General features: G+C 47.5%; 1 protein-coding gene across 1 annotated transcript; it reads left to right on the top strand.

Moving 5' to 3' along the window:
- Positions 1-46,279: 46,279 nt before the first annotated feature.
- On the top strand, positions 46,280-64,386 carry LOC125546792. Its single transcript, XM_048710923.1, has 7 exons — positions 46,280-46,600; positions 55,649-55,841; positions 59,585-59,877; positions 61,976-62,103; positions 63,577-63,628; positions 63,715-63,902; positions 64,083-64,386. Exons 1-7 carry the CDS (start codon positions 46,280-46,282, stop codon positions 64,255-64,257), a joined length of 1,350 nt encoding a protein of 449 aa, XP_048566880.1. The 3' UTR covers positions 64,258-64,386.
- The last annotated feature ends 7,703 nt before the right edge of the window (positions 64,387-72,089 follow it).

Raw genomic sequence — 72,089 nt, 5'->3', positions numbered from 1 at the left:
ATCTTCTGGCCTCACCGGACTCGGAGAGGCCCTCCGCGACGACACTTCGGGGTCGCCCGCTTCCGAAGCAGAGGAGTCCGAAGGAGGCGTTTCGCTCTCCATCATCTCTGGAAGAAGATCCCCCGAAGATGAGCTCATTTGAGAGGGGCTAAGGCCCGAACTGCAAAGATATATGCGGTGGTTATTTTCTCAGAAGAAAAAGATGGCATACCTGTACTATTAAAGTATTTCGGGTCACTTACGACTCGCTAGAGAGTTGATCCCCCCGCGGACTTTGTGCGGCAAAAGCACCCCCCAAGGTAGGACCCTCTGTGGGAGACTTCTTCTCCCGTTTGGAAGCTTCGGCTTCCGAATCCCCGGGCGCAGTCCTTTTTCTCCTCCGGTCGTCTTCCTTCATGGAGACGCTCGCTCCCTCAGTTAGAATGGGCAGCGTTGGGGGCCCGCGTCCGCCCGTATTATCCTCCCCAGTATCTTCCTTCAAAGGCTCCGGGCAAGGTGCGACCTGGAGCATCTTTTCCAATATCGGATTGTCCAAACCCTCAGGGAGGAGGGCCGAACACCGAATCAACTTCGCCTTTGTTAGCCAGTCCTAGTCAAAAAGCGAACTCTCAGAAATAACTTCGTAACAAATGAGAGATAGTATGTTTAGCAGGAAGATTCCTTACCTGTTCGGCGGCGCGGTTACTGCTCAGGCCCACGTCCTTGGTGATTTCCGGACACTCTACCTGAGGTCCAAAGAATGACTTGTACATCTCCTCGTGCGTCAGGCCGAGGAAACTTTGAATGACACGCGGTCCCTCGGGATTGAACTCCCACAAGCGAAGGGGCCGGCGTTTGCAAGGCTGGACTTGCCGAACCAGCATAACTTGTATTGCCGCAACCAAACTAAAATCTCCATTGAAGAGATCTCGAATGCGGCTTTGCAGTATATGCACGTCCTTGGCTGGACCCTAGCTCAGACCTCTCCTGATCCATGACATCAGCTGTGGTGGAGGGCCCGAGCGGAAAACAGGGGCGGCCGCCCAGTTGGCACTTCTAGGAGCCGTGATGTAGAACCACTCATGTTGCCACAATTCAGACACCTCTGGAATGGAACCTTTGGGCCATGGAGCTCCCGTCATCTTGCGTATTGAGGCACCTCCGCACGCTGCATGTTGCCCCTCGATCATCTTCGGCTTTACTTCAAAGGTCTTGAGCCACAAGCCAAAGTGAGGGGTAACCCGGAGGAAGGCCTCACACACGACAATAAATGTCGTGATATGAAGAAAGGAGTCCGGAGCTAGATCGTGGAAATCTAGCCCGTAATAAAACATCAAACCCCTGACGAAAGGATCCAGAGCAAGGCCTAGACCTTGGAGGAAGTGGGAGACGAACACGACGTTCTCATTGGGTTCGGGGGAGGGGACGGCCTACCCTCGGGCAGGCAGCCGATGCAAAACCTCGGCGGTCAGATATCTGGCCTCCCTCAACTTTTTGATGTCTTCTTCCATGACGGAGGAAGGCACCCATCAGCCTTGAAGGCTAGATCCGAACATGATTGAAGGTTCGGAGCACCTGACCTGAACTTTGGGTGTTTGAGCTTGAGGTGGGGGAAGGATTCGATTGAGCACGGGAGGGAAAAGAGTAAAAGCCTTGTCCCTTTATAAAGAGGGTGAATATCAAGCGTCCTCTCCGTGGCCGTTTGGACTTGCCTATAGTCTAGGAGTCCTAGAAGCGGTTGGGTTACCCACGCCCGTATTGATGAGAATCCCGGAATAAGGGGACACGATCTCTGCTTTAACAAGACGTGCCAAGGAAACGGCCTCGCGTGACACGCTGAGGTGGGACAATAAAATGATTCGAATAAAGGCTTGGCCGTGGTGCGATGTCACACTACGGAATACGTCAGCAGATTAGATTTGTGTAAATATTATTCTCTCTATGGCAATATGTGGAAACTTATTTTGCAGAGCCGGACACTATCTTTGTGTTCAAAATCTTCTATGAAGTACTTGGAGGAGGAACCCGCCTTGCAATGCTGAAGACAATCTGCGCGCCGGACTCGTCGTCATTGAAGCCTATTCAGGGGCTACTGAGGGAGTCCTGGATTAGGGGGTGTCTGGATGGCCGGACTATACCTTCAGCCGGACTCCTGGACTATGAAGATACAAGATTGAAGACTTCGTCCCGTGTCCGGAAGGGACTTTCCTTGGCGTGGAAGGCAAGCTTGGCGATATGGATATGTAGATCTCCTACCATTGTAACCGACTTTGTGTAACCCTAACCCTCTTCGGTGTCTATATAAACCGGAGGGTTTTAGTCCGTAGGACAACATATAGAACAATAATCATACCATAGGCTAGCTTCTAGGGTTTAGCCTCTCGGATCTCATGGTAGATCTACTCTTGTACTACCCATATCATCAATATTAAGCAAGCAGGACGTAGGGTTTTACCTCCATCAAGAGGGCCCAAACCTGGGTAAAACTTCATGTCCCTTGCCTCCTATTACCATCCGGCCTAGACGCACAGTTCGGGACCCCCTACCCGTGATCCGCCGGTTTTGACACCGACAGGGCCTTTTCCGGAGCTCCGCTGGAGGGGGCATTGATCACGGAGGGCCTCTACATCAACTCCATGGCCTCTCCGGTGATGTGTGAGTAGTTTACTTCAGACCTACGGGTCCATAGTAATTAGCTAGATGGCTTCTTCTCTCTCTTTGGATCTCAATACAAAGTTCTCCTCCATTTTCTTGGAGATCTATTCGATGTAATCTTCTTTTGCGGTGTGTTTGTCGAGATCCGATGAATTGTGGGTTTTTGATCCAGATTATCTATGAACAATATATGATTCTCCTCTGAATTCTTTTATGTATGATTGGTTTATCTTTGCAAGTCTGTTCGAATTATCAGTTTGGTTTGGCCTACTAGATTGATATTTCTTGCAATGGGAGAAGTGCTTAGCTTTGGGTTCAATCTTGCGGTGTTCGATCCCACTAACAGAAAAGGAACCGATACGTATTGTATTGTTGCCATCAAGGATAAAAAGATGGGGTGTATATCATATTGCATGAGTTTATCCCTCTACATCATGTCATCTTCCTTAAAGCATTACTCTGTTCTCTTGAACTTAATACTCTAGATGCATGTTGGATAGTGGTCGATGTGTGGAGTAATAGTAGTAGATGCAGGCAGGGGTCGGTCTACTTGTCTTGGACATGATGTCTATATACATGATCGTACCTAGATATTCTCATAAGTATCCTCAGTTCTATCAATTCCTCGACAGTAATTCGTTTACCCACCATAATACTTATGCTCTTGAGAGAAGCCACTAGTGAAACCTATGGCCCCCGGGTCTATCTTTTATAATATTAATCTTCCAATACTTAGTTATTTCCTTCACTTTTATTTTACTTTGCATCTTTATCATAAAAATACCAAAAATATTATCTTATCATATCTATCAGATCACACTCTCGTAAGTGACCGTGAAGGGCTTGACAACCCCTTTATCGCGTTGGTTGCGAGGTTCTTATTTGTTTGTGTAGGTGTGTGGGACTTGTGCGTGATCTCCTACTGGATCGATACCTTTGTTCTCAAAAACTGAGGGAAATACTTACGCTGCTTTACTGCATCACCCTTTCCTCTTCAAGGGAAAACCAACGCAGTGATCAAGAGGTGGCACTGGTGAGGCGTCGTAGCTGATAAGCCGAGAAGCCTCAACAGTTTCCTTCTCCGAGTGCTCTGGTCTGAAGCTTCATCCGACTCCTAGCGTGCTGCGTGGAGGGAGTCGTCCACACCCAGTCGGACTCGAACGAAAACTTCGAATGCCACGACGGGAACCAAGTGGTGCACCAGCGAAGCCTCCAGGCCCGCCGCCTACTGTGGGCATGCCACATGTCATCGCGGAATGTCTTCCCCGCCATCAAGCTGCCACAGTCGGTCAAGATGTGGCAGCAATCTTACTTCTACGTGGAGAACGTCGACCCGGCCGTCGACTTCATCAACCTGCCGGCCTACGAAGCTGGCCCACCGGCTGAGCCTCGGGCCAACAAGGGCTACATGCCCTAGCCAGTGTCAGCAGACGGCGCTGCCGCTATCAACCGACTCAGGGTGCTGACCGAAGCCGAAGGCCTCAGAGCGTCCGACTTGCTGGTCGCCTTTGTCGCGCGTCAGGTTCTCCCGCTCCAATGCCGGCCTCACTTGATCAGCCGGATGAGCGGGCACCGTGACCCGTGCCAACTATGTACCAAGGAGATGCTGGCTGCTGAGGTGGAAAACTTGGTGAATGAGATCTCCGACCTCAAGCTGGAGGGATCCCGGCAGTTCGGCAAGCAGCCGTACTCCCGCGCGGACCCGCCGCCTGCCGTAAGCTCTTCAACCTTTTCCCTCTTCCGTGCTTCATCTTGATTCCGTTTTGTTGTATCGACCAGTCGGCCTCTTACTTTTGAAACAGATCTACATGTCCGAGGCGACGACCGCCATCGTGGGGGCGGGCGGCCCCTACTTACCGGACCGAGCTGTGAGCGACGTGAACGACCCCGACTTGGGGGCGGCCGCCTTGGAAGATGATGCCACAGGCGACATCTACGGAGTAGGCGGCTCCGAAGAGGGGGCCGGCATCGCGACGTGGCCGGACGACTTCGAGGAGGAGGAGGAGCCGCGCCCTTCACGAGGCGCCGGCAAGGCGGACGCGGGCCCCTCCACCGAGCCGACCGCCCGAGGCGGTATGCGAAAGCGTAAACAGAGCACTGCCTTGTTCGGTAGCGCGCCAAAGAAGGCCAAGAACCTGACCGCCGCGACCAGGTGGAAGGAAGCCGCCGCGAAGGCGGCCAAATTTCAGAAACTCCCGAAGGCGCCTCCCATGGTGTCGGCGTAAGTATTTTTTTTTCTCGTGCCTTCGTTTCTTGTTGATTCTATCTGAGCTTCCTCTCCTTGTCTTCTTGACTTAGGGCCCCGCTCTCACTTGAGAAGTTGGCTGCCGACTCCGTTATCGGGTCGGCGGAGGCCTCCACCACCAGCCGGCGAATCGATCCTGTGGCCGACCTCCGGGAGGCGCAGGAACAAAACGCGCGGGAGGTGTGTGAGGAGCAGGAGGCCGCCCACCTGGAGAAGGCGGAGGCAGACAAGGCGGGGGCCGCCGCGCTGAAGAAGCTGGCGGAGGCCGAGGCCGATGCCACCGCAAAAAAGCATCTTGAAGAAGCCACACGCCGCCAGGAGCAGCTATTCATTGTCCCCCTAATCTCTGCGCCGCCACTGCCAGAGTTTGTGGCGCTAACTGGGAGTGCCAGCGCCGACCACCCGATCGTGGAGAGGGAAGGCGGCGACGTCGTCATGCCGGACATAGTCGTGCCTCCACCATCGTCGTCTGAGGGAGCGCGGGACAAGCAGCCGACTGACCCGCCAGTGCCACCAGCCGAAAACGAGATGGTGACGGTCCCAACTCCCGAGGTCCGCACACCATCGCGCCACCGGTTTGCAAAGGCGGCTTCGGCGCCACGCCCGTTGGAAGTTGGTGCTGCGAGCTCTTCGATCCCGGACGCCGAGGTGACCAGCGCCGCGCCCGCCGATTGGGTGTGGGGAGGCGGGACGGGCCCTTTGAACCAGGCGACCCTGGACGTCCAAGGCAAACTTCGAGCTGAAGCTGATGCCCTGAAGCGGTGCAACCAGGCGTTCCTGGAGTAGCGAGCAGCCATTCGAGTATGTTTCTTCATCTTTGATTCTTGTGTTTCTTATACTTCTCCGTGGGAGCGCACCAGCGCACCCACTGGGTGTAGTCCCCGAGTTTCGGGCCGGCTGCCGAGCAGGTGGCTCGGAACTTCAATTGGCGAGCTCCGAGTACTAACTTCATCTGCTTAGGACTATCACAACCTCCGCGCAGTCGCCTTCAACTCTAACGTCCGAGAACTGGACCGATGGGTTGTCGACTTGTCGGAGAGCCAGAGTAAGTCCTTGTTTTCTTTCTCTGCAGGGGCGCGCTGGTGCACCCGTGGGCTGTAGTCACTGAGATTCGGGCCGACTGCTGACCAGTCGGGCCGGATCTCCCCGGCAACTGTTCTTCTTCTCCGTTGGCTGCTGACGCCTTTTGCTTTCCATCTTCTTGCAGAGGCCAATGCTGCCCTGCAGCAGCAGCTAGGTGAATCCAACACTGCGCTGCGTGCCAAGGAGGAAGACTGCAGCAAGCTGGCCGAGGAGCGTGACCGGCTGGCCACGCAGCTGGCGGAGCTTCTCAAGACAACTCGGAAGGAGGTGGAGGCAAAGGAGTCCAGTCTCCTTGCTGAGTTCGAGACCGAACGCTCTGCCTGGACCGATAAGGAGGCATTGCTGACTGCCGGTTTCGGCAAGATTGAAGACATGGTTGACGGTAAACTTCTTCCTTTTTCTTTCTTTGAGCTGCCGGCTACTGACCAAGCCGGCTTCTAGCTTCTGGCTTCTGCCTTACTTGCTTTCTTCTCGTGCAGACTTCTTCCCTGGCCACTCCGGCGCCGCCAACCAGGCTATTGAGGCCTATCGAGAGGAACAGAGGGCGGAAGGAGCGCAGATTGCTGCCGATGCCCTCGGTCCCTTAGTGAGGAGCTTCTTAGCATCCAGGCCCGCCTTCGGCCGGCTCATCAGATGATGCCCTGTCTTCAGCGCGTCGGTGCCGAAGCAATCTCCGCCCTGTGTCCAGACATGCCGGCCCCACGTACTCCCAGTCGGACTGCCGACTGGCTGGAGGTAGCTGCCGGCTGTCTTGAGGCATGGAAGGGCTCCTCGGCCCGGGCTGGAGCACGTCGGGCCTTGGAGTTCGTTAAGGCGTGTTACCATGGGATAAATCTAGCCCAGTTGACCACCTTTCGACAGGAGGCCCAGGAGGAGCTGGTGGCGGTGGAGCGTGATCTCATCAAGCGGGCGGCGACGACCGCCGAGTACACCAACACCAGCAGCTTTGTCCCGGAGCTGGCTGAGAATGGTGCCGAGGTGCTACCAGAGTGGTTCGGGATGAACCCGGAGGATGGCGAGGACTCGGCTGAAGTGATCGACTCCAACGACGAGGGAGAAGACAAGGAGGACGAGGAAGGTGAAGAGGAAGCGCCAGAAGTCGGAGCGGACGGCCAGCCTCATCTCGACCGTGCCTCCAGCAACGAGCCACGCCTGAGCGAGCCGACTGCCGCTGCAGGCGACCAAGCGGAGACTGACCAGCCGGCCGCTCCATCAACCAGCACCACCGACTCCACCATTCCGCCGAACCCGTCAGCTTCTCCCTGGGCTACCAATTTATCTTTGTTTTTACCTGCTTATTAGTTTCAACAAACTTTGTTAGCTTTGCACAATTCCACCCACGGGGTGTATTTCAAACTTCTGTTGAATGTTGGCCAAGGGCATTTTGTTATGTAAATATTTTTGCCGAGTTCTATCTCTCCTTGCTTTCTGCTCCTTGGCTTTTTCCTTTGCCGCCCTCCCTCAGTTGCCGTCTTGCCAGCCGAACAGCCGCTTTGGGACTGTGGCTGTGTCAAGTACTTAGACACTTTCGGGAAGGCAAGTACTTAGCCGACTAGTGCGTTTAGCAATTTAAGTAGAAGTCGGTCGGCCGGCTGCAAAGCAGCCGGTCGGCGAGGTGGGAAGCCGGCTTGAACTATGTACATGGTTTTGGGTCCTTAGCCATTTTTCATGTGGGCAACCTTTTCTGCCTTTGACTTGCCTACCAGACAGCCGCTCTGCGAGCTGCGGCTCTGGCAAGAGAAGGCTTAAGTGCCAACACATTACTTGTCCGGCTGCTGGAAGCTTTACATAGTACAAGGCGGCGAGCCCCCAGGTCAACTGGTCGAACCCGGTGCCAGGCGGACTAACACATTCATAGGCATAATACATATCATATAGATAAAGAAGGGCAGTCCCCGAGCTCTTCTCGGGGGACTCGGAGTCTTCATACTAATACAAAAGTTGGCTTGGTACATACTGCATTAACTGTAAAACCTTCGGAGGAGGTTTGCATTCCATGGTCGTTCCGTCTCCTTGCTGGAGTCGTCTCTTTTGTGTGCTCGAGGCTTCTAAGCATCGATCAGGTAGTAGCAGTCGTTGCCCAACACCTTGCTGATGATGAAGGGGCCTTCCCAAGGTGCTGAGAGCTTGTGCTGGCCAGCTGTTTGCTGGATCAGCCGGAGCACAAGGTCTCCCTCTTGGAAGGATCTTGGCTTGACCTTCCGGTTGTAGTATCAGCGTCGACTCTGTTGATAGATGGTGGATCGGCTGAGTGCCAGCAGCCGGCCCTCTTCCAGTAGATCGACACCATCTTCGCATGCTTCTTTTGCCTCCTCTTCGATGTACATGGTGACTCGAGGGGAGTCAAATTCTATGTCCGTCGGGTTGACGGCTTCGGCATCGTAGACGAGGATGAAGGGCGTGAAGCCAGTTGACTTATTCGGAGTTGTGCGCAGGCTCCAGAGGACGGTCGGCAGCTCGTCAAGCCAACAGCCAGCCGAGCGCTCCAGAGGCTCAACCAGTCGGGGCTTGATGCCGGACAAACTGAGGCCATTTGCTCGCTCCACTTGGCCGTTTGACTGCGGATGGGCAACGGACGCTAAGTCCAGTCGGATGCCCTGTGTCGCGCAGAAACGGGCCAAAGCACCTTTGGCAAAGTTTGTGTTGTTGTCGGTGATGATGCTGTGTGGTATGCCATACCGGATGGTGATGTCGGCGATGAAAGTCACAGCAGTCGGACCATTCAACTTCTTGATTGGTTTTGCTTCTATCCACTTGGTGAACTTGTCCACCGCGACAAGCAGATGAGTCATGCCGCCGCGTGCTATCTTGAATGGTCCCACCATATCCAGCCCCCAGACAGCGAAGGGCCAGGCAAAGGGATGATCTTGAGTGCAGAAGCCGGCTGATGTGGCTTGGAGCGGAACTTCTGGCACCCTTTGCATTCCTGGACCAAGCCTTTGGCGTCTTCTAGAGCAGTCGGCCAGAAAAACCCATGACGGAAAGCTTTGGCAACAAGTGCTCTTGAAGCCGTGTGGTGGCCACACTCGCCTTGGTGGATATCTTTGAGGATTGCTCTGGCTCCACGCAGCGCTGGTACACATCAGTGACACTGCGCCTCACAAGTTCTCTGTTGACAATGGCATACGCTGCTGCCCAGCATTGGACTTACCGGGCTGAGATCTCATCAGTCGGCAGCTCTTTGTTCACCAGAAAGTTGAGGATGGGTTGTGCCCATGAAGGTGCTACTATTTCTTTGACTGCTAGAACTGCAACTTGCACGAGGGCGATTGGGCCGGGAGGCGGCGGGTTGGAGTCGGCTGCCGCTTGCTGAGTCGATGAAGTCCCCGGGCCGACTGCGGCAGCCCCGGGCCAAGTTCTGAAGTCCCCGGGCCGGGTGCGGCTACTGCAGTCCCCGGGCCGCCTGCCGAATTCCCCGAGCCGGCTGCTGAGGTCCTCAAGTCGGATCCTACTACTTCAGGAGGAGCCGACACGAAGATGGAATCTGACTCTGGCGATGGCCTGACAGACGGCTTAAGGAGGTGTTGCAGGGCGACGTCGGCTGGTATTGCTCGCCGGGTGGAGCTGATTCGTGCCAAGGCATCTGCTTGCTCATTGTCATTTCTTGGCACATGTAGGAACTCGCACCCTTCAAAGTATCCGCTGAGTTGCTGGACGAGGAAGCGGTAGCTTGCCATGTTTGCATCTTTGGCATCCCAGTCGCCTGACGACTGCTGGACCACTAAGTCAGAGTCTCCATAACACAGGACCCAGCGAATGCCGAGTTCCTTGGCAAGCTAGAGTCCATGAATGAGTGCTTTGTATTCAGCAACGTTGTTGGAGGCGGCAAAGTGGATTTGCAGCACATATTTGAGCTTGTCGCCTTTGGGAGAGGTGAGGACGATGACGGCTCCCAAACTGGTGCACATCTTGGAACCGTCAAAGTGCATCCGCCAATGGGTGGAGTTTGGCGCTGGCGGCAGGTACTAGGTCTCGGCCCAGTTGACGAGGAAGTCGGCCAGTGCTTGTGACTTGATGGCGGTGCGAGGCTAGTAGTAGATGATGTAGGAGGCCAAATCTATGGCCCATTTGGCCACTTGGCCCGAAGCATCTGGGCTTCCAATGATCTCAGCAAGAGGTGCAGTGCAGACAACGGTGATTGGGTGCTCTTGAAAGTATGGCTTCAGCTTCTTGGTGGCGAAGTGTATGCCGTAGCACATCTTCTGATAGTGCGGGTAGTTCTGCTTGAAGGCAGACAGCACTTCACTCAGGTAATACACCGACCTTTGGACTAGTATTTCCTTGCCTTCTTCCTTGCGTTCGACAACTATGACTGTGCTGACCACCCGGCTGGTGGCGGCGATGTAGAGAAGCATGGGCTCCTTAGCAGTCGGAGCCGCCAGGACAGGCGGAGTGGTCAGCATCTTTTTGAGCCGGAGAAAATCTTCATCCATATTGTCGTTCCACTCGAAAAAAGTGGTCTTCTTCATGAGCTGGTACAGGGGAAGAGCCTTCTCGCCCGGCCAACTGATGAAACGGCCGATGGATGCCAAGCAGCTGGTGAATTTTTGCACATCCAGCAGTCGGGTGGGCACCTCCAGCCTCTCGATGGCCTTGATCTTCACAGGGTTGCATTCTACGCCGCGCTCTGAGACTAGGAAGCCAAGAAGCTGGTTGGCTGGTACTCCAAAGATGCATTTCTCCGGGTTGAGCTTGATCTAAAATCTATGCAAGTTTTCAAAGGTCTCCTTGAGGTCTTCTAGCAGCGTTCCACGCTTCTCCGTCTTCACCACAACATCATCCACATAAACGTGGGCGTTTCGGCCGAGTTGCTTGAGGAGACACTTCTGCATGCAACGCTGAAACGTGGCGCTGACATTTCTCAAGCCGAACGTCATGGTTAGGTAACAAAAGGCTCCGAGTGGCGTGATGAAGGCGGTCTTCATCCTGTCGGCCGGGTTCAGCTTGATCTGATGATACCCTGAGTATGCATCCAAAAAGCTCAATAGCTCGCATTCGGCTGTGGAGTCAATTTCTTGGTCAATTCTTGGCAAAGCAAATGGGTCCTTGGGGAAAGCTTTGTAGAGGCTAGTATAATCAATACACATGCGCCACTTCTTATTCTTCTTTAGCACAAGGACTGGGTTGCCTGACCATTCAGCAAAGAACACCTCCACCATGAAGCCGGCTGCCAGAAGCCGGGCTATCTCTTCTCCAACAACTCTTCTCTTCTCTTCTGACAGGCGGCGCAAGGGTTGCCTGACTAGCTTGGCTTCTGGTCGGACATGTAGCTTGTGCTCGGCGAAATCCGTCAGAACACCCGGCATGTCCTTGGGAGACCATGCAAAGATGTCTCGATTCTCACGGAGGAAATCAATGAGCTCGCTTTCCTATTTGTTGTCAAGGTTCGTACCTATGACAGCGTGCCTCTCCGGGTGCTCCGGGTCCAAGGGTATCTTCTTTCTTTCTTTGGCCAGCTTGAACGAGCCCTCAGCTTCTGACTCCTCGGGGTTGGGTGACATTTCCGGTTGCTTGCCTGCCATTGCCACAACCCGGTCACGGAGCCGCTTTTTCAGCCGCGATCACGAGGGACTCGGCTAGCCGACTATTGTCTGCTGCGTAGGCGGATGACTTCTTGTAGTCCCCTGTTATGGTTAGGATTCCCTTGGTGCTTGGCATCTTCATCTTGAGGTAGGCATAGTGGGGGACCGCCATGAACTTGGCCAGAGTAGGTCAGCCAAGCCGTGCATGATAAGGGCTCTCAAGGTCCACCACCTCAAACTAGACTGGCTCTTGATGAAAGTGTTCTTTGTCTTCGAAGAGGACATCAATTTGAGTCTTGCCAATTGGTGAGCAGGAAAGGCCAGGAACTATGCCATGGAATACAGTCCGACTGGGCTGAAGCTGCCTCTGTTTGATTCCTAACTTCTCCATGGTGTCTCGGTACAGGATGTTGATGCTGCTGCCACCATCTATCAGGACTCGGGAGAAGCGAGCAGCCCGCCTCTCTGTGGCGAAAGTGGCATCCAAAACCAAGGCATAAGAACAGGGATTGGTCATCACCTCGGGTGGTCAGCTCTGCTCCAGTTGATGGGCTTCTTAGACCAATGCATGAACTCAGGGGTCTCTGATGTGACTGCATTTACTTCTTGTCGTCACTGCCATCTGTTGTGCCTATTGTCGGCCACGCTGGTGAACATGACATAAGCTCCATGACCTTCAGGGTATTCATCTTGTATGGCGCCGACTGGACGATCCGCCGGCTGCTGGGGAGGAGGAGGCGGCGGGCCCACAGGCGGAGGAAGCGGGAGTCCATCACCCTTGGGGATCCTAGTGAGCCAGTGGCATTTCCGAGTGGTGTGGTTGGACGGCTTCGCACCACTGTGGAACATGCAGGGTGCATTGAGAGTCTGCTCGTACGAGAAGGCGGGCAACCAGTTGGTCTTGCCGCCCTTCTAACGCTTGGGTGGAGGCTGCCCTTCTGGCTGCCGATCTTCGACTGTTTCCACCTGCCGGCTTGTGGAAGCTGGCTGCATGGCCTTGAGCTTGTTGTCATTCGGTTGCTGGCGCCAACAGGTGTCGCCAGCCAGAGTCCGAGGAGTTTGAGGAGCCACTTTGCCAGATGCGTTAACTTGGATTTCCGCCTTCATGGAGGAGTCGGCCGTGGCGTACTTGTCTGCTATGATCAATAGTTCATCGAGGGTTGCCATCTCGTTGCAGAGAGGCCGGTGCTTGAGGAGCGTGCCTTCTCGGCACCCGGGAGTGAAATACTCGATTGCCTGCACCTCGTGCACACCCTCGCAGGAGTTGCGCGGCTCGGCCCAGCGCGTGAGGTAGTCACGAGTTGACTCGCTGGGGCCCTGGACGCATATGGAGAGCTGGTGAGGCAGATGAAGGCTTCAGTGAAGTCAACCCAGCTGTTGATGCTTCAGGGCTTTAGGTTGTTCAGCCACGTCCGGGCTGCGCCCTGGAGCATGAGCGGAATGTACTTCACGGCAACGCGCTTTTTGCCGTTGGCGATGCTGACGGCTATGGAGTAGTCGACCAGCCAGTCCTCCGGCTTCACGGAGCCGGTGTACTTGGGTGTATCTCTCGGGAGCCTGAACCCTCTGGGGAAGGGCTCATCTCGGATGCGGGGGCCAAAACAAGGTGGACCCAGCTCGTCTTCTTCTAGTTCCAGGGATCGGTTGAGGCGGTCGATCCGGTGGCGGGCGTCATTCTCTCTGACTCCTTCTCGTCGACCGAGGCGGTCGCCGAGTGTTGGGTGGTCAATAGGCGGCGGGGAAATTCGCCTCTCCCTGCAGGGAGGGGAAGGCGGACAGTCGTCTCGTCACCGCACAGCTCCTGGGCGGCCGTCTTGGTCGTGCTCGATGGTGATGCGAGTCCGGCTGCGGCTGGCAGCCGGCTCCTTGTCTCTCCTATCACGGACGCCACAAGTCGGCGTCTGGGATATTGCGCCTTAGTCTCGGCGAGGAGGCGGATCATCTTTTCGCCGGTTGGGCGTTCAGTGTAGCAACGGGCCTCTTGCTGCTTAGCAGCCGCGTCAAGGAGCTGCTGGACGCGCTCCGTCATGTGGTGACGCTCATCGCCTTCGAGCTTGTCTAGCTCGTTTGCTGCCGCCTGGGCAGCTCGTATGTTCTCTGCAGGCGTGGCGTAGACGGGACGATCTGTCCCGAACATGCTGGCGATGGTCGCGCCACGCTGCCGGATTGGGCCAATGCGGCTAGGCCCACCAGGAGCCGGCGTGCCGCCGACGGCACGGTCCATCTCATGCTGGTAGGCCTCCAAAAGGCGTCTCATGCTGGCCAACTGATTAGCACTTTCGACGAGCTGGACACGATGGGCCTCCAGCGTCTCCGCGTCGGCATCTTCTGGGATGGGCGCGGTCAGGTCTTGCATCGCCACCTGCAACGGATCCTGGCCACCTCCTCCAGAGTACTCGCCATGGCTGATGACGAGCACCTCTATGACGGTGCTGTCGCTGCTGTCCGTGCAAGGGAGCGGTTCGTCGTAGACCACCACGTTGGTGGGGAACGCGTCAAGCGACGCCGTGCCGGAGTCGACAAGCATCGGGTCGGTGGAGCCAACCGACTTCAAGTCCACAGCAGGCTCCCTGGCGACGTGGAGCTGATCGAGGAGGCTGACGAGGCGGCCATCGGGGCCTTCTGTGCTCGCGTCAGACACGGTCTCGTCGGAGAGGCGAATCTCGCCTACATGATCGGCGAGGCAGCTCACCGCACAGGCGACCTCCGCGCCATGCAGCGCGTCGGCGCAGACGCCATCTGGCGTGCCAGGCTGGCTGTGCTCACCAGGAAGGAACAAGGTTCCCGTCCAGAATAGGTCTCTGGGAGACAGTGCACCTCGCCCCACGGTGGGCGCCAAATGTCGGGGGTTGGGTGCGACATATGCCAATGGATGTCTTATCATGGTGGGAGCGAGTAGAACGTCGTAGGTGCCTGGAAGCACGATGAGGCGTAGACACGTACGCCGGTGCACTTTACCCAGGTTCGGGGCTCTCCTAGGAGATAACACCCCTAGTCTTGCTTAGCGGGGTCTCCGCATGATCACTAAGGCACTAGTGAGTACAATGGTGCTCCTCAAGCTGTATGTTAGGGGTAGAATAAGGCAGGAACGCTCTCTCCTTCCCCTAGATATGAGTCTAGTTCTAACAGGTTGGGAACCCTTTGCATGGGTGCCCTGGGGGGTTTATATAGGCCTACCCCCAGGGGTACAATGGTAATCCGGCCATGTGTAGGTCCCGGCAGTCAGTGTCTTTGGTCGCTGGCTTCTCCGCCGGCTGCTGGGTCCCGCCGCTTCGTGTGCCCCGCCGACTGGTCTGGTACGGAGCCGACAGGCCATTGCCGCCGCTCGCAGGTCTTGTCGGCTGCTGATTACTGTAGCTGTGATGCTAATGACGCATGCTTGGTCAAGGGAGCGTGGCTACAGTCCCGCCGCCTGGTGGGAAATCACTGTAGCCACTCCAGGTCTCATCTGGTTAATGGTGCACGGGCCACGAGGAAGGAACGGGCCGCCTACTAGGAGCTGGCCTCCCTTAGGTCCGACTAGTCATGCTTCCGCCATCTTCCGGGCTCTTGCTGTCCAGTAGGGCCCGCCACCTGCAGGCCGTACCGATAGGTCGTTGTGGGAACAAGGCTCCGCCTCCCAGCAGTGACGTCAGGGATGGAGTGGTAACAATGCCACGCCGGGCAGAGGTCTCCGCCTGTACGGAGCACTGTGGCCACGCCCGGCCCTAGATACGGGGGTGATGGGATACACTGTAGCCTTACCCTGTCTTGTCTTCTTAATGGGAGCGCAGACTATAAGGGCGCCGTGGGCCACTGGCTAGGTGCCGACCTCTCTGGAGGCCGCCTGAAAGAAGTCGGCCCATCTTGGAGCCGCCTTCTTGAGCTTATCCACCTTCTGGCAGTCGGCCGCTTGGGACAGTCGGGCACCAGAAGGCGGCGCTTCTTCTTGATGTTTTGAGGGGGCGCTGCCAGCACCGATGTCTTGAAAGGCTCAGGGACTCATGTTAGGCTACCCGTGGCCCAATACTCCGACAGGTTTGGAAAGTGACGCCGTCGAGTAGCTCCAACAAGGGGACAAGCCCTCGGCCAAACCGTAAGAGACTCCGGAGTACTTTGATAGCGTCCCTCTCCGTTTTTGTTGCCGAAGATATACGTAATGCATTCATGCAGTTTTACAGGTCAGCACAGGGTTTTTCTGGGCGATCCTCTTCTTCGGGCAGCCTCCTCCCAGAGATGATGGGGAGCGAGACTCCTCCTCCAATCTCCTCGCACAACAAGGCGGATGACTCTGAAGTGTCATTGCGGAGGGTCCCTTTCGACCGGGGACAGAAGAGGCAGTACCCTAAGATGGATCTCCGATTATCCGAGATTCCGGGGCTGATGATAACGAAGGCCCCGGACTGTCTGGTTCACAGCAGACAGCGATTTTGAAGAAGGGTGAGCAGATTCCTTCAAAGGATTATTGTGCTTTTGGAGCAACTTCTGGAGACCCGGGGACTCCGGATATATTGCGGGACATGTTGCGGAAAGCATCTGTCTCGGGAACAACATACCTTGATGGGTGCAGTGATTGAGAAGATTTCATCCATGAAGAACGGATTAATTGAAGCCTTCATGAGCCTACTGAAGGGTTTTGAGGTTTGTGATATAATGTTTTCAGCTATGTTTCATTTGCAAAGATGCGCCTGTGTATAGGTAGTAGCCCCTAATACTCGGGTTGGCTTCCACTGGGAAGCAAACGGAGGATCGAAAAGGATCGTGTGAGGACTAACCTGATGAACTTTGAACACAGGCTGCTTCTCCCTTGGCCACTTCCTGGACTATGGAAATTGCGGATTTGCAGCGGAAGCTTGATATGCGTCTAGACGAGTCGCAAGGTATGTATTCGGGGCAATCCTCATACATTTTTGTGGTATAAGCATGATACTGAGATTTGGGTGCAGATGGTGCTGCCGCCATTGAAGTTCTTTGGGCGGAACTGGCCCGGGCCAAGGAGCAGGCCTGGCGTAGCAATGCTCCTGCCGAAAAGTCATCGGCTGAATTAAAAGTCGAACAAGCTGCACAACGCTAAGATGAGGAGAAAATATCCACGATGACGCTCGAGCTAGAGAATGCTACCGGCCGCTGTGAATTTCTAGAGAAGGAGAATAAAGCCTTAACGGCTGATCTGGACAAGGCCTTGCAAGAGGCGAGAGAAGCGTGGTCGGAATGCAGAGCAACCCGTGAGGATATTCGATAGGCGAGGGAGATTGCGGCTGGAAAGCCCGTTCTGCTGCAAACGAAGTTCGGTGACCCGAACTATGCCTATCTTAACCAAGTATGGAGTTCTCCGAACGAGTTTTTGGACGTGCCGAAGAGTTCTGCCGATGCGGCACAATATTATCAAGCGCGAGATGGATATGCAATGGAGAAGCTTTTTTGGTCGTAGTTTGGTGCGTCAAAGCGCCCTCTGTTGCTCAATGAGCAGATGTACCAATGGGCCGAACTTCATAGGATATCCGGCGCTCCTATGAAGGATGTCGTAATCCGGTTGTGGCCAGCCGCGCCTATTCCGAATAGCTATTTTGGTTTGGTGCAAAGGCTAGTTGACATGGTGCCGCGTATCGACGCTGTTAAGCGGTCAACGTGCATTGAGGGTGCACGGATGGATTTTGCCCGAGTCAAGACGTTCTGGGGGAAGATGAAGGCCATTGATGTTGCGACGAAGGGTCCACCCAAAGGCAAGGATCGTCCGGAATAAGAGCATTATTTTGAAGATGTCCTAGAGGCCGCCCGCTTTATAGAGGGTCAGTGCTCGAAGACATAATGTTCGAGTGAGGTGTATGAAAATTGTAAAAGACAATTTTATAGTTAATCTATTTATGTTTTGCTTGAAAGCTGGAATTCCTCCTGTGCGGCCGTTTTTATACAATCTGAAAGTTTTCCAGTCGTCGCCTTCAGCCCCCTCATAGGAAGTACGGGGGTGTTCGGAAAAGCATTTAATCACTCTTTATCCAACGTCTTGGTCCATGAAGGAGGTGATAATGCGGCGAACCAGGCAATCGGACTATAAGGCGTTAACACTTTCACTTAGTCATAGGAGTTTTATGGTGGGGCTACGACATAGCCCCTGGTACGTATGCGGCATATGGTGCCTTGCATATTTGATCTGAAAAAGATCCCTCATGTGACACGGAGAATCGCTAAAGATTCCAATAAGTCATCAAGTGGTTGACCAGCTCACGCCGCATCATGATAGTCAGTTTTCGGCTTTCTCTACTGAGGTGCTCGTCCGGTTTAGACCAGAGCACAATCGCAGTAGTTCTCCCTTTACTACCCTAGCCGATAGAGCGGAACGTAGGGTAGCAAGCACAGGAGCCGGGCAACCCAACTATTGAACCAAGACAATGATTCGGAGCTGATGCATATAAGGCCAAACTTGCGATGCCGAAGTATGCTATAAAGCTGTTCGGACTTTTACTGACAACTCCTTTGTTCCCACACCTAGCCCCTGGCATGTTATGCCAAGGTATTTCTGTGAAATAACCGTAGGAGCCATATTTGTTGGGGAAACAATGCGGATGATTAGTTCGGATATTATTTAATAGGAACTGAGCAATATGCCAATGATTACTTATGATATATATATAGAAGCCATCCTCCCGACTATTTGACATGCTCGGGGTTGGAGGCGGAGGAACAGGCATAGTACAGGCCCGAGAAATAGAGTGTGCGGTCTACAAAAAGTTATTTTGGACCTCCTGTCACACGTCTGCGCCGCCAGTCCTCAGTGGGGGGGGGAATCCTTGATGGAAATGGCCCCTTAGGTGAATGTACGGATCCGGACACTGATAGAGCCAGTTTCCGATGTTTATCCTGCTCGTCACCTGTTTTTGAAGGATAGCGATGGAAAAAATAAAAAAAAGTTACTGGAGTGCTTGCAGGCTTGTCCGTATTGTGCTACCGCAAATGCCCATGGTATCTTGAGTGCATAATGATGTATGCGCGGTACCAACTTTGTTGGTGTACGGAGTGGGCAGAGGAAGCCGGGTTGCTATTTCCATTCTAGGAGTAGTTGATCCTCAAGTGGAGATTGCTTCTGACCCCCGGCGTTGCGTTGGTGAACCTTTCCGTCATCCCTATCGCTTGGCGGCCTCTTCCCCCTGTGTTCGGCGTTGAGCTTGCTGGCATGTTTAAAGACCCAGCAGTTTCTATTGGTATAATTAGCTCGTTTATCGGGGTGGCCATGAATCTGGCAGGGTCAGTCCAATATCCTATCCAGGTTGGATGGTTCGTCTCGATTCGCCTTGAATGGCTTCTTCCGCTGACCAGGCTTGGGGTTGCTGAATCCAGCATTGACCGCGTGTCCCCAGATCTTTCATTGTCATTGTGGCTATTGTTTTTTGCTTCTCCATGGATTGCCGTTGCCGTCTCGGATTTCGGAGGTGCCCTGGTTGTTGGAGCTATTGCTTCTACGAGCGAGCCAGCTGTCTTCTCCCGCGCAAAAGCGAGTCATCAGAGCAGTGAGGCATGGATTTAGGTTCATCTCGGCTGAGGTGGCATGCAAGCCATTCGTCTCGGACGCTGTGTCTGAAAGCTACGAGGGCTTCCGCGTCCGGACAGTCGGTGATTTGGTTCTTTTTGACTAAGAACCGAGTCCAGAGCTCCCTAGATGATTCTCCGGGCTGTTGGACAATGTGACTTAGGTCATCGGCATTCGGTGGCCGGATATGTGTTCCTTGGAAGTTATCAAGGAAGGCCTCTTCCAAGTCCTCCCAACTGACTATGGAGTTTTCGGGCAGGCTGTTTAACCAGTACCAGGCTGGTCCTTTTAGTTTTAGTGGGTGGTATTTAATGGCATGGAGATCGTCCCCACGGGCCATGTGGATGTGGAAGATGAAATCCTCTATCCATACCGCGGGATCGGTTGTCCCCTCGTATGATTCAATATTGACGGGTTTGAATCCATCGGGGAATTCATGATCCATTACTTTATCAGTGAAGCAAAGCGGGTGTGCGGCACCTCTATGTTGGGCCACACTGCAACGTAACTCCGAAGGAGTCCCATTGCGGTTCTCGGCTCGGTCGTAGCGAGGTGTGACACGTCCGAATAGGTAGCCAATCGCGTGTCGGAGCATGCTTTCGCGGTCCGTAGATCAGTCCTGCGTTTCCTGCTCTATTGTCCAAGTCCCACTGCAGGTTGTCTGGGTAATCGTGACCTGCGTTGTTCTTGCCTTTACAGCGAGGTTGGGCGGTCTGGTATTCGGCTTAAGTTTCCTCTTTATCCGGACAGAGTTGCCGGCGACATGCCGCATTGTGTGATGATGGTATGGCCTCCAACGCCCCGTCATCGGACTGGCATAGCGATCTATTCTTTGGGTAGCTTTTCGCTAGGCCACTAAGGCCGTATTCTTCGGTGACCAGGACTTCGGTCCATATGTCATTGAGTAGGTCTTGATCAGCTTGGAGCTGTTGCTTCTTATTTTTCACGCTCCTTGCTATAGCTATCAGCCTGCGCTTGAAGCGCTCCTGCTCGAGGGGCTCTTCGGGTACGATGAAGTCTTCGTCGCCGAGGCTTACCTCATCTTCGGAGAGCGGAAGGTAGTTGTCGTCCTCCGAACCATCGCTGGGCAGGGCTTGTTTGTCGGGGTTGGCTTGCCTGTTTTCCTCTTCCTCCTGTTTGGATGTTGCTCCCACACGGTCTTCATTGCTTTCGGTGCCGTCCGGAGTGCTATTTTCTCTAGTGCCATTGTTGCTGTGGCGTGACTTGGGGTGGCGTTTGGGGCACCGGAACTTAGACTGTGACTCAGGAGTTTTAACTAGATCTCCCTTGTATTTGCCGCGAGGCTTTTTAAGTGTATCGATCATGTACACGTCATGTGAAGGGGTGGTCGTCTCGCGCCTGATGACTGGCGGGTCTTGGCCTTGCTCCTTATCGGCATCGTCGTATATACCGTCGATGTCTGCGGAGCCAGGAGCGGGCATGTCAGTTAAGTCCTCGACAGTGGCTATGAAGTGGGTGGCGGGTGGGAAGCGAAATTCTCCCTTCTCAGCCTCCAGCTCGAACCGGACATAGTTCGGCCGTGAGTCCTTCTCTAAGGACAAGTTCTTTAAAGAGTTTAGCACATCACCCAAAGGTGAGTGTTGGAAGATGTCTGCAGCGCTAAATTCGAAAATCGATAATCGATCCAGCTCGGTGTCCGCAGGCGTACCCAGTCCAGGACTTATAGCCGGAGATGAGTCCGGAGTTCCATTGACGTAAATATTGCGGGGTGCCGAGTCCGTGTGCGGCTCCAACGCCGCGGACTCTGTGGCCTCGGATAGCACGATATGCTCCGGCTCTAAGGCCGTTGCAGCAGCCAGGACCATCTCCTGGATGTGATCCCATGGCAGATTTAAGTCATGTTCATCAGGGCAAGGGGGCGCGATTGCTGCGGTCTCAAATCCATTGAAGATCAAGTCTCCAAGGATATCCACGACGTAGTTCAAGCTTCCAAATCTGACCTGGTGGCCAGGGGCGTAGCTATCGATCTGCTCTAGATGGCCAAGCGAGTTGGCCCGCAGTACGAAACCGCCGAACACGGAAATCTGTCCAGGGAGGAAGGTTTCTCCTTGGACAGCGTCACTATGGAAGATTGAAGGGGCCATCGAACCTTTCGTTGACGGCACAGTGGAACTCTCAATGAAAGCACCATTGTCGGTGTCAAAACCGGCGGATCTCAGGTAGGGGGTCCCGAGCTGTGCGTCTAGGATCGATGGTAACAGGAGACAGGGGACACAATGTTTACCAAGGTTCGGGCCCTCTCTATGGAGGTAATACCCTACGTCCTGCTTGATTGATATTGATGAATATGAGTGTTACAAGAGTTGATCTACCACAAGATCGTAATGGCTAAACCCTAGAAGCCTAGCCTATATGACTATGGTAATGAATATATCCTTTCCGGACTAACCCCTTCGGTTTATATAGACACCGATGGGATCTAGGGTTTACATAGAGTCGGTTACATGAGAAGGAATCCTCATAGTCGGTTGCCAAGCTTTCCTTCCATGCGAAGGAGAGTCCAATCCGGACACATGTATAGTCTTCGGCCTTCATGTCTTCACAGCCCACCAGTCCAGCCCAATAGATAGCAGGCCGGACGCCCGAGGACCCCTTAGTCCAGGACTCCCTCACCGGTAGTTCTCTGGTCCCTTAGAACGACACCAAATCAAGCTATCGGGCAGACTCCCTTCTCCCTAGTCTATGGGGCAGAATCAGTAATCCCCACAGAACTATTTATGGGTCGCCTCAAGTGCTTTCCTACTTTGAAGTAGCGCAAGATTAGCACCAGCGTGACGACACTGTGATACTCGAGGAGAACCGTCTCCGGGCTGCGACGCGTGCTGCACGCTACCAGCAAGCCCTGTGTCGCTATCACGGCCGCAGGGTTCATGCCCCGTGTTTTGAGGAAGGCAACCTTGTCCTTAGGCGCGTTTAGGCCGCCAAGGGTGCAAACAAGTTGACGCCGAGGTGGGAAGGCTCTTACCGGGTAGTACGATTCACCAGACTTGGCATAGTCCGTCTGGAGACTGAAGATGGCATTCAATTGCAAACCTCATGGAATATTAAGCATCTCCGCAAGTTCTACCCGTAAGGCGCGGCTGTCGGGCCTTGCCTCAGTTGCATGTAACCCATTGTACAAAGCGAGGTGTAGACCCTGAGCAGCAGGGAAATAAATGAAGCGCTGGGGCCCCCCGACAAGTTGCGTGCATGCGTAAGCATTTCATCAGCATTGCATGCATAAGCATTTCATCAGCATTGCATGCATAAGCATTTCATGAGCATTGCATGCATAAGAAATTCATAAGCATAGGATGTTCATATAGATAAGATCGCATCCTGCATCATTTCCATCTACCGGTTCCTACAGAGAACTTTGCCTCTAAACAAAGCTGGAAAGATGAACCAACACTACGATCTCCGGAGAGCCAAATAGAAAAGTTCTATCTCTTGTCCATACGTGTTCTGTAAGCAAAAACTTGTGCATAAGAAAACCCCGCCGCTTTTTGAAACTTAGGTGCTCCCATCCCTAGTCTCGAACGTTGCTTCAGTCGGGATGGTCGTAGTGGCCTTTGATAAAAAAAGATTGGTGGGGGGCTAGTCCCTCATTTATGCCCGGTAGGCTTGGTTCCCTGGCAACAAAATAGAGGGTACCGGGAGGATAGCCTGCCGGGGTAAACTCATTTATTTAAAGATAAAGAGGCACTCCACCTCTGCATGGACATATACATGCGCGAGTCCCCAAAAAGGTTCATCTTTTTCATTAATATGCTGATAAAACAAGTACATACCTTACAGAACACAAACATGGACTCAAGAGATTACATTATTTGAACTAAAATTTGGCAACTGCCTGCAATTTTAAGATTGAAAAAAGATAAGTGCCCCGTGATGCCTTTCCCCTTGTCCATCTCCTTTAGGGTATTACAGGGAGGTACCAAGGAAGCAAGAGGTGGGCGCAGCTGGGATTCGGTGCCTCCCTAAGATCAGGATGACACCGTCCCCTGGCTGGGAGGAAGGAACCAAAGTGAAGGAGGGACGGTGGCACTGAAGGAAGCCCAGATGGGGGGCGGAGTCACAGGCAAACACGACTCGTCAGAACGGTCGTCCCCGTTCTTGGCGTGTCATGGGAGGCTGCTACCTCCCGTACCGCTGCCGTTCGAAGATCCCGTCACAGTAACCAACTCGGGCACCATGCTCTCTGGTGAACCACCCACAAAGAGCATGGTCGTCCCCGACGGCCCTGATATCAAAAGCCACCATGCATCCAGAAGAGATGAGTAGGAACAAAGAGCCCTCGTGCACGATGAACGAATGATGCTCGGGGAGATTAGGTCCACCCTTTTCAGCAATGAACCCGTTCTGCGACCCCCTTGATGTCTGCTAGAACTACGTCAGTATTTCCTCAGAGAGGAAGGGATGATGCAGCACAGCGACAGTAGGTATTTCCCTCAGTGATGAGACCAAGGTTATCGAACTAGTAGGAGAACCAAGCAACACTACGTAAGCAGCACCTGCACACAAATAACAAATACTCGCGACCCGACGTGTTAAAGGGGATGTCAATCCCTTTCGGGTAACGATGCCAGGAATTAGCAAACGGACGTGATAAAATATGATAGATGGGATAAATAGATCATGGATAAAATATATTGCAGCAAGGTATTTTTGAATTTTTAATTTAATAGATCTGAAAATAAAAGCAAAGGCAAATAGATCGCAAAGGCAAATATATTAAGGAAGAGACCCGGGGGCCATAGTTTTCACTAGTGGCTTCTCTCGAGAAAAATAGCAAATGGTGGGTGAACAAATTACTGTTGGGCAATTAATAGAACTTCAAATAATCATAATGATATTCACGCAATGATCATTATATAGGCATCACGTCCAAGATTAGTAGACCGACTCCTGCCTGCATCTACTACTATTACTCCATACATCGACCACTATCCAGCATGCATCTAGTGTATTAAGTTCATGGAGAAACAGAGTAATGAAAAAAAATGATGACATGATGTAGATAAGATATATTTATGTATAAATAGATCCCATCTTGTTATCCTTAATGGCAACGATACATACGTGTCGGTTCCCCTACTATCACTGAGAGCAATTCTAACAAGTCATGGCATATTTATGGCTCTCTCAAATAGGTGTGTCCAGCAAGGATTCAAGACTTAAAACACAAAGCAAAACAAGCAAATACTCATATCATACAAGACGCTCCAAGCAAAACTCATAGTATGTGACGAATAAAAATATAGTTTCGAGTAAAATACCAATGGTCGTTAGAAGAAAGAGGGGATGCCACTCGGGGCATCCCCAAGCTTAGTTGCTTGCTTCTCTTTGGATAATAGCTTGGGATTCCATATACATCCCCAAGCCTAGGCTCTTCTTACTCCTTATTCCTTCATCCATTGTAAGATAACCCAAAACTAGAAAACTTCAATCACACAAAACTAATCTAAACCTTCATGAGATCCGTTAGTATAAGAAAACAAATCACTACTATAAGTGATGTTACAAACCAATTCATATTTTATTCTTGCATTGTATGTATTGTATTCCAACTTTTCTATGCCAAAAAAATTTCAAAGAAAACCATAGAATCATCAAAACAAGCACACAACGCAAAGAAAATAGAATCGGTTACAAACAGAATAGTTTGTAGCAATCTGCGTATTTCGTATACTTCTGTAACTCCAAATTTTTTGAAAAATTAGGGCGACCTGAGAAATTTGTATACTATCACCCAAAATTAGGGCAACGGGAATCATTGTCGCAGCTTTCTAGTCCGGTTCCACATGATGAAGACTCATCCAAGCTGAAGCGGCATAAATTAGGGATAGCGTGTCCCAGCATGTCGTTCATCCGGCGGTGCGCACTGAAGACACAACCATGCTTCATGAACGGCAGGGCTTCCGTGTCATGCACGGAAGGTGGCATCCGCTTCACAATGGGGTAGCTGTCCCCGATGAAAAGCGAGTACTCTCCAAGAGTGTTCCTCGGCACCCACGTAGCATCACGGGGGTCGAACTCGGCGCCGTTCATCTGGTACACGCGGCATCCCAGATCTAGACACATGGTGACGTACATAGTCAAGGTCCATGCATAATAATGTTGTGCTCAAATGTGGCGGTCAGTAATACTGTGCAGCAAATAGTACTACTCCGGTATAGAGGAAGTAAAATAACCGGCTTATTATATATGGCCACTCTTGGCTACATGGATGAGATAGTAAGACATGGAAAAACAAAAATGGTGGCAGCTAGTGGGTTCAAGTCTTCAAGGGCCTAGCTAGCTATACGCGTCCTCCAAGGTAAAAAGTACTCCTACTAGTACTACAAAGTATACTACAAGTACAACAATGAAAGAGAAGGCGAGAGGGTTAAAAAATGGAATACCTAGGTAGATGGTGACGGTCCGATCGTGGTAGATTATGTGACCATGTTGCACATCAGTGGTACCATGGGTAACGACTGCTAAGATAGTTGATCCCAATATGCCAAAGTCAGCTACAAGGTTCCAGGTTAGACCGAATCGCAGATGCAAATGCACATCCAGGATCGGCGATCTTATTTTGATCGGGGGATGACTGGTCCCTGCAAAATAATGGAGTACCATTAGGGATGCAAATGATGGTTTGTGCATTCCGTTTGTAATCTCCCGTACCGTAGGATGTCAACCAAATGAAACAAGTCCCCTGGCTTGTCATCATGAAGATGCGGCCTAGATGGCGCACGGCGTCTTCGAATGTGTAGGGTTACAAATCTACCACCGCCAACATGCGCCAGCCTCTGCCATTACTGCCTCCTGCATTGATGGCAATCCTTATGTCGAACACCGCGATGAGATAGTAATCGTCGTAGCCGCGTCGCTTTGTCGGCGGGTCCGCAATTGCTATCTTCTTCAATCTCATGTAGGCATCATCATACGTATTCTTGCCCAGCCAGTCCGGAAGGCCGATCCCAATGGTGGAGAAGGGGTCTACCGGAACGGCTGCACTGCTGTGGATGTTGTGCAAAATGATGGTGGTATCCGGCCGGAGGTATGCAAGCCAATCTTCGTTGGCATCGACCCAGACCTATATATAAGACGGTGGGTAGCGGAGAAATTACGGGATGGAAATGGAATAACTATGTACTACATGATCAAACTCCATTACTGATCTACTCATCGGACAAAATCCGACTACCTCTCAACATCGGCAACTCTAGCGGAGTCAACGTGCAACCATGGCCAGGGAGCGGTGGACTATTCGAAGGATTGTCCCATAGAAGAACCTTCTCCTCGAGGATGTAGGGAAGACCAACAGGCATGGCTTGTTTAAGTAGCGTCTTGAAAAAGTTGGTGCAGGAGGCACCGAGTCTTGCGGCGGTGAGGATGTCGGAGCGACATGCGATTTCTCCCACAGGATCGTCGTCCAAGGTCTCCCAGCCCCGACGAGGAGGAGAACCGCCTGGCGAATCCATGGGAGCAGCGACGAACTGCCTTCTCTTCGGGGGGAGGGGAACTGGCGAGGAGGAGATAAGAGCGTAGTAACCGCAGGGCCTCGTACCTTCCAAATGTAGATCGTTCCTCAGCGAAGGGGTGAGGCTATTATTTACTAGTACTCCCTCCGATTCTTTTTACTCTGCGCATAAGAGCAGACCCGGATACCAAGGCAGGGGCTCGCTGCATGCTTTCTGGATGGAAATACCCCTAGCGCATGGATGGGAGGAGCTAGCAGCTATAAATGCCCCATGCAGCCCATTGGCTGTCTGCCTGCGTTCTCCTCTCTCTGCATGCTACATGGATGTCTCCCTCTCTCTCACATGACTGCATGCGGTGGCGCTGGCCTATGAGAAGCTCGCGTGGAGATAGCAATCTTCTCTCCAGAAGAGATTTTTTTGAAAGAAAGGGATTATGCAACGTTATGGGATTGCATTATACTGTAAATAATAGCACTAGTAAGAAATTTTTGGCACTAGGTAGTAGTTTTTGGCGTGGATTAAGAAATTTTGGGTATGTTTTTGCCATTTTTTGTACACGCCAACTAGTGTCAAAAAACGTCTTACATTATGTGACGGAGGAGTACGTACTCGTACTGTAGCAGTACAAGTACTACTTTTCTCAACTAGTAGTGCGATGTACTGTACTTCTAGTCTAGTATAGTATAGTGCACCAGTTTTGAACTCTTGAATCTCAGGGCCAACGAGCTACAGTTGGAAGTGGAGGGTACTACTGTTCTCTAGAACCATTGTTGTACTATCAATGCAGGGGAAGTACACCTGCGTAGTGGCCTAGTGGGTACTCTCGGTGCTCTATTCAGCCGCTCCTCTCACGTAGCTGGCCTACTCAGCCGCTCATCTCACGCACACACTAGCAGCCTGTTTATCAGCAACGGTTACTGTGGGGCAGAACATTTGAGTTATTTGATACAGCGAAACTAGGCTTTTCGCTTCCATTTGAGGACGTGTAATGGATCTCGTCGAACTTTTTTAGTAGTTCCTTCTTTATGAATGAGATGAAGCAAAGCTTTTGCCTCCGTTTCAAAAAAAACACGGCAATAGGAATTTCTTTTATAGTAGAGCCGATAATGGAGTGAAGTCCATGCATGCAACGCCACAAGCTACAGAGTAGTAGTAGAGCACTTTACGTACAGAGCCATATTGCACAGTTCCCAATGCCCCGCCAGGCTTTTCTGGCTCCTCGGGCTTAATTGGGAGGCGCTAGTTTAAATATGCTACTAGCTGGAAGCTGCAAGCGAGGTGCGGCTAGGGCGAGCACGCGAGCCACGGGATGCTGGGAAGGAAAACCCGTTCACGTGGCTAGGCTGTCCAGTGCACCCAGATTGTGGGGCCGCACGTCCATTTGACTTCAAAACTCAAACTACCCATGTAAAATATTGGCTCGCAGCGAAGTTTAGTAGTACTATTTTTAAAAAAAAGGCCGTCGTGCGTTCGGCCGGGATCGAACCCACAAAACGAGGTATACACTCCCGCGACCACTAGTAGTACTCGTTGGAGTACAACGCAACCTAGAATCGCCTTTTGTCGCTAGTAGTATGTACATTGTTCCTTACAAGAAACCCCTAAGAGCATGGTTAATAGTATAGCCAGCTGCTGGCTATAAGCCAGTGCCATGTCATCTACTTCCCATCTTATAGCCAACATGTAGTAGTAGTTTATTTCTTATAGCCCGCTGACTCAGCTCTATTGTACTTGCTCTAATAATGCAAGAAACCACTCAAATGCCAAGAAACTACTACCACTTGCATACATGGCAGACTTAAGATAAGACTACCTTATCAACCATTGTACATGCTCTTACCAACAAAAATCCTTGAGTGACCTCCTACCTCCGGCCCGTCCACCTAGTCATCCTCGGCCATGGGACGCAGCTACCGCCGCCGGTAGAAGGCGAGGTCAAAACCGCCGGCGGTGCGGAGCCCATGTTGCGGCAGCCTGGATGCCAGCTCCGTCCGGCGCTCGCGGCCGCTAGCTAGCCAAGACAGCTCCGTCCAGCTGCTTGTCTGCAAGGTTTGCTAGCTAGATTGGCAAGGCAGTGCGGCGGCTTGCTCACGTGCGCCGCGCTAAGGCCAGCCATCTGGCTCGAGCGAAGGCCAACGTGGCGGCTTGCTCGCTCGTGAGTCACGCTCGGGCCAGCCTGCCAACCCGTGCCGAGGCCAGCGCGGCGTCCAGCCCGTCCGGCGGAGCGGCGGCTAACTCGCTCATCATCGGCGCCACCGACGAACACGCATCAGTACTGTTTGAAGTAATGTTCAGGAAAAATAATGATTTGAGGGGGAATAACAGGATAGAAGGTCAGATGTGGGTCCCTCGTGTCAACGGTTAAACAAAATGTGTTGGTTTATGCTACCTCGTCAGCACGGACATGTGGGCCAACTCTGTCATAAATGGGTTTAAACGAACCTAATCGGTAGGAGTACTAGGTAGTTTTTGGCATGGATTAAGAAATTTTGGGTATGTTTTTGCTGTTTTTTGTACAATAGGTTCCTCCTAGGGCTGGTTGAAAGTGGTAGTTTTTTGTTAAATACTCTACATATTGTAAGTAGGAGTGAAAGTTAAGCTTTGGAAACCAATAAGCAAGGCTAGTTACATAGTGCATATGTGCACATGATTGAAAGTAAATATCAACCATGATGACTAATATCTTGATGGAAAACTCAAAAATATGGAATACTAGGAAAAGAAATGCATGGTTGGAAATACTAGCAATGTTCATGTCCGTTGCAATGAATCATAATTAGAATAATACTTATTCACAAACTTGGTACAAAACACTCTAATTTTGATATACATATGTCACTAGAGATATATTATGTTTCACTTAGAATATTTTCCTTGGGCTGTTTTGGTGAGGTCAGGGAGGGATGTGGTTGGTTTTAAGATACTAATTATGAGTTTTTCTGCAAATTGGTAGACAAGTGGGATGTTGGTGAGAAAAGGCAACAACTTACCTCCCAATCGTTAGATGTAGATCTAATGGTCAGAAACGACGGATGGCAGACACACCATCATCACCAACTTAGTCTTGTGTAGGAGTACTAGCAAGATCCGTGCATTGCACGGAACATCAAGATGCATTTTTTTATAAAACACTTGTTGTGATTGACCCTTGCGGGAGTAATCCCATGTGTAAAAACTAATGATATCTCGAGAAATATGAGATAAGTTGAAGAGGAGTGGGGTGTGGTGGTGGTTGGTGGTCAAACTGAGCGGAGGCATGGGGATTGACGACGCCGGGAGTGGCCACCAGGCCAGTTTGTTCGAGAGGCTTCCTTTCTTAATTGCTCAACAATGAGGTTTGTTGGAGATAAGGATGGGCGAGGGAAGGCCTTGTCTGCAAATGTGGAGAGGGGTGCGGGTATCTTTTAGTTTAATTTCCATCCGTCAGATATAGATCGGACGGTCTATATTGCAAGATGGCACACGTACCATCATCACCAACTTAGTTTTTTATAAGAGAAGAAATATAAGTATGGGGATACAAACGTATAATCGATACTTGCTTCCGTAAACTAGCATCTACATTCTATCCAATGCCTCGGCATGTGGGCCCTTAGCACAATGACTTCTCGACTGTGTAAAACAAAGATTTTCCCGTCGCCGACAAGGAGGGGGTGACGGTGGCGCGCTTTTTGGCTTGCTCTAGTCCTAGTTGTCATACTAGGTGGTCTAAGCATGTGTAGATTTATTATTTTTCACGTCTCGTGTTCGCCGTACTGCCACGACTGTTCATGAATAGACGGTAAGTTATTCACGAGGAAACCCTTGTTGAGCGTGTTTGCGAGAGAGAGAGAGTGTGCGTGTGTGATATGTTAGAGACTGAGGCAATGATAACAGATTCTTTGTGTCTATGTGTGTGGAGGATAGAGAGAGACATGTACATGGGGCTTTCTGTTGTGTAACATGGAGACACATATACATAATTAGAGAGTGAGTGTGTGGGATACACATGCAGACATGAGGAGAGATGAGGATCCAGGTAAATGGAGGTTTGTGCATGTCTGTGTGTGTTTGTGCACGCGTTTGTGTGTGAGAGGGAGAGAGTGTATGTGGACTAGAGAGACCACTGATGATGTAAACCTAGTATAAGGGAAGGGGGAATGGTGTGACATGTGTAGTAGCGAGATAGCACGGGTGCGGGCGGGGGGGGAGCAGACTATTTGGAACAGATATCGAGTGTGTGTGCGGGAGAGGGGTGTGAGAGCAAGAGAAAGAGAGAGCTAGCGCCAGAGAGAGAGAGAGGAAGAGAAGGGGCGAGAGGGGTCGTTTGTGTCCATAAATGGCGTATAGATAGGGAGACAATGTTGATGTTGTCCGAAATTGGCCTATGAGCAGAGACGCAAGGGAAGCGAGTCATCGTGTGTGTGATAGGGACTTCATGAGAGAGCTAGGATAGATGGTGTAGAGAACAATGTGCGAAATCGAGAACGATTATACATTAGGGAGCTATGCAAAGAGTCACGACATATATGTATACATGGAAGGAGCTGGGGCGGGTCCGCATGTGGGAGAGATAGAAAGAGGAGAGTGGTGCACAAGGAGACAATGTGTGCTTGTTTGCAGTGGGGGTGGTGTGTGAGGTGAGTGCGCGAGAACCACATAACTAGGGAGATAGACGTTTGGGGGCAACGTTTTGTGTGTGTGGGAAATATACACTCTACATAGTGCGTGTGCTTGGGTAAGAGGGATAGCGGGAGACCTAGAGAGTGAGGGAAGAGATGTGTGCATGCCCGAGAGACAAAGTGATAGAGACCTATGTTGGGGTCCGGACTTTACAAGAGAGAGGGGTGTTAATGTGCTCGTGTGTTGGTGTTTGAGGGAGAAAATGACTTCTCTCTCTCTCTGTGTGTGTGGTGGGGGGTTGACTTCAGATAAAGAGTGAGGTGTCTATATTTGAGGGACTTTAGCGTAATTGAGATATTGTGCACTCATGGTTGATCAATTTGTTTCACGGTTTGTACTATGAGATAACGATACTTTTGAACATGCGTGATATACCTTGATGTACCAGAATTACAAACCTAAGATTGGAATTTTGGAATTCGACTCCATCATTAGCTTTTGTAGTACATTTAAATGGAGGTACATTTTTTAAGCCGGGATTTCGTGATTTCAAATTCATATATCAAACCTAGACATATACACATACGGGCATGTTCAAACTTTATAATCATCCACTTTATTCATACACATACACATTTTTGCTTTTGTCATCATATTTAGGATAAACACATTTGGAATTTCATTTGAATTGGACCGTATGATGGTATTTTCTTGTAGTAGCTCAATGATCCATATTTGAATTGAATGGACAATCTAAGTTTCGAGTTGGAGACATTGATTTTCAGAACTTGCACATTTTTTGCATGCAAAACAAACAAATTGTCGGCCATGATATCATAGTCCGCCGTACGAGAGCAGAATACTTATAATTTTAGGTGCCAAAAGCTTTCAAACTTCCCGCTCACATCGAAATATCACGCGCCCGAAAGTTTAGCCCTGCGATATTCCTGTTTTACCCCTGCCACATGAACGGAAAAGGGCTGCTTTGGTAACTCCATTGTTTTCCCCTCTTTGCCCCCAACATTCTTCCCCAGAGCCCCCCCCCCTCCCCCCCCCCCCCCCCCCCCCCCCCCCCCCAAGCCGCCGAATCTAGTCCTCCGCCACAGCGGTGGATCTCACACCCCGCCGGATCTACCTTCCGCACCTTGGAACCCCCAACTGCCAACTCACCACTTCACCGGAGCCGCTTCAACGACTGGCTTGTCCATCGCTCCAGATCTCCTTGACCGCCATCATGGTCCACCGCACCGGATCTGCTTAACCGGCGCCCTCGTCCACCACAACGTAGGCCCTTCACTGACTCCCTCGTCCGCCCCTTCGCAGGCCCTTCATACAAGCCCTCGTCCGCCGCAACAGATCCGCCTCACCGAAAGCACTGTACAACGCGCCCGCCGAAGCCTTCGTCTACTACACTGGACCCGCTCCACGGACGTCATATTCAACTCCACCGGCCCTGCTTTACCGACGCCGCAGCCTCATCAGGTTATTTCGATTTGTACTCCTTTGTATTTTCTCTTTATCGTGCAACTGTTCACTTACCATAGATGAGCTTTCTTGTATGTCGACAGGCGCTGTAACCGTAGCACCGGAGCCTCTTCAGCGACGGCGACAGCCGGCCCAAACTCAACCGCAACACGAGCACCATCAACGATCCTTAGCTGTCAAGTATGACAACGATACCCATACGCCACCGAGAATTAGGTACTATTATCCAACGGCCGGCGCCTACGTTCACTTTCCTAGCATAAGCACCACACCTTTGAATTTCTTCAGGGCATCATTCAGTTTTTCATGAGACGCATTATTCTGCTTGCACCTGTAGGGCCATACTTCTGGAAGTGAACATGTTACATGTGCTAAATTACATACCAGTGCACATATAGTTAATATGCTTTAGTTTTGTTCTGATGCCACCTGTTGGTTCCATCAGACTACTTAATGTTCTCTATGCTTAATTACACATCAGCAAACTAGCATGTGGTTCCGCTGCTTTTTGTTCATTTTACCCTACATTTTCTGATGCTAGCTATTACATCACTACTCCGAGCCTCTGTTCATTACTTGTTTGTGTGTTCTTGATCTTCCCAAGTTGCATGACTAATTTGATGCTTCTATTAATTATGGAGCTGCCAACCCCATCAAGCAAAATATTTGTTCTTTTGGGGCTGGCACCTCGAACAAGCATAAAAATAGAGGGAAGCAGATATACTCCCTCCGATTCTATTTACTCTGCCCATAACTCTTGACCCGCATACCAAGGAGGGCACTGGTTTAATTTTTCTAGACTAATTTGCCAATTAATTAGGGCAGAGGAGGATGGGGCGGGGCACAAAAGGAAACCAGCGCTAGGAATCGGCAATGCGCAGACTAATACGAGAAAACTGAGAAAAAGTTATACGCAAAGTAAAAAGAATCAGAGGGAGTATTGTCATGTATGCACACACCCTTCTTTCATTAGTTTAGATGAACCATTGATGATCAATTCGGACCAGTGCATGCAATTAAAATTAATTTTACCTAAATAGATGGTGCAGAAGATTTGCAACCACGGGATGCTGATGATATCTTCAAAGAACATTGCAACAGCAGCTAGGCTTCACAGCAACATATGGTAAGCCAGTGTGTTTCAGTACATGTGAAATGTAATACGAGTGGGCTGCTTTCTTGGCTTGTGCCCTCAACGTGTAATCCTACCGAATTACAAATAGTTCAGTTGTCTGCTTTGCTGTATTGCTTGATTCGAATGCTTATTTGTTGTTACGCTATACCTGAATCGGCCAATATGTCAGCAGTGCCTGCTGTACTATCATAAAGAAATGCATGCCTATTTCATTTGAGTCCTTAACTTTTCCTCTCAACTTCATCACATGATTGTCTTCGTAGTTAATATGAGGCCACACTGTTAAGTTCTTTCTCAGATTATTTCAACTGCTTAGATGCCTTGGCAACTTAAATATAGTGGTTGTACACTCCCTTTCAACTAGGGATGTCAACTGGGTCCGGTTTAATCCCGATTAAAGTCCACTAGTGGTATGAGTTTTTGTTTTTTTGAGGAAAATGAACTAGGGAGGTAGCAAAAACTAACTAGATGGGACTAGCGGATTTCGTTTATTTGCCACTTACATCCCTAGTTTCATCTTACCATTTTAATTTCTTTTCGGCTGATGCTGCTTCGAACCATTTAAATATAGTTTGCCATGCTCGGCAATAATTCGTCTGTCGTTTACCATGTAAGCTTACTGCCTGGATCATACGATAACTATCTCTTACTGATGTCCAGCAGAAACCTTTCAGGATGCCGTTCACACTAGGACACAATGTACAACCCCAGAATCTATTTGTGGAAGCAGTGCGCCATCCATGTTACCAGATGGTAGCAGTTCAGAGGCAACACCGCCGGAGAGCAGTCTGAGCACAGATATTATAGTGCTTAAGGCTCTACTAGAGGCAGAAAGAGATGGTGTGGCTGCCATGAATGAGGTAATATTTATCTTGAGGCTGGAAATTACAGAATTAGCGGCACGCATTATGCAAGCAACCCAAGAATTGGAGGAAGTAAGAATGTTGCATTTGAAGACGGAGGAGGTCCTGCTGTTTCTGCTATCTGAAGCCCAAGATAATCCCGGTTCTTCTTTAGATACCAGTTCAAATTTTCATTAGATTATTGTACTTGCATGTTGTGTCATGTCTCTGAATGGATTATGTTGCAAGACCCCCTATGTTGTCCATGTGTTGTAATGATCCGAATTTTTTAGGCGAGGTAATCCTCAGAACTTGTATGATTGACATAAGGTGAACTGTTTGTCGTGTGAGCATATTGTATTGGATGAAATATTGACTCAGAGTGTATCCAACCTACTGAATTCGAAGATCACGACGTTTCTAAATCATGATCATATATAAAGGTGGAATAAATCTTTGTTGTGGTTTTGAATAAATAAATAACAAAACGTATAATTATCTGTGGATATTCGTAATCGAATACAAATTGGATTTGAATTTAGTTTGCCAGGTCCCAGGGCAAATGTGAATGCTAATTCTCCCAAGTTTTGAACGAATCGGCTAAACACCCACTATAATTTGTGGGCTGTTCGAAGCAAGTGTTTGCGAGATGGAAATTACTGTCTACCCCTGACACTTGACATCCTTATCGACAGGATTTACACTGCTATCGATAGGGGTAGACTAGTAACTTCAATCAGACGTGACACGACGGCCTCTAAGCCCATTCAGACATAGTGGGCGCCAAACGTGGGCGGCAAAACACATTTGATTCAAGCTCGTCCGAAAGACATGTGTCTCCTCCTCCATTTCCCCATTCATACACGGTGGGCGGCAAAACAAACTCTCCTCATCCGAAATCGATGTAGGCTTATATTTTAAATAGGGGAAGATGTGTAACTTCCATCAGACGTGACACAACCGCCATACCTGTCAGCCCTGTTCATACACCGTGGGCACCAACCGTGGGCGGCAAAACACCCTCTCCTCGCCCGAAATAGTTACCGGCTAATATTTGGGAGATGCAAGATTACCGTCCTATCCCCAACCGATGTGATGTCCGAAATTTTAAACGGGGGATAAGTTCGTAACTTTCCCCCATTTCAGAGAAGCGCGTCCCAAAGTTTGAGATCCCCCCTCCCCTCCATTTCCCCATTCATACACCGTCGGCGGCACGACAACCTCCACACTGCGACCAGCCTCCTCCGTCCGCCAACCCATCCTCCACCTTGCTAGAGCCGCTACCCCTACCCCGTCGTCCACTGCAAGAAATGGACATCTCTCATCCACGGCACTGGACCAACATCCTTTCATCGCCTCCTCTCGCTTCATCGGCGCCTTCGTCCACCTTGCCGTTGCCGCTCCTACGACCTCCTCGTCCACGGCAACAGGATATATCCCCGACCCGGCCCTCTGCCGTCTAAAGTCTTGTTCCCTCCCACCGACAGCCATCGCACCCGCAGCACCCTCAACGAATCAGCATAGGCCTACACGGCGTCGCAAGAGAGGTGGTACTCTTCCATATGTGCTTAAGTTATTGATCTCACCCGGAAAATAGATCGTAATTTGTTTACTGTACTTTTCTTGTCTGTACCAAATAGTAGTGGCTAGTTGAAAGCAAACATTGGTTGCGAAGTAGCTTTGTCCGGTTTGCACCTTCAGATCCGCCATGGCACGGGCACTATAGTCGTAAAGCTTATGGTTTCCCCCCTTTATATTCACTACCATCATCGTAGGTGCTTCGTGTTGTGCTAGCACTGCTCCTCAAGACCTCAACCCAAAGCTTACGTGTTGAAATACGAATCTGATATGATGCTCATATCACTAAAACAGAGAACGTTTAATTGGTCACCTAATGTTCCTATATTCGTTTCGAAAAGCATGTGCGCCACCCACTGGTCCAGCTAGTTCCACTTTCCTGATTTTTCTTTTGATTCTTAGGGTTTTCCCCTTTTATCTACTCTACTATGATCTGCGTAGGTGCTTTCTGTCGTACTAGCATTACTCCACCCTTCAAGCTAAACAACACAACACTCAGAATTCGAAAGCTTAGTTGTTCAAATATGATTGTGATATGATATTGATATTAGTTAACCGACACATTTAATTGGTTAGCTAAAGGTCCCACTTGAGTTTCCAAAGGCATGTCGCGACATATAGAGAGACAGCATAATTGCATTTGTTTGTCACTTGTTGACCATACTTTCTTGTCCATACCAAATCTTAGTTGTTATTTCAAAGCAAACATCAGTTGCTAACTACCCTTTGCGCGGTTTGCAGCTTCAGATCTGCCATCCCACTGCCATGGTCAACACTGTACTCATCATGCTCATTTTTTTCCCATTTTATGATGACCACAATCAGCCTACGTGGTTCGTGTCGTAATAGCACTGCTCCACCCATCAAGCTAAACAAGTTTAGTTGTACAAATTCATATCTGATATTATTGCTGATATTAGTAAAACTGAGAGATGTTTAATTGGTTAGCTAAATGTTCCTACTTTAGTTTCGAAATGCATGTAAGCCACATATGGAGAGACCGGAAAGAATAGTATTTCTCTGTGCGCTCTGGTTCATCATGGGTGGCCAACCGACATTGTATCAAAAGACTTGTAATATCTTCAATCTGCTTGCTCTTCTGCTCTTCTTTAAGATGATACTCTTCTCTTGCGGTCGACTGGTCAGGTCGAGTTGTTCTCCCTTAGTATACTTTGAATCTGTCAGGTCAGGTCGACTTGTTCTTCTTTACTATATGTTGAAGCTATCATCGTCGAAGTGTCATCACTCCTGGAGCTCTCATATTTTGAGTAGTAGGCCACACTATATTAATGCGCACAACAAATTACAGCATGCATGGCATCTTTTAAAAGAATTGCAAATGTAGCACAAAGGGGTTTACAGGGAGTCAGTATTGGATTAGAATCACTTCTGCATTACAAAGAAAAACTCACTTGTTTTTATGTTTTCATGCATGTAAGATATTGAACATTATCAAAATGAATATGAGAATGGGCGCATGAGAGGAATATTGCGGAATGATCCACTGCCTAACAAACCTGGCATGGTGGAGGATGGCCTATCTTATTCACCCATCAAGGTGCTTGCTCTAACTTTGCAAAGTTGTATTGGTCGCACATATTTTGCTTCTGACCTCTTGCATTACTTCTACTTTGTTACACCATCTGCTTAGTTTAAGCATCATATATGAGTATATGTCATACCTATCCATTTTCTGTACCTATTCCATGTGTCGTCACACTATGTTTTTCCAGTCAAATGTTGTTCTTTCATAATAGGTGTCCAAAAGGAAGAGGGTGAGTGCAGGTCGTCAGGGAGTACAAACTAGGTATTTGCAAAAGGTAATGATACATGTTAAATCAGATAGATCTGCAGCCACAGAAAACACAGGCCCAACTGTACCACACTTTACCCCTTCTCCAATGGCCAAACCCCTATTAGAACTGTTGGGAGCCCAGCGTCAGGTACTGTCTATGATATCAATTCAAAATTTGAATTCCTAAATTTCTGCTTGTGCCTTACCTTCTCTCTTGTATGAAAACTAATTTCAGATGAATATCCTTGCTCAAAGGATCATACGATCTCAAAACAATAATGGGCTCTGCATTGCTCTTGTCAGTACCTCTCTCCCTTTTGCCTTGTAATGCTGTACTTAATTAATTGCTATTTGATTATGTATCATCAGTCTGCACCTGAGCTTCATTATCCTCTGTTTCTTCCAATATTATTTGATCTATATTTACTCTTTGCAAAATGTAGAATAATGGCAACGCTTATAAAGAATTTTCTTTGGGGAATTTATTGAATTATCCTTCCATCAACATGGAGAAGGACTTTGTCCAGCTTGTGTTAACATGTAATGTAATTTCATCCTTCTCAAGCCTTCAAACTTTGTTCTAGTATATATTTGGATAGGCATCATTTCCTCCACTGTTGTTTTCTTTGCTATTTACATCTGATTGGATGTTTGCAACAACTACCAGTTTCAAATTGTAGTTGTAAAAACATGTTCCTTATGTAGAACAGATCCATTTATTTGCTTATATAATTGTGAAACCTGTTACGTGTCTCCTTGTTTCTCTTTCAGACTCGTATCTCTTACGCCAGGCAGAACTTTAGGGAAGATAGTGAGCCAACCCATCTTGAGGACAGCGAGGTGACCCCAAGGTCCTGTCTTGATGAAGATAGTGAGTTGAAGCTACTCACCAGCAGGTATGAGACAACCTCTGTGCAGTCGCTGCCTCAATCAGTTCGACTTCTTCAGTCTTGACTTAAAGCGGAAAGGCTTGCTTCAGCTCAGCTCTGACTTGAAGTCAAAGATGCAATGAAGATGTCAGAAGACTGCCGTGCGCACCATCATGCCTTAATTCTAGTGTTGATGCATCTATCGTTGACACAACTGAGGTCTACTCAGCTTCTTCAGCTGTTTGGGGGGGCTCGACCTGGCCAGGCCTAGTGCCTTCTAAAGTGCTCTCAGTTTTGTATATTCTTTTGTCGGCGCGTTTATTTGCACTGGTGGCGAACTTTGATGCCCAGTGGATGTAATATGTGTGATAGCCGTGATAGCCTAGCGTAAGTTGCTTGCTTATTTATTTCCTTGTTGTCTTGTTTATTTGTTTGCTTCTAGTCATTGCATTCTTTTTCCGCGGTTTGCTAGTGGCTGCAATAACCTATTTTTTAAAACTAGGCCACAATAACCATAGGCTAATATTTACTATAGTGACACTAGGCCTCCTACGGGCCGTAGAAACAGTGGGCCTTCTACGGGCCGTAGAAACAGTGGGCCTTCTACGGGCCGTAGAAACAATGGGCCTTCTACGAGCCGTATCATCAATGGGCCTTATACGGGCAGTATGATCGATGGCCAAACATGGGCCAATAACAGGCCGCATTATGGCCGTAAACGGGCTAGAGTTGGAATCGTCCGTTCATGGGCCGACCATAACGGGCCATCGTTAATAGGCCTTATTTGATGATGCTCTGAAAACGTCCCAACATATTAACGGACCACAAACGGGCCGACTGTAACCACGGGTTGAATTTGGCCCACAAGCAGAAAATGACAGTAACGGGCCGTAAGTAAATGAATGCTGGAAATGAGTCCAAGAATAAATGGGCTCTGAGAAGGCCGAAAGATAACATGGGCTGGAAATGGCCCAACGGAATAATGGGTCGTTAATGGGTATAAAGTGATACACTGTTCATTACGGGCCAGTTTCACCAAGGGCCGTTAATGGGTGTAAAGTGATACATTGTTCATTACGGGCCAGTTTCACCACGGGCCGTTAGTAGGCCAAGAGTTACATAGGGCCTCATATGGGCCGAAAGACTTCATGGGCCATACATGGGCCAGAAGTGAAAATAGGTTGGAATCATATTGGATGGCCCAGATGACGCTACTGGGCCTAATTCGGATAGGGCGTAACGGGCCTTGGGTTAGCGGGCTATAAATGGGCTATATTCGAACAGGCCGTTAACAGGCTTTCCATGGGCTGGCCTGCCAGCTTTTGACCAAGTCAAACGGGCCGGCCTTTTCACAGGAATGGGCCTCTGTTGGGTCGTGCCACGTGTCGACGTATCATAGGCACCTTCCGTCCAATGAGTGGTTGACATCTATCCCAACGATGAGCCGACACGTGTTTCCTCCAGCCAATGATGATTTTACACGTGGAAAATCCCCATTGGTCGGGGCTGTTAACGGGTTATCGGATCCAAAACCCGACCCGATAGCTTAACGGCGTTCCGTTACGGTGGATGCCACGTGTCGGTCACCCTTGACGAAAGCACTTCTGTGACGCGCGATTTATCGTCATGGAAGTGGACACTTCCGTGATGATAATTTTGGTAATGTCATGGAACACTTCTACGTCAGCACATGTATGCCTATCTTGATTTTGTCATACATTTGTCATGGATGTACATGCATGACAAAAAAAGCGACCTACTGTGACAAACACATATCATCACGGAAGTGTATTTTTTGTAGTGCAAGGATCTAAGTTTTGTCATCCTTGTTCCTAGATCCATAAGATGCCCTCATGATTGATTCATATGGTGGCATAATTCTTGTTCTAGGAAATCATTCCATACCCTTCCTTAATGGAAATTCGAACTTAATATTGCCCTCTTTCATATCAATCACGGCATCGGTAGCGCGTAAAAATGGTCTACCAAGAATAATTGGACAAGACGGATTGCAATCAATATCAAGAACACTAAAATCTATGGGCACATAATTCCTATTTGCAAGAATAAGAACATCATTAATTCTTCCCATAGGCTTTTTAATAGTAGAATCCACCAAGTGCAAATTTAAAGAACACTCTTCAATATCAGTAAGACCAAGCACATGACATAAAGATTTCGAAATTGTAGAAAAATAGCACCCAAGTCACATAAGCAAAACACTCATAATTTTTAATCTTGACTTTGATAGTAGGTTCCCACTCATCATGTAATTTTCTAGGAATTGAAACTTCTAATTCCAATTTTTCTTCCAAAGATTTCATCAAAGCATCAACAATATGTTTAGTAGAAGTTTTATTTTATTCATAAGCATGGGGTGATTCAGGATTGCAACAAAGAAATACAATCAATCAAAGAGCAACTATCATAATTAAAGTCTTTGTAATCCAAAAGAGTGAGCACATCACTAGTTAAAGTTTTGACCTCTTCAAACCCACTTTTATCAATTTTCTCAACAAGATTTTCACCCTCCGAATTATCGGGACGCCTTCTAGCTAAAGTTGACTCTTCTCCAGTCCCTTTATCATCAATCTTAATTTTACTAAACAAGGAATCAATAGAAGTAACACCGACCATTTTAAGATCGTCGTCATTTTTGTCCTCTGACGAGATTGGTTTAGCGGACATTTGATTTACTAGGGTAGCTTATGCATCGGATATTTTTCCTAGCAAACTTTTAGCAAAAGCATAATTGGATTGGAGATTGCAAACTTCTCTACTAATATCATCGAGTTATTTTGTTATAGCATCTAGCACAACGGAGTGTTCCTTAAGTTCTTAGGTAAAGTATTTATTGTGCTCAAATTGGGTAGTCATATATTCCTTAGTACTTTTCTAAATTTAAAAAAATATATTGGGGTAAGGAACATCATAATATTTTCTTTGAGGCATCATGACTGCGCAAACAAGAACACACGCAAAAACAGATCCGGCAAGAAAACGGTGAACGAAAAAGAGAGCAAATAAAACGGCAAATTTTTGTGAAGTGGGGGAGAGGAAAACGAGAGGCAAATGGCAAATAATGTAAATCACGAGGAGATGAGATTTGTGATTAGGAACCTGGTAGATGCTATTGATGTCTCCCCGGAAACGGCACTAGAAATTCATTTTGATGTCTGCTAGAACTACGTCGGTATAGGTGTAAAAAAACTACGTCAGTATTTCCCCAAAGAGGAAGGGATGATGCAGCACAGCGACGACAGGTATTTCCTCAGTGATAATACCAAGGTTATCGAACCAGTAGGAGAACCAAGCAACACTACGTAAGCAGCACCTGCACACAAATAACAAATACTCGCAACCCTACGTGTTAAAGGGGCTGTCAATCCCTTTCGGGTAACGATGCCACGAATTAGCAAACGAACGTGATAAAATATGATAGATGGGATAAATAGATCTCAGATAAAATAAATTGCAGAAAGGTATTTTTGTATTTTTAGTTTAATAGAACTGAAAATAAAAAGCAAAGGAAAATAGATCGCAAAGGCAAATATATTAAGGAAGAGACCCGGGGGGCGTAGTTTTCACTAGTGGATTCTCTCGAGAAAAATAGCAAATGGTGGCTGAACAAATTATTGTTGGGCAATTGATAGAACTTCAAGTAATCATGATGATATCTAGGCAATGGTCATAATATTGGCATCACGTCCAATGTTAGTAGACCGACTCCTTCCTGCATCTACTACTATTACTCCACACATCGACCACCATCCAGCATGCGTCTAGTGTATTAAGTTCCTGGAGAAATGGAGTAATGCAATAAGAACGATGACATGATGTAGACAAGATCTATTTATGTATAAATAGGCCCCATCTTGTTATCCTTAATGGCAATGATACATACATGTCGGTTCCCCTTCTGTCACTAGGATCAAGCACCGTAAGATCAAACCCATCACAAAGCACCTCTTTCCATTGCAAGATAAATAGATCAAGTTGGCCAAACAAACCCAAATATCAAAGAAGAAATACGAGGCTGTAATCAATCATGCATATAAGAGATCAAAGAAGAATCAAATAACTTTCATGGATAAAAAGAGATAGATCTAATGATAAACTCAAAGTTCATCGGATCAAAACAAACACACCGCAAAAGAATTACATCATATGGATCTCCAAGAGACCATTGTATTGAGAATCAAATGAGAGAGAGGAAGCCATCTAGCAACTAACTACGGACCCGAAGGTCTACAAATAACTACTCATGCATCATCGGAGAGACACCAATTGTAACACCCACAATGCGGCTATATCTCCCACGTGTCGGGGCACGCCTTAGAGGCATAGCCGCATGGCAGGTCTGTCGCAACAGGGGTAATCTTTACACATCCCATGTACTGAATAAGGGATAAAGAGTTGGCTTACAATCGCCACTTCACACAATACATGAATAATCCATACATCATCCAAGGTATAATCAAAGGTCCGACTACGGAACTAAAATAAAGAAAGACAACCCCAAATGCTAGATCCCCGATCGTCCCAACTAGGCTCCTCTACTGATCATCCAGAAAAGAAACATAGTTACGGCCCGAATCCTCCTCGAACTCCCACTTGAGTTCGGTAGCGTCCCCTGCACTGGCATCATCGGCACCTACATCTGTATGGAAGTAACCGTGGTCACGAGGACTCAACAATCTCACACCCGCGAGATCAAGACTATTTAAGCTTAAGGGTAGGAAAGGGTAGTGAGGTGGAGCTGCAGCAAAGCACTAAGCATATATGGTGGCTAACTTACACGAAAGAGAGCTAGAAGAGAAGCAACGCACGGTCGAGAAGCTAATAGTGATCAAGAAGTGATCCTGAAGCTACTTACGCTCAAGCATAACACAAGGCCGTGTTCTCTTCCCGGACTCCGCCGAAAAGAGACCATCATGGCTACACACGCGGTTGCTTCATTTTAATTAATTTAAGTGTCAAGTTCTCTACAACCGAATATTAACAATTTCCCATCTGCCACATAACCGCAGGCAAGGCTCTCGAAAGTTTATACCCTGCAGGGGTGTCCCAACTTAGCCCGTCACAAGCTCTCACGGTCAACGAAGGATATTCCTTGTCCCGGGAAAACCCGATCAGTCTCGGAATCCCGGTTACATGACATTTCGATAATGGTAAAACAAGACCAGCAAAGCCGCCCGATGTGCCGACAAATACCGATAGGAGTCGCACGTATCCCGTTCTCAGGGCACACCGGATAGGTCAAGCTACGAGTAAAACCAACCCTCAAGTTGCCCTAAGGTGGCCCCGCAGCCTACCCGTTTCGGACCAACACTCAGAGGAGCACTGGCCCGGGGGGTTTAAAATAAAGATGACCCTTGAGTGTGCAGAACCCAAGGGAAAGGTATATGGTGGTAGGTAGGCAAATGGTAAAACCAAGGTTGGGCCTTGCTGGAGGAGTTTTATTCAAAGCGAACTGTCAAGGGGTTCCCATAACACCCAACCGCGCAAGGAACGCAAAATCAAGGAACATAACACCGGTATGATGGAAACTAGGGCGGCAAAGTGGAACAAAACACCAGGCAAAAGGCCGAGCCTTCCACCATTTACCAAGTATATAGATGCATTAAATTAAATAATATATAATAATGATATCCCAACAATATCCATGCTCCAACATGGAACAAACTTCATCTTCATCTGCAACTAGCAACGCTATAAGAGGGGCTGAGCAAAGTGGTAACATAGCCAAACAACGGTTTGCTAGGAAATGTGGGTTAGAGGCTTGACATGGCAATATGCAAGGCATGATATAGCAAGTGGTAGGTAGCGCGGCATAGCAATAGAGCAAACAACTAGCAAGCAATGATAGAAGTGATTTCGAGGGTATGGTCATCTTGCCTGCAAAGTTCTGAGAGTTGTCGAAACATTGATCCTCGTTAGCGTACTCAACAGGTTCCTCGATCACGTACTCGTCTCCCGGCTCTACCCAAAGCAAGAACACAAGCAAAGGACCAACAATCAATAACGGTGCAATGCACAAGCAACATGATTCAAAACATGGCATGATATGCAGGACATGATATGCAATGCATATGCGTGCTTCGGAAGAGAAAGAATGATCAAGGCATCAACTTGGCAAACCAAGTGTGCCGCCGGAAATATGATACCATTTCAGTCGAAATCGATATAAACATCACCGAAAACGGATGCACAGTTTGCAAATGGCAAGCAAAACAAGAATGGCACAATTCTGCGATTAACAGCACGATGCCATCTAGAATGAAACAAGAAACTAAGCTACTGCACTCCAACATGACATGAAAGTATATGGAAGTGATGTACACAAGATGCTTGACAAAACATGAACACTGAGCTACGGCTAAATCACATAAGAGCAGGTTCAAACAAGCATGGAAAAAGTGGAAAAGATATCAGCATCACAGACTTTGAGAAATTACTAACATGTCAAAAACAACATCAGGAAGCACTATTTAGAGCAAACAAATAAGAAGCAACAGGAATATATCATAGAAAACAAAGGCATGCCATAATTATAATAAATGCATAGAACAAAATTCCCTTACCGATCATGAGCAAAAAAGACACAGAAGATATGATGGCACTCATTGAAACATAGCAAGTTATATTAACAGTTTCAGACTTAGCAGAAAAACAAAGCATGTCATATACAGAATTATGATGGCAACTTTGCAAGCTCAAACTACTCATCACAAAGCCTTGCATGACAAAACAAGCATAGAAACAGCAAGATGACATGTTCATGAAGCTAAACATGGCAAGAGAAAGCTCATAGGATGCTTGGATCACCAACAACAACCATGGCAAAAATTGATTAACATGTTAACATTCTGCCAGGAACATTTTATAGCAAACATAGAGGAAGAATAAGACATGCTAGGGCACTCCATAATTGCAAACAGGGGCATGGATGGATAGAGCATGACCATATGTTCAAAACATCCTTACTGAAGTATCCCAAAATAAGCATGGATCTGACTGTAGCATCATGTTTACATGGCATCAAAATAACATCAGGCAAAAGACTTAGCAAAATACTAAGTCCCTGAAAACAACAATATCACGAAGCCTAGTTTGCATGCTTGTTCTAGTCACCACATTGATCACAAAAATGCCAGACAAGCACCCCTGCAAACATGGCATGTTGCAGTTCAAAACACATGTAGAGCTCATGCCCATATGATGCACACATGAAACGTGACAAAAATGACAAATCACCATAAACTGATAAGTAGCAGCAGTAAACATTTTATAGCACTCTTGCATCAATGATTAGTGCATCAAGATGAGCTCAAACAAGCATGCCACAATGGAATGAAATGAAGATCATCTCACAATGAACATTTTGATTGAACTGGGGCATAATATTTTGCAGAAAAGGATTTAGAGAAATATACCTCTCGTGAAACGGGTCTAGGGTTTGGTGGCACGGTTCCTGAGGTTCTTCGTAAGGTCATCGGAGGCGTCGCCAGAGATGGGGAAGGGCGGCCGGAGCTTGGGTCGCCCGACCCGGTCGCTCCTCGACCGGATCTGGCCGGAGCTGCGGAGGAAGAGGCGGCGAGGCGGAGGCGACTCCGGCGAGGGCCGCGGGCCACAGAGCCGGCCGACGAAGCGGGCGACGGCGGCGGCGCTAGGGCGGCGCGGAGAGCGAGCAAGGCGGCAGGGAGCGGACGCGGCGGCGGCGCTAGGAGGCGCGGGCGGCGAGGCGCGGTCGGGCCACGGGGGCGGAGCGCGGGCCTGGCGGGCTTTGGCGGCGGCGACGGTGGAGCGCCATGTGGCGGCGTCTGAGTGGATGGTGCGCGGAAGCGGACGCGTCCATCGCCGCCTGGACGTGTCCGGCGCGGAGGGAGAGGGTGGATCTAGGGTTTCGCACACACGATCGTGATCCGACGACGAAGGACATGGAGATGGTTTAGATGAGTATCAAACGGACTCCAAATGGAACGAAATTTGGCAGGCGGTCTACCGGTGGTGTACCAAGGCCACTTGGGAAATCTCGGTCCATTTCGAGAACATTTAACACCCGCTCACGAAAAGAGACAAGAGGGGTGCGTCGGTGAATGTGGGAGTGTCAGATTACAAAACGGACAACGGGGAAAATGCTCGGATGCATGAGACGAACACGTATGCAAACGCGATGCACGTGATGACATGATATGAAATGCATGACATGAACAAAAGCAAAACGAAGACAAAACCCAAGCAGGAAGGGAATCTCATAACTTAAAGCCAAAAATGGCAAGAGTCGGAGTTACAAATATGGCAAGTTACATCCGAGGTGTTACAACACTCCACCACTACAAGAGGATCTCGTCCCGAGATCTTGGACTGAAAGAACTCCGGATATTCGGAACGGAGGTGGTCCTCGCGTTCCCAGGTGGCTTGTCGATTGGAATGGTGTGACCACTTCACTTTTAGGAATTTGATAAACTTGTTGCGAGTCTTGCGCTCGGTTTCTTCAAGAATAGCAACGGGACGCTCATGATAAGACAGATCTTCTTGGCGATCAATATCTTCGAAGTTGATGGTGCGCTCAGGAGTCTTGAAGCACTTGCGAAGCTGTGACACGTGAAACACATCGTGCACATTTGCGAAGTTGGACGGAAGTTCAAGTTGATAGGCGAGGTCGCCTCTTTTGCCAATGATCTTGAAAGGACCCACGTATCTAGGGCAAGCTTACCTTTGATACCAAAGCGACGAGTGCCTTTCATTGGAGAGACGCGAAGGTAGACATGGTCTCCGATCTCGAAAGCCAAGTCACGGTGCTTGCTATCATAGTAACTCTTCTGGCGCGATTGCGCGGCTTTGAGATTTTCATGGATGACTTTGCACATTTCTTCAGCCTCTGTGATCAAGTCATTGCCAAGAAGTTGGTGTTCACCAGTCTCTGACCAATTGAGAGGAGTACGACACTTTCTGCCATAGAGAATTTCGAATGGGGCCTTGCCCGAACTCGCTTGGAAGCTGTTGTTGTAGGAGAACTCGGCATATGGAAGACAATCTTCCCACTTCATACCGAAGGAAATGACACAAGCCCTGAGCATATCTTCAAGGATTTCGTTGACTCGCTCGACTTGGCCACTAGTTTGAGGATGGAAGGCTGTGCTGAAGCGAATGTTGGTGCCATGGCCTTCTGGAAGGAATCCCAGAACTTAGAAGTGAAGATGCTTCCACGATCTGAAGATATCAATTGCGGAATGCCATGCAAAGAGACAATCCTGGAGGTGTATAGCTGTGCCAACTGAGCTTCTGTGATAGATTCTTTGATTGGAAGGAAATGAGCCACTTTAGTGAGCTTGTCGATGAGAACGAAGATAGCATCATTTCCACGCTTGGACTTGGGAAATCCAGTCACGAAGTCCATCTCAATATGGTCAAACTTTCATTCTAGAATAGAAAGAGGTTGGAGGAGACCAGCTGGCCATTGGTGTTCTGCTTTCACCCTTCTGCAGACATCACATTCATTCACGAATTGAGTGATCTCTCGCTTCATTCGAGTCCACCAATACGACTGCTTGAGGTCATGGTACATCTTCTTACTTCCAGGATGAAAGGATAGAAGGGAATTGTGCGCCTCGTTCATAATGACTTTCCTTAGATCACCTTTAGGAACCGCAATCCAGTCCTCGAAGAAGAGAGTGTCTTTCTCATCAATGCGACAGCACTTGTATTTGGGTTGGCTCTTGGCAATCCCACGTTTCACCTTCTTCACCCTGGAATCCAGGAGTTGTGCCTCACGAATTTGATCTTCCAAAGTAGGAGAGACTTGGAGGTTGGCAAGAAAGCCTTGAGGAACAACTTGGAGATTCAGTTTGCGAAAAGCTTCACAAAGGTCCGGTTGGAAGGGCTTGAGAATTAAGCTATTACATTAAGCCTTCCTGCTCAAAGCATCTGCAATGACATTGGCCTTGCCTGGAGTATATTCAATACTCGGATTGTATTCTTGAATCATTTTGACCCAACGAGTCTGCCTGAGGTTGAGGTTGGGTTGAGTGAAGATATACTTGAGGCTCTTATGATCAGTGAAGATGTCTACTTTCCGTCCCAACAAGAGATGTCTCCGCGTTAATAATGCATGGACAACTGCCACCAACTCAACGTCATGAGTGGGGTATTTCCTTTCGTTGGGCTTCAACTGACGAGAGGTATAAGCCACAACTTTCTTCTCTTGCATTAACACAGCACCGAGACCTTGCAGGGAGGCATCACAGAAAACTTCGAATGGCTTGGATTCATCAGGAGGAGTCAAGATAGGAGCTGTGACTAACTTCTCTTTGAGGGTGTTGAAAGCAACATCACATTCAGGCGTCTAGACATACTTAACATGCTTATGGAGGAGGTTGGAAAGAGGCTTTGCAATCTCAGAGAAATTCTCAATGAGTCTTCGACAATAGCTTGCATGCCCAAGAAAACTGCGGAGCTGCTTGACATTCTGAGGAGGTTCCCAATTCAGAATTGCAGACACCTTCTCGGGATTAACAGCGATGCCTTTAGCTGAGATGATATGACCAAGGTAAAGAACTTCATCAAGCCAAAACTCACAATTGGAAAACTTTGCATAGAATTGACGCTCTCTGAGTTTGTCGAGTACCAATTTCAAATGCTTGGCATGATCCTCCTTATTCTTGGAAAAGACCAAGATATCATCGAGATACATCAAGACGAAATCATTTGTGTAAGGGTTGAAGATGCAGTTCATCATGCGAGAGATCATTGGAGGAGCATTGACAAGGCCGAAAGACATGACAGTATATTCATAAGAACCATAGCTTGTTCTGAATGTTGTCTTGGGGATATCTTCTACACAAATGCGAATCTGATGATAACCCATACGGAGGTCAAGCTTGGAGAATACTTGAGCACCTTTGAGTTGCTCAAATAGCTCATTGATGTTGGAAGTGGATACTTGTTCTTTGTTGTATTCTTGTTCAATGGGTGGTAGTCGACACAAAGTCGGTCTGTGCAATCCTTCTTTTGGACAAAAAGAACACCACAGCCCCATGGAGATGAACTTGGTATGATCAGACCCAGACGCTCTTGTTCATCGAGCTGTTTCTTCAATTCCTTCCATTCCTTTCTTCCAAGCTTGTAAGGACGCTTGCAAACAGGTTCCATGCCATGCTCATGATCGATAACGAATTCAACTGGCCAGTGAGGAGGCATTCCCGGAAGCTCTTCTGGAAAGATGTCTTGGTATTCGCAAACGACTGGAATCTAAGAGATGGCATTCAACTCGCCCTTCTCATTGAGAGAAAATAGTCGAATGGTTTCATCCCGATCGACAAAGATGATCACATCCTCAGAAGAGTGTGTCAATTGAATATACCTGGCAGCACAATCAAGCTGAGCCTTGTGCTTAGAAAGCCAGTCCATGCCGAGAATTAGATCAATATCCGAGTCACCAAGAACCATTGGAGAAGATAGAAATCTATAGTCTCCCATCTTGATGGAAACATCCGGAACCACCAAACTGGCACTCAACCGTTTGCCCAGAGAAACGATATCCATGGGTTTACCCAAATGAGAAGAAGTGAATTCATGCTTGGCAAAAAACGGTCTTGACATGAAACAATGCGATGAACCAGTATCAAATAGAACTTTTGCAAGAATAGAGTTAATTGGGAGGTTACCCATGATCACTTCTGAAGAATCCTCTGCTTGAGATGCGTTCATCATGTTCACTTTAGCATGCTTGGGATTATGCTTGACCACTGCATTGCTGGTAGATCTCACAGGAGGAGGAGGCGGAAGTCTCCTTTGGTTGAAGCATTTGTTTGCATAGTGCCCTTTCTGCTGACACTTGTTGCAAGTAACCTCTAAGAGAGGATGGTGATAAGGACCACTTGACCTTGGAGCTTGAGACTGAGCTTTGTTCTGATAGACTGGGTTGGGGGGGGGGGAAAGATCCGTTGCCACCTTTGCTCTTCTGCTGATAAGGCTGACGAAACGGAGGAGGAGCAAGCAACCAGAACTTCTGTTGCTTAGCTGTCACTTGTGATGAAGAAGAAGATTGAACTGCATCCCTGACTCTCTTCTTAGTGCCATGTTGTAGAATTCATCAAACTTAGTCAGCTTAAGAAGCACGAGCGCTAATTGCAGGTCTTCTCTGAGGCCACCTCTGAATTGATAAATCATACTCTTTTCATCAGGGACGTCTTGTTTAGCGAAGCGAGCAAGTTTCTGAAACTGGATATTGTATTGATACACTGACATGCTGCCTTTCTTGAGATTGCGGAACTCCTCACGCTTGCTCTCAGCAACGCTTGGAGGAATGTGATGAGCTTTGAAGTCTCGGTGGAAATCATCCCACGTAATCACACGACCTCCTATGGAATATATGTATTGTTGTTACCACTTAGCAGCTTGGTCCTTGAGTTGAAACGGAGCAAACTTGACAAAGTCCTCAGGCCTGACATTGCTACATTCAAAATGTTTGCAGATATCCACGAGCCAATCGTCGGCGTCTGTGGCCTCGGCACAGTTGCTGAAGGACTTCGGTTGGTTTTCGAGGAACTGGTTGAGGGTAGCAAACTGAGGCTGATTGTTGCCTTGGCCTTGATTTCCTTGGTTGCCTTGCCCTTGGTTGCGCTCTTGCAAGAGTTGCAAAAGCATCTGAGTGTTGGCGTTGGTGGCTGCTCTAACAGCTTGCCATGCCTCCGGAGGTGGAGGTGGTGGCGGAGGGTTCGACTGATCCCCATCATTGCGGTCCAGCTTCTGACGCGTTGGAGGAGCCATCCTGAAGAGGTTGACATCCGTTAACATCTTGAAAAACAGATATTCAAGCTGAATCAATGGATCTAAATTGCAACATAAAGTCTTAACATTCGAACAAGGATGAACGAATGAATTCCAAGGTACATCATCACACTTCCATTGAGGTTGAGAAGCCACTTAGATAAAGGTAGATGAATAAAGCAATAAGGTACGGATATGAACCAATAAGTGGTAAGGATTACCCAATCACAAACCAAATATCTGTGGGAAGAAATACTAGAGCTACTTGAATTCCCACCTATAAAACTCCTGTAACTTTCTGGTTATGCAATTAGCTGTTGGGGATACATGGGAAGCATAATATCTCACCCAAAACTAACAAATCCTACATCCAGCTGTATCCATCCTTCAACACATAACCAAGAAACCTTCGGAAATCATTTACCTCAACCTTCGAAAAGCATCCGTTATACGAGTTATGGCAATACTCCCGAACTCCCGCCCAAGTACTAGGTGGCGTCGAGGTTATCTCACCAACAACTGCATAAAAGAGATTTTCGATGTCGGTGAACTCAGGTATTCCAGAACTGCAACGATAAAATTATGACGACAACACCTCGGAGCTCAACTCCCGAGGACACTGCCACAACCCCTAAATGTCAGGAGGCACCAAGAACAATGTTCTCGTCACAAGACTATCAGAACGATTCCAAGATACCCGTGTGATCCTAAATATTTTTTCGTGAAATTTGATAAGAGAAGAGTCAAAACTTCTACGTCAGGAGGCCTCACCAGAGCGACGAAGGGACTGAGGAGTAAAAATAATCCTACTCTCTGATATATATATATATATATAATCCTAAGACTCAAAACATTCTGTTCTAGACTCAACAGCGTCAGTGATTCGATCAAGCAGGGGGGCTCCTAAGTCGGGGAAGGCTCTGATTACCAACTTGGAACACCCAAAATGTGGCTATATCTCCCACGTGTCGGGGCACGGCTTAGAGGCATAGCCGCATGGTAGGTCTGTAGCAAGAGGGGTAATCTTTACACATCCCATGTACTGAATAAGAAAGGGATAAAGAGTTAGCTTACAATCACCACTTCACACAATACATGAATAATCCATACATCATCCAAGGTACAATCAAAGGTCCGACTACGGAACCAAAATAAAGAAAGACAACCCCAAATGCTAGATCCCCAATCGTCCCAACTGGGCTCCTCTACTGATCATCCGGAAAAGAAACATAGTAACGGCCCGAATCCTCGTCGAACTCCCACTTGAGTTCGGTAGCGTCCCCTGCACTGGCATCATCGGCACCTGCATCTGTTTGGAAGTAACAGTGAGTCACGAGGACTCCGCAATCTCACACCCGCGAGATCAAGACTATTTAAGCTTAAGGGTAGGAAAGGGTAGTGAGGTGGATCTGCAGCAAAGCACTAAGCATATATGGTTGCTAACTTACGCAAAACAGAGTGAGAAGAGAAGCAACGCACTGTCGAGAAGCTAATAGTGATCAAGAAGTGATCCTGAAGCTACTTACGCTCAAGCATAACACAAGGCCGTGATCTCTTCCCGGACTCCGCCAAAAAGAGACCATCACGGCTACACATGCGGTTTCTTCATTTTAATTAAGTTAAGTGTCAAGTTCTCTACAACCGGATATTAACAAATTCCCGTCTGCCACATAACTGCCGGCACGGCACTCGAAAGTTTATACCCTGCAGGGGTGTCCCAACTTAGCCCATCACAAGCTCTCATGGTTAACGAAGGATATTCCTTCTCCCGGGAAGACCCGATCAGTCGCGGAATCCCGGTTACAAGACATTTCGACAATGGTAAAACAAGACCAGCAAAGCCGCCCGATGTGCCGACAAATCCCGATAGGAGATGCACGTATATCGTTCTTAGGGCACACCGGATAGGTCAAGCTACAAGTAAAACCAACCCACAAGTTGCCCTGAGGTGGCCCCGCAAGCTGCCCGTTTCGGACCAACACTCAAAGGAGCACTGGCCTGGGGGGTTTAAAATAAAGATGACCCTTGAGTCTACAGAACCCAAGGGAAAGGTATATGGCGGTAGTAGGCAAATGGTAAAACCAAGGTTGGGCCTTGCTGGAGGAGTTTTATATAAAGCGACCTATCATGGAGTTCCCATAACGCCCAACCGCGTAAGGAACGCAAAATCAAGGAACATAACACCGGTATGAAGGAAACTAGGGCGGCAGGAGTGGAACAAAACACCAGGCAAAAGGCCGAGCCTTCCACCCTTTACCAATTATATATATGCATTAAAGTAAATAAGATATAATAATGATATCCCAACAATATCCATGTTCCAACATGGAACAAACTTCATCTTCACCTGCAACTAGCAACACTATAAGAGGGGCTGAGCAAAGCGGTAACATAGCCAAACAACGGTTTGCTAGGAAAGGTGGGTTAAAGGCTTGACATGGCAATATGGGAGGCATGATATAGCAAGTGGTAGGTAGCGCGGCATAGCAATAGGCAAACAACTAGCAAGCAAAGATAGAAGTGATTTCGAGGGTATGGTCATCTTGCCTACAAAGTTCTCAGAGTTGTCGAAAGCTTGATCCTCGTTAGCATACTCAATAGGTTCCTCGATCACGTACTCGTCTCCCAGCTCTTCCAAAGCAAGAACACAAGCAAAGGACCAACAATCAATCACGGTGCAATGCACAAGAAACATGATGCAAAACATGGCATGATATGCAAGACATGATATGCAATGCATATGCGTGCTCTGGAAGAGAAAGAATGATCGAGGCATCAAATTGGCAAACCAAGTGTGCCGCTGGAAACATGAGATGATTTCGGTCGAAATCGATATAAAGATCACCGGAAACGGATGCAGGGTTTGCAAATGGCAAGCAAAACAAGAATGGCACAATTCTGCGATTAACAATACGATGCCATCTAGAATACAACAAGAAACTAAGCCACTGCACTCCAACATAACAACAGCGTATATGGCAGTGATGTACACAAGATTCTTGACAAAACATGAACACTAAGCTACGGCTAAATCACAAAAGAGCAGATTCAAACAAGCATGGCAAAAGTGCAAAAGATATCAGCTTCACAGACTTAGAGAAATTACTAACATGTCAAAAACAACATCAGGAAGCACTATTTAGGGCAAGCAAGCAATAAGCTAAGGGAACATATCATAGCAAACAAAGGCATGGCATGATTCTACTAAATGCATTGAACAAAAGTCCCTTACTGATCATGAGCCAAAAAGGCACAGACAATATGATGGCACTCATGTAAACATAGCAAGTTTTATTAACAGTTTCAGACTTAGCAGAAAACAGAGCATGGCATAATCAGAATTATGAAGACAACTTTGCGAGCTCAAACCACTCATCACAAAGCCTTGCATGACAAAACAAGCATACCAACAGCAAGATGACATGTTCATGAAGCTAACGATGGCAATAGCAAGCTCATAGGATGCTTGGATCACCAACAACAACCATGGCAAAAATTGATTAACATGTTAACATTCTGCCAGGAACATTTTATAGCAAATGTAGAGCAAGAATAAGACTTGCTAGGTCCCTCCATAATTTCAAACAGGGGCATGGATGGATAGAGCATAACCATATGTTCAAAACATCCTTAATGAAGTATCCCAAAATAAGCATGGATCTCACTGTAGCATCATGTTTACATGGCATCAAAATAACAGCAGGCAAAAGACTTGGCAAAATCCTAAGTCCCTGAAAACAACAATATCACGAAGCCTAGTTTGCATGCTTGTTCTAGTCACCACGTTGATCACAAAAATGCAAGACAAGCACACCTGTAAAGATGGCATGTTGCAGTTCAAAACACATGTAGAGCTCATGCCCATATGATGCACACATCAAATGTGACAAAAATGACAAATCACCATAAACTGATAAGTAGCAGCAGTAAACATTTTATAACACTCTTGCATCAATGATGAGGGCATCCAAATGAGCTCAAATAAGCATGCCACAATGGAATGCAATGAAGAGCATCTCGCAATGAACATTTTGGTATATCATATGCATGAAACGAAGCTACGGTCATGGAGATATGATGCGTTGAATAGGGGCATAAAATGTTGCAGAAAAGGACTTGGAGAAATTTATCCCTCGTGAAACGGATCTTGGGTTTGGTGGCACGGTTCCCGAGGTTCACCGAAAGGTCACCGGAGGCGTCGCCGGAGATGGGGAAGGGCGGCCGGAGCTTGGGTCGCCGGATCCGATCGCTCCTCGACCGGATCTGGCCGGAGCTAGGGAGGAAGAGGCGGGGAGGCGAAGGTGACTCCGGTGAGGGCCGCGAGCGGCGGAGCCGTCCGGCGAAGCGGGCGACGGCGGCGGCACTAGGGTGGCGCGACGAGCGAGCGAGGCGGCAGGGAGCGGAGCGGCGGTGGCGTTAGGAGGCGCGGGCGGCCCGCGGGGGCCGAGCGCGGGCCTTGCGGGCTTTGGCGGCAGCGGTGGTGGAGCGCCACGTGGCAGCGTCTGAGTGGACGGGGCGCGGCGGCGGACGCGTCCGGCGCCGTCCGAACGTGTCCGGCACGGAGGGAGAGGGCGGACCTAGGGTTTCGCCCGAAATTTCGGAGCAGGAGGCCTTTTCATAGGTAGGAGTGTCCAAATGAGGTGTAGTTTTCCCCCACACGATCGTGATCCGACGACGAAGGACTTGGAGATGGTTTAGATGGGTTATTGGGCCGTTTTGGACGGGTGTTGGGATGCAACACACACGAGGCCTTAGCGGTTACCTGGTTAACCGTTGGAGTATCAAACGGACTCCAAATGGAACGAAATTTGGCAGGCGGTCTACTGGTGGTGTACCAAGGCCACTTGGGAAATCTCGGTCCATTCCGAGAACGTTTAACACCCGCTCACGAAAAGAGACAACAGGGGTGCGCCGGTGCATGTGGGAGTGTCGGATTACAAAACGGACAACAGGGAAAATGCTCGGATGGATGAGACGAACTCGTATGCAAATGCGATGCACATGATGACATGATATGAAATGCATGACATGAACAAAAGCAAAATGAAGACAAAACCCAACCACGAAGGGAATCTCATAACTTAAAGCAGAAAATGGCAAGAGTCGAAGTTACAAATATGGCAAGTTACATCCGGGATGTTACACCAATGGACATGATGAACCCCTCCGTGATGGTATCAGGATTGGATCTAGTGTCTTTGGAAATTGCGGCGACAAGAATTGATTTTTGTTGACTCCCTAGGGTTTCTGGAAATTTGGGTATTTATAGAGCAAAGAGGCGGTCCGGGGGGCACCCGAGGTGGGCACAACCCACCAGGGCACGCTTGGGCCTCCAAGCGCACCCTGGTGGGTTGTGCTCCCCTCGGAGCACCCCCGGCGCTTCTCCGGCCCATTGTCTTTTGCTAAAAAAAATCCACAAAAAGTTTTGCTACGTTTCGACTTCGTTTGATATTGATTTCCTGCGATGTTAAAAACATGCAAAAATAGCAACTGGCACTTGGCACTATGTCTATAGCTTAGTACCCAAAAATGATATAAAATGACTATCAAATGATTATAAAACATCCAAGAATGATAATATAACAACATGGAACAATAAAAAATTATAGATACGTTGGAGACGTGTCACCCCTCGCCAGCGCCACGGAAGAAGGAGGAATGGGCCACGATCGACTAGCGCGCCTTGCATCCCTTGCGGGCCTCGGCGCGGTGTCGCTTGCATCGCCTCCCACTAGAATTGAAGCCTCGGGCGGCCCGACGACAAACACACCGGATTCGCCACCTCCGGTGCTACCGTCATGCCGCCTGCACGCCCTCTTGGGACTTGCGGGAAGATGGGGAAGGGACCCCGCTCTAGCGTAGGCTGATACGTCCATTTTGCATCATGCTTTTATATTGATATTTATTGTGTTATGGGATGTTATTACACATTATATCACAATACTTACGCCTATTCTCTCTTATTTTATATGGTTTACATGAAGAGAGAGAATGCCGACAGCTGGAATTCTGGATTGGAAAAGGAGCAAATATTAGAGACCTATTCTGCACAACTCTAGAAGTCCTGAAACTTCACGGGGCATGTTTTTGGAATATATAAAAAATGTTGGGCGAAGAAACAACCAGAGGGGGCCACCAGCCAGCCACAAGGGTGGAGGGCGCGCCCTACCCCCTTGGGTGCGCCCCCGACCTTGTGAGCCCCCTGGCAGGCCTCCGGTGCCCATCTTTGGCTATATGGTGTGTTTTGACCTAAAAAATCAGAGGGAAGCTTTCGTGTCGTAGCGCCGCCGTCCCGAGGCGGAACCTGGGCAGAACCAATCTAGGGCTCTGGCGGAGCTGTTATGCTAGGGAAACATCCCTTTGCGAGGGGGAAATCGTCATCACCATCGATCCTATCATCCAGAGGGGGTCAATCTCCTTCAACATCTTCACCAGCACCATCTCCTCTCAAAGTCTAGTTCATCTCTTGTATTCGATCTTGGTCCCAAAACTATAGATTGGTACCTGTGGGTTGCTAGTAGTGTTGATTACTCCTTATAGTTGATGCTAGTGGTTTATTCGGTGGAACATTATATTTTGGTATCCTTAATGATAATTAATACTCCTCCAATCTTGATCATAAATATGTTTTGTGAGTAGTTACATTTGTTCCCGAGGACATGGGAGAAGTCTTGTTATAGTTAATCATGTGAACTTGGTATTCGTTCGATATTTTGCTGAGATGTATGTTGTGTTTTCTCTAGTGGTGTTATGTGAACGTCAACTACATGACACTTGACCATTATTTGGGCCTACGGGAAGGCATTGGGAAGTAATACGTAGATGATGGGTTTCTGGAGTGACAGAAGTTTAAACCCTAGTTTATGTGTTGCTTCGTAAGGGGCTGATTTGGATCCATATGTTTCATGCTATGATTAAGTTTACCTTAATTCTTCTTTCATAGTTGCGGATGCTTGCGAGAGGGGTTAATCATAAGTGGGAGGCTTTTTCTAGGAAGGGCAGCACCCAAGCACCGGTCCACCTACATATCAAATTATCAAACTAACGAAGTCGAATCATATGAGCATGATGAAAATTAGCTTGACAACAATTCCCATGTGTCCTCGGGAGCGCTTTGCTTTATATAAGAGTTTGTCCCGGCAATATAAACTGACGTTCTTTTGCATTAAGATTTTGTGCATCCAACCATAAAAGCGCATGACAACCTCTGGTTCCCTCTGCGAAGGACATATCTTTTACTTCTATCTCCTATCCTTATACAAGAATCATGGTGATCATCACCTCTTCTTTTTACACATTTTCCTTTGGCAAGCACTGTATGTTGGAGAGATTCGCGCTATTCGTCACCCTGGGTAAGGAGTAGTTATTCTTCACCCCCCTCTATTTTACCATCAATGCATCGTAAATTTACGTTCCGTAAGTTTTGTCTTATTTCCGACGCAAAAAGGGACCGTAAGAAAAATATATAATCGCCGTATTTTTTTATGTTATGTAAAATTACAAACGTAAAAACATAGTCTAAAATACACGTAAACTGTAAATTTTCTTGTCTTATGACCTATATTTTTATTTTTTTATGTCAAATTTTACGTAGTGAATCAATAGGAATATAACTATTTGAATTTGAAACGTAATTTAATATTCATCATCCAGGGTGCAGAATAAGTTATTCTTCATCCGAGGTAATCTTACGATCGCTTTCTACATAAATTACGTTTAGAATATAAATAGTTACATGCATATTGATTCAATATGTAAAATTTTATATAAAAAAACAAAAATATAGGTTATAAGACCAGAAAAATCATATTTTATGTATGTTTTACACTATGTTTTTATATTCGTAATTTTACGTAATATAAAATATTTTTTACAGCGAGTACATATTTTTTTACGTTCCCTTTTTATGTATGAAATAAGACATAATTTATGAAACGTAAAAATACGGTGCATTAATATCAAAATAAAGAGGGGTTGAAGAATAACTATTCCTCACTTAGGATGACGAATAGCGTGACCCTATATATATGTATGAAAGCGTAAGACTGGACTATTTTGTTACCCCAAACAAAATATTATTCTGTTACCCTCGCAGGCGCGTCCATTTTCTTCCTCCTGCGGCCGCCCGAACCCACCTCCGCCCAGCGCGCGGCCCCGAACCCACCTCCACCCAGCGCGCCGCCGCCCGGATCCCACCGCCACCCTGCGTGCCGCTGGCCCTATCCTCCTCCTCCCAGGCACCTCCGCCACGATCCCCCTCCTCCTAGTGTGCCTCCCGTCACCGCCCCCCGCCCCCAACTTGCCCTCGTGCAAGCCACCGCCGGCCACCTTCCTCCGGTGAGCAACCGCCATCCGCCTTCCTCGCGCGAGCCATAGCCGGTCGCCTTCCTCCGGCGAGCAACCGCCAACCGCCTTCCTCCCGCGAGCCACTGTCGGCCGCCTTCCTCCGCCGCATCTGCCTTGGCGGGCCGTGCCCTGTCTCCGCTATCGCCTCTGGTCACGCACCGCCCCATTCATGGCTAGCTTGCGTATGGAACCTGCAAGTTCAACATTTGCACAATATTCAGTTCTTGTAGTACAAATGTCTCCCTCCCCCCACGCCATCCTCGGCACCCCTCACTCGCGCCACGGCCGCAGCTTCACTCCCGTGCGCCACCCTCGGCTGTCGCGCCATGGCCTGCGCTCAGCGGCTGCGGATGGAGCCGCTGGGTCGAGGAACTTTGCCTCGACAGTACAACAGCACACTCTGTTGTAGGTCGCGATAAGAGCTGCGCACAGGCCACCCCGTGTCCGCCCTCGATCCGTCTTAGTCATCTCCCTCTCATCCTCTCTCTATCTCTGGTCTGCGTTTGTGTGTGCAGGGAGTGGGAGGCCCTTCCATGGCAAATCCGTCGGCATCTTCCATGGAGATTACGACCTCTCTTGATTTTTGCTTGATGATTTCTCCTCTGGATCTGTAGACTGTAGTTCCTGCATAGCGGTGTCCTTTTTTCTAGTGTTCCACTTTCGATGTTGATGCATGTGTTTAATAACCCCACTGATACGAATTCTGAAAACAAGCTTCAGTACAAGAAAAATCGGTCGTTCAGTTCAATTCTGAATTATAAGTGTGTAAACACATCCTGCTTACACAGTAACTAATTAACTATGATAACCATGTTCAGACTTCTACAAATCCCAAAACTATGCAGAGTTAGGATTGTTACTACCTTGTTTCTTACTATTGATTCATTTTTTATGAGAAGGTATTAATATGGTACATGTAGTTGGACATCTCAATATACTGTAATGTGTTTTTTTGCATATTACCTTGAAATTATGTTAGCAATTCTGAATTGCGATTGTGCTTGAAACTGAAAATAATTCTGTAACTTCTCAAACCTCGTGGACTTGATGCTTAAAATACTTCCAGAACGAATTGATTCTTGTTTCTTTCATGATCAGTTCAGCAAAAAAAAAAGTTCAGTCCAATTTCAAATTCTCATTTGAGTTTAGTCAAAGTTTCTCATTTTAGTTCAGTACAATATCCAAGTTTATTTCAGTTCAATTCTTATTTTAGTTTTAGTTCATTTCAATTCTTATTTTAGTCAATCTGTAGTCTATGGATTTTATTTGGCCTAGATTGCTAGATGTACTAACTTGTTGTGCCAAGGCAATCTAAAACATTAAGTGTTGCTACTGTAATTTGTTCATTGTTTCACGCCTTCCCGTAGATGCACGCCGCCCTGAGACGCGCGCCCACCGCCTCCCCGTCGACGTGCGCCACCATGCCTTCCTACAGACGCGCGCCGCTCCGCTGCCTCAGCGACCATGTCGTTCAAACTCAGCCACCTAGGCCGTTCAGTTGGCGGCGTTCCTACAGCTGCAGATGTGGTGCTGACAGTAGTAGGCGCTGGTTGTGTTGGATAAAATGCCTAGGAGCTCCCATGATTTATACATGGAACCTAGATGATTCCGTTTCTTCATTCCCCCAAGTGCTTCAATGCTGGCTCCTTCTTGGCTGGCTCGATCGCTGCTGGGTTAGGTGGGCGTAGGTGTGGGTTTACATGGAAGCTGGCACCGCTCTTGTGTTATTTTCTCTAGCGTTTGAGAAATTGATACACTCTTTTTAATGCGTAATTTTATCTGCTCACAACCTGTTTGTATTAAAAGCCAAATAGCTTGAGAATAGAAACCTGTTCGAGCTTAGCTGAGAGGATTTTGAATCGTTGTGTGAGGAAGTGTGGACATGGCCTTGAGATAATGCATGCTGCTTTATTCATAAAGAGATGGTGCCGTTGATTTTATTCATAGGAAACTGAACCAAAACAGTGCTTGCTACTAGTGTTTGGAAATTATAATTACTAGAACTCTTATTTCTTACCCTTTTAATTGTTGGCTAATTCTTGTAAAAAGTAGTGGTTAATCTTGCTAATTACTTTGATGTGATGCCTAGGTGGTCAGTCCAGCTCCTGCAACCAACACAGGTCGTTACCCCCTTTGCCACAACGGCAGGAGCACAAATACCAGTGTGGCCGTCCTCAACCAGTTCCTTCACGCGGCCTCCGCGCAAGCCCTGCTCATGTATGCTTACACCAAAAGTACAACTCTTGTTACTCTCCTCGTACTTGCTCTTGCTTATTTTCTAATCAATAATTCCTATTGCTTCCTCTTGGGGAAAGGGATCCCATGTTGAATCTGTCTTGGTGCTCACCCGCTGTTTATATTCATCACCATAGTGTACGAAACATATGAAAACCATTCTGGCTTCGGGAGAAAATATAACCAGTACATGTGCAATTGCGTGAGAAGTTCCCTTATGAAAGTTCCTTGTAAACAAACCACATGAAAGTTCGTCAAGAAAAACTTTGTAAGTTCAAAATGGCTATAGGAAAACTTCGTAGGTTCAGATGGGTATAGAAAACTTTGTAAGTTCAAAATGGGCACGCCTAATAGTGCATGAATAAAATTTTTAAACCCAACAAAGTCCATGTTGGTCGGTCTACAGTGTGTTGTCAAGAAGGTTGTTGGCCTTGGAGGCCGGCACTGGCTGATCATCTACCTTCCAATTATATTAGGCATATACCACTGAAACTGCAGGTCGCGGCCTCCTCCCACCGTAGGTGGTGCCCTCCTCCCGCATAGCCTATTAGTTGGCGTACCGTGACCCCTCCTCATATTTTTGGTATGAATTTGATGAATCTTCTTGATGCTCTGTTCTTATTCATCTAGAGATTCCTCCTCGGATTGATTGTTTGTATTGCTCTGTTCTTGTAATTTTGTAAATTAGAAAACAGTAGTCAGTATTTTTTTATAAAAAGGTCACCGGATAAAAAAAATGCAACAGTAGTTCAACACAATATCAAGGAGGGTGTGAGTTGGGTATGGTTACAGACGAAAGATATGTGTCGAAAAGTTCACTTCATCTACATACGTAAGTTCAAAAAATTGTCGTAGAGCTAGTTCAAAAGATTGTCAAAAGGCAAAATGGTTGTGCTAGTTCAATTTTTTCAGTCCATCTTCTGTATGCTATTCAGTACATCTAATTCCAAATCGTAAGTACAATTGCCTTCATGTTTTCCATCTTCATATAACACAAAATAGGCACTCGAGGATAAGGTGAGAATATATACTAATGAAATGCTTGGTGGCGTTGTCCATGTTTTGAATTTAAACCACTAGCTTTTTTATACACGAGGGCCTGTCCTGGGAGAGCCCTATATTGCCATGAGCACTACTGCTACAAACATTAATCCCCCATTGTCCGGCCCTATATTTTATCCTCGGTTCTTAGAAAAGCATGGAAACAGTTCTCTGTGTGTTAGAGTATCAGTTCATGTGCAGAAGAACATGTTACCTATATGAAAAAAACAACACTATACGAAGAGTAAATAGCATCAGTGAGTTCTAGTACCTATATTGCAAAAGTTCATTGACAAAAAAAAATCAGTACAGTATGGTGCTTCAGTTCACTGATGCCATTTGCTTCATAGTTTCTCTGTTGTTTCAACTTTTATTTTACCCTTTTCGTCATTCTGCATCTTTTTTTGTTTACAGATTATACACTATACACATGATACTTTTACTGGGACCAGAGTATTACTTCCAGGCAAGTTCAAAATAAAACCCGCCACTCCTCATTCTATGAATGTGCGTTTGTGTGTCATGGCATCTTGTCTCTGTTGCATCATGTAGGATCCAAAAGGTGAAAAGATCCCTGCAGATCTCTGCAGTCTCTCAAGTTTATTTCATTCTTATTCGTCCAGGAAGCATGACAAGCACCACAAAAGGGCTCTCCCTCCCTTGGCTCCTTGCATTCCCTTCTCCTTGCAGACCAGGCCGGGCGCTGGGCCAACCACTTCGTCTGTCTACCTCCTTCCCCGGTGAGCCCATGCTCTTCTGCTCTTGACACTTTGAGCCGCCTGCAATTCTTTTCTCTATTCGAAAATTCCCAAAGCATCAGTACTTTGTATCAGGATACACCATGTTATTTCTGCAAATTTCCGTTATGCTTGTATGTCCAAAATATGTACATTTACTACTTTTGATTTGTTGTAGTGCAGAGAAGTTACCCTGTTGCGGGCTGACCTGGAGGCGGCTCCTCCACATCGACACAATTGCACGACCAACGTGCTACTGACCACGCAAGCTTCCTCAAGGAGCTCGTGCCCAACGATACTGAAAGGAAAAACTGCTCCAGTTTTGAACTTCTTATCCAGTCATGTTATTACTAAGTGAAAAATGGAAAGAAAGTGTATTGCAATTGATCTCTCTTAGACCCTGTCAATCCTCTATTTATCCTTTGTTTGCTTGTTTTTTGGCCTGTAATTCAAGAACTTTGACCTTCATAATTCGGTTTTTGGTTAATTTGTTATGCCCAGTACAAACCATTAAATCTGAAGAGGCTTCTAATAGCAAGAAAATGTGCAGTCCGTGTGGTGTATATGTCATTCATGTATGAAAATGTCAGTTTCGTGTGTATGTTATTCATGTACATGTATTATATGTGTGAAATTTTTTTATGTATATGATGAGATGATTGCTACTTCTTCAAAGAAGGTATAGTACATGACAGCTTGATGTGCATACAAGATTAAAAACTGGTTTGAAACAAAAATATTGATCAGTACTAATTAAAAACAATGATCAGTTTGAAAAATAAAAGATGGTTAGGTTTTGGTATTCTGTGATTGAAAAATAAAAGATGGTTAGGTTTTGGTATTCTGTGACATTGACGTTCAAGAGTTAACGTCCAAGAAAATGTTCAAGTTCTGCAACTGATCTGTCAAGATGGGACAAGGAGGTCAGTCCAACAGGCGCATCTCAAGTGTCATGTCAGTGTGCCGCCCACCCATTGCCATGCCTCTCCGCCGCATGTCGTGTCGTGCCGCCTTGCCATCAACCACCATTGTGGCTCAGCCCTATAGTGCTTCCATGATCACCACACGCAGCTTCCTTCTATCGTTGTCCTCGCACTGCTCTCAATATTGGCATTGCAAAAAATACAGCAAGTTCACAATTAAAAAAGTTGTAAGTTCAACACCACGTCCCAGATAAGTTTGAGAGAAAAGCTCAAACAAAATGAAACCCAATGAAAAATCAAATGGTAAAAGTTCAAGTCACAAAACAAGAGAAGTCCAAAACATCTTGCAAGAAAATTGAGTTAAAAAAACAAACACATGAAATTATTTCCTTTTGAAAAAATATCATTCAGTTCGATGATATAAACCATGCAAGTTCGGGGACTATGATACCTAAAAAAACAGAGTGAAGTCTAGTATGTGAAAACATGCTCAGTACAAAACCACACGAACATCAGTGCAAGTACTCTTTTCTTGGAATCATTCAAAATTACTCTGAAAAATACCTCAGTACAAACACACATAGATCAGTATGAGTACTCTTTTTTTCGAACAGAAAAACAGCACGATGAGTCTCACCGTATTTCAAAATTACTCTTAAAAGATGGGAGCAAGTACAAAATCATAAAGACATCCGTTCAAAGTATTCTTTTTTTGAAACCATTCAAAACTACTCTGTGAAAAATACCTCAGTACAAACATAGACATAGATCAGTACGAGTACTCTGTTTTTTTAGACACAAAAAAACAACACAATGGTTTCACCTTATTCAAAATTACTTTTAAACGGTTTCGAAGTAGAGAAAACGTTCAACATGACTAAGGTTCGCATTTTCGATAGCTATCCAACGGTATATTATTTGCCCCATTTCGACAAACTTTTAAAAAAAACCGTGTTCAAAACCAATTTTAACCGTATTTGAATTCATATTTAAACCGTAAAGAATTAGAAAAAACTTTCTATATGCAAAAGTTGCGCATTTTCCATACCTTTCCAACGCCGTCTCATTTGCATCAATCCGACAAACCGTTTGCAAAAAACAGTGAAAAAACATTTCGCCCAGAATTTCACCGTTTTCAAATTACTTTTAAATCATATAGAATTTGAAAAAATAGTAGATATATGGAAGATGCGGATTTTCACAAGCTTCCAACGCCATATAATTTGCTCAATTCCGACAAACCGTTTGAAAATTAAGTCAAAAATACGATTCGCGTTTTCGATTTTAAAAAAAAACGGTTTTTTCAAAACTGCTCTTAAATCATAATTTTTTGCAAAAACAAATTATAAGATTGTAATGTGGATGTCAAGAGCTTTCCAACGATATATTACACGCCCCGTTTCGACAAAAAAAATTACAAAAAAATTTGAACTAAAGAAGACGATTTGTAACAGCAACAGAAAGCATCAGTTCAACCGCTCGAATTTCATCAGTTCAACCACTTGAACTCATCAGTTCAAGTATGGTAACAGAATAATATTCTGTTACGCGTAACACTCGGATGTAGGTTTTCATAAAGTATTATTGTTGACATTACCTTTGAGGTAAAAGGTTGGGAGGCGAAACTATAGGCCCCTATCTTTCTCTATGTCCGATTGAAACGTTGAACCCATAAGTATCGTGTGAGTGTTAGCAATTGTGAAAGATTAAATGATAGTTGAGTATGTGGACTTGCTGAAAAGCTCTTATATTGACGCTTTCCGATGTTATGATAAATTGCAATTGCTTCAATGACAGAGACTATAGTTTGTTGGTTTTCAATGAAGTTTCTAATTCATACTTTATCGTGTGAACGAATTGTTAATTTAGCATAAGAAATTATATGGCATTATATGTTGCTGTTCTAAAGATGATCATGATGCTCTCATGTCTGTATTTTATTTTATCGACACCTCTATCTCTAAACATGTGGACATATTTTGTCGTGGTATTCTCACGGGGGGTGCAAGACGACATATGCCACAAGGTGGCTTCGTGTGAGGGCAAGACTGCTGCCGGAATATCCAGGGATGGGTATGCGAGTAGCACGCGCTAGTTTACCGAGGTTTGGGGCTCTCTGAAGAGATAACACCCCTACTCCTGCATGTCTGAGTATATATCTGGGGTGTACATCAGGCAGTACAAAGTGCTCCTGGAGCTGTATCTGAGGTCAGTGCCGCAGGCATCTGGCCTCGTATATATGCATATGAGCATAGGTGTGTGTGGCCGCATGTGCCTGAGCATGCATGAGTGAGTGTGTGTTTGAGAGTCCATCCTGGATGGATGAATGGATGTGTGCCCATATATATAGGCATGGCTAGCTTAGAGAGTAAGCTATGTGGTGGCATGGGCAAGGCATGGTGTGGTGTCATGCTTGTCCCTTGGGTCACTTCATAAATAGTGCCAGGGGACAATTGACACTGTACATGATGGCTGGGGTGACACGTGAACAGTGCCGGGTACGGCCGTCAGGTCGGGGTCGCGCCAGGCTGCAGTTGACTTCGAGCAGCCGGCCTGGTGGAGGAGTCGGCAGCCAGCAGCCGACCTGGTGGAGCAGTCGGCAGGAGCGGCCGGGAAGTCGGCAGCCAGCAGCCGGCAGGGGGGCCGGGCAGTCGGCAGCCAGCAGTCGGCCTGGTGGAGCAGTCGGCAGCCAGCAGTCGGCCTGGTGGAGCAGTCGGCAGCCAGCAGTCGGCCTTGTGGAGCAGTCGGCAGCCAGCAGTCGGCCTGGTGGAGCAGTCGGCAGCCAGCAGTCGGCCTGGTGGAGCAGTCGGCAGCCAGCAGTCGGCCTGGTGGAGCAGTTAGCAGCTAGCAGCCAACCGCCGGCCATGTAGTTGGACTGAGGGGCTTTGCTAGCCCCGATGTCTTGAATTCTTGTCTCGCCGTCTTCGGGGTATCCGTTTCCAATTACTCCGACATATTTATCGATATCGGCTTTCGCTTGAGGACAAGCGAGGTCTAACCTTGGGCGAGTTGATACGTCCATTATGCATCATGCTTTTATATTGATATTTATTGCATTATGGGTTGTTATTACACATTATATCACAATACTTATGCCTATTCTATCTTATTTTATATGATTTACATGAAGAGGGAGAATGCCGGCAGCTGGAATTCTGGACTAGAAAAGGAGCAAATATTAGAGACCTATTATGCACAATGCCAAAAGTCCTGAAACTTCATGGAGCATGTTTTTGGAATATATAAAAATATTGGGCGAAGAAAGAACCAGAGGGGGGCTACCAGCCAGCCACAAGGCTGGATGGCGCACCCTACCCCCCTCGGCACGCCCCCCCGATCTTGTGGGCCCCCTGACAGGCCTCTAGTGCCCATCTTTGGCTATATGGTGTGTTTTGACCTGGAAGAAAATCAAAAGGAAGCTTTCGGGATGAAGTGCCGCCGTCTCGAGGCAGAACCTGGGCAGAACCAATCTACGACTTCGGCGAAGCTGTTCTTTCAGGGGAACATCCCTCTGGGAGGAGGAAATTGTCTCCATCGTCATCACCATTGACCCTCTCATCGAGAGGGGGTCAATCTACATCAACATCTTCACTAGCACCATCTCCTCTCAAACCCTAGTTCATATCTTGTATTCGATCTTGGTCCCAAAACCTTAGATTGGTAACTATGGGTTGCTACTAGTGTTGATTACTCCTTGTAGTTGATGCTAGTGGTTTATTTGGTGGAAGATTATATTTTCAGATCCTTAATGATAATTAATATTCCTCTGATATTGATCATAAATATGTTTTGTGAGTAGTTACGTTTGTTCCTGAGGACATGGGACATGTCTTGCTATAAGCAATCATGTGAACTTGTTATTCGTTCGATATTTTGATGAGATGTATGTCGTCTTTCCTCTAGTGGTGTTATGTGAACGTCGACTACATGACACTTCACCATTATTTGGGACTAGGGGGAGGCATTGGGAAGTAATAAGTAGATGATGGGTTGATAGAGTGACAGAAGCTTAAACCCTAGTTTATTTGTTGCTTCGTAAGGGGCTGATTTGGATCCATATGTTTCATGCTATGGTTAGGTTTACCTTAGTTCTTCTTTCATAGTTGCGGATGCTTGCGTGAGGGTTAATCATAAGTGGGAGGCTTGTCCAAGGAAGGACATCACCCAAGCGCCGGTCCACCCACATATCAAATTATCAAACTAATTAACATGAATCATATGAGCATGACGAAAACTAGCTTGACAACAATTCCCATGTGTCCTCAGGAGCGCTTTGCTTTATATAAGAATTTGTCCTGGCTTGTCCTTTGCTACAAAAAGGATTGGGCCACCTTGCTGCACCTTAGTTACTTCATTTACTTGTTACCCGTTACGATTTATCTTATCACAAAACTATCTGTTACCGATAATTTCAGTGCTTGCATAGAATACCTTGCTAAAAACCACTTGTCATTTCCTTCTGCTCCTCGTTGGATTTGATGCTCTTACTTATCGAAAGGACTATGATAGATCCCCTATACTTGTGGGTCATCAAGACTCTTTTCTGGCGCCGTTGCCGGGGAGTGAAGCGCCTTTGGTAAGGAAACATTTGTATAGTGTGCTGAAATTTACTATCACTTGTTACTATGGAAAATAATCCTTTGAGGGGCTTGTTCGGGGTATCTTCACCTCGTCTGGAAGAACAAAGAGTTGCACCTCAACCTACTGCACCTACTGAAAAATATTTATTATGAAATTTCTTCGGGTATGATAGAGAACCTTACATCCTCATATGCACCTAATCTATGTGGATGAAGTTTGTGGATTATATAAGCTTGCAGGTATGCCTGAGATGTTGTCAAGAAGAAGGTCTTCCCTTTATCTTTTAAGGGAAAGGCATTGACATGGTATAGGCTATTGGATGATATTGGATCATGAAACTTCAACTGATTGAAATTGGAATTTCATCTGAAGCTTTATCCAATGCATCTGGTTCACCGTGATCGGAATTATATATATAATTTTTGGCCTCATGAAGGAGAAAGAAAGTATCGCTCAAGCTTGGGGGAGGCTTAAGTCAATGTTATATTCATGCCCCAATCCTGAGCTCTTAAGAGAAATTATTATTCAAAAATTTTATGCTTGGCTTTCTCATAATGATCGATCCATGCTCGATACTTCTTGTACTGGTTCCTATATGATGAAGGATATTGAATTCTAATGGGATTTATTGGAAAGAATTAAACACAACTCTAAAGATTGGGAACTCTATGAAGGTAAAGAGTCAGGTATAAACCTTAAGTTTGATTGTGTTAAATCTTTTATGGATACCGATGCTTTTCGTGATTTTAACACTAAATATGGACTTGACTCTGAGATAGTAGCTTCTTTCTGTGAATCTATTCACTACAAAAAAATACACTTCCGTGATGATACATGTTTGTCATAGTAGGTCGCGTTTTTTGTCATGCATCTACATCCATGATAATTTTATGACAGAATCAAGATAGTCATACCTGTGCTGTCGTAGAAGTGTTCCATGACATTACCAAAATTATCATCACGGAAGTGTCCACTTCCATGACGATAAATCACGCATCACAGAAGTGCTTTGCGTCAAGGGTGACCGAGACATGGCATCCACCGTAACGGAACGCTGTTAAGCTATCGGGTCCGGTTTTCGATCCGATAACCCGCTAACAGCCCCGACCAATGGGGATTGTCCATGTGTAAAATCATCATTGGGTGGAGGAAACACGCGTTGGCTCACCGTTGGGACAGATGTCATCCACTCATTGGACTGAAGGCGCCTATGATACGTCGACATGTGGCACGGACGAACAGAGGCTCATTCCTGTGAAAAGGCCGGCCCATTTGACTTGGTCAAAACGTGCCCATTTGAGTTGGTCAAAACGTGGCGGGCTGGCCCACGGAAAGCCTATTAACGGCATGTTCACATATAGCCCATTTACAGCCCGCTAACCCACGGCCCGTTAGGACCTATCCGAATTAGGCCAAGTAGCGTCATCTGGGCCATCCAATATGATTCCAGCCCATTTTAAGTTCTGGCCCATGAATGGCCCATGACGTCTTTCGGCCCATACGAGGCCCTTTGTAACTCTTGGCCCATTAACGGACCGTGGTGAAACTGGCCCGTACTGAACAGTGTATGGGCCGAATTCATACCCATTAACGGCCCATTAATCCATTGGGCCGTTTGCAGCCCATGTTATCTTTCGGCCTTATCAGGGCCCATTTATTCTTGGGCTCATTTACAGCATTCGGTTACTTACGGCCCGTTACTACCATTTTATGCTTGTGGGCCAAATTCAGCCCGTGGTTATAGTCGGCCCATTTGTGGCCCGTTAATACATTGGGCCATTTTCATAGCGTCATCAAATACGACCTATTAATGATGGCCCATTATGGTCGGCCCATGAACGGACGACTCCAACTCTAGCCCGTTTACGGCCATAATGCGGTCTATTTTTTGTCCATGTTTGGCCAATCGATCATACGGCCCGTCTAAGGCCCATTGATGATACGGCCCGTAGAAGGCCCTTTGTTTCTATGGCCGTAGAAGGCCCATTGTTTCTACGGCCCGTGGGATGCCCAGTGTCACTACAGTAAGTATGTAGCCCATGGCCTGTTAAAGGCGGGAAACTACTATAGGTTTAGACCTGCTAATGTCCCAAGATGATTATAGGCCCACGTTTTGGCCCATATGAGTATCGGGCCGGCCTGAAGACCGACAACACTGAGATCCACTGAACCTTCCAGCCTAAATTACAGCATACCAACCAAAGAATAAATCTAGACTATACAACAAAGAAATTATGGCATATTACATCCACTGGGAATCAAAGTTCGCTACTGGTGATAATAAAGCACAACATGACCGCAGATTACATACACTGGGCATCAAAGGTCTCCACTAGTGCATATAAACGCGCCGACAAAAGAATATACAAAAGTGAGAGCACTTCAGAAGGCACTAGACCTGGCAAGCTTGGGCCTCGCAAGCAGCCGAACAAGCTGATGAGACCTCAGTTGTGTCAACGATAGATGCTTCCACCCTAGCTGTGTGGCACCATAGTGCGCAAGGCAGTCCCCTGACATCTTCATTACATCTTTGACTTCAAGTCGGAGCTGAGCTGAAGCAAGCCTTTCTGCTTTAAGTTGAGACTGAAGAATTCGAACTGCTTGAGGCAGCAACTGCACAGAGGTTGTCTCACACCTGCTGGTGAGTAGCTTCAACTCACTGTCTTCATCAAGACAGGACCTTGGG

Source organism: Triticum urartu, chromosome 3, assembly GCF_003073215.2.
Source record: "Triticum urartu cultivar G1812 chromosome 3, Tu2.1, whole genome shotgun sequence".
Taxonomy (NCBI): Eukaryota; Viridiplantae; Streptophyta; class Magnoliopsida; order Poales; family Poaceae; genus Triticum; species Triticum urartu.
Note: the sequence above shows the minus strand (reverse complement) of the source record. Positions and strands in the feature narration are given on the sequence as shown.

What these genes read in the sequence shown, in the direction of transcription:
- LOC125546792 (XM_048710923.1), top strand. Translation starts at nt 46,280, where the DNA reads ATGGGGAAGGGCGGCCGGAGCTTGGGTCGCCCGACCCGGTCGCTCCTC. An exon ending in TCCGCGCAAGCCCTGCTCAT is followed by an intron (nt 62,104 to 63,576) that starts GTATGCTTACAC and finishes TTTTGTTTACAG; the next exon opens with ATTATACACTATACACATGA. An exon ending in TCTGTCTACCTCCTTCCCCG is followed by an intron (nt 63,903 to 64,082) that starts GTGAGCCCATGC and finishes GTTGTAGTGCAG; the next exon opens with AGAAGTTACCCTGTTGCGGG.